The sequence below is a fragment of the Camellia sinensis genome, chromosome 2 (assembly GCF_055761805.1).
Source record: "Camellia sinensis isolate YWXY chromosome 2, ASM5576180v1, whole genome shotgun sequence".
Lineage (NCBI taxonomy): Eukaryota > Viridiplantae > Streptophyta > Magnoliopsida > Ericales > Theaceae > Camellia > Camellia sinensis.
This window is the reverse complement of record NC_138962.1, coordinates 148413220-148485308: the sequence shown is the minus strand read 5'-3', so window position 1 is coordinate 148485308 and position 72089 is coordinate 148413220.

Here is a 72089-nt window from a genome sequence, read left to right as displayed (position 1 = left end):
TTTTCAGTTTAGAAATAACTGTTTTGGGCTATCGGTGGAGGATAGTCGTGATTGTTGTAGACATTGCATGTGGATTAGGAATAACTGAAACTAATCACATTGGTTAAGTCATTAATTTTGACTATTGCATTGATACAGAAAATACGTGTATTGATTGAGCATTGCATATGCATACATTGTTTTGTGTGGGAGGAGATAGGGGATGTACTCCACGGTTTAGGGGAAGATAGGGGATGGACCTCTAAACCGGATTTTGTTTGGGAGGAGATAGGGGATGGACTCCATTAACATCACTTTTATGTGTGTTTATTTATATAGAAGTGTTTTATTGATACAGCACTAAAATGTGTATCAATCTGGAAGTATGAAGTGTTTTGAATTGAGCTTGAGTCCCATTTGTTATTGATATTGGGAGAATGTGAAAATGATATATATAATTTAATGTGGTAAGTTTGGCCAGGTTCTGAGCCATGTTGATAAAATTGGAAAGTAAAACGTGTCTTAGACAATAGTGTCATGAGACTGTAAAATGAAGTAATTAATTATCTTGGTTAACCATCTGTTGGATGCTATTGCTTTATTCATTGCTTATATGTGGTTTAGTATATTTCTATTGGGCTGTGGCTCACCCTTTATGGGAACATCATTTTCAGGTTCAGGTGATAAGTTACCTCCAAGGACTTAGCTTGGCAGGGTTCGGTTTCTGGATTTTGAAGAAGACTATCTTAGTTAATTGTCTTTATTAATTAGTACATGTAAACATTCAAGCCTAGGGCTTTTCTTGTATTGAGTTAGAACTCATATTTTGTATCCAAGTGTTGGCTTGGAAGGATGTAATTCTGTAGGGCATTTTATTCGATGTTACATGTAATGCTTCTAATTAGTAATACTCTGATGAATGAATTAATAAATTGTTTTCTTTAAATAATGCATGTCAATGATGTATATATAATGGGTTTATTTTTTGAGGGCGTTACATTCCATGAGTTCATCCTTGGGCTTGGGCTGAGTTTTATCCTATAAACTCAATTACAATTGGATTCAAATGGATTGGACAACAGATACAGCCTCTTACACTAAGACCACCAATTTCACAACCACCATCACCACCGTTATCATCCTCGCCACTCCCTACCACCATTTCAACTCCACTACTATCATTACTCTACTATCACCATTGTCAGTCCCTACCCCACCACCGCCATTGCTACCAGCCTACTACCACATCCATCTTCACCTCCAAAATTATCATATTTTTAAATGAATCAAATATATTTTTGTTAACAACATACTAGAGTGCAAGGGTTAGTTTTATGGGAGAGTACTTTAGTCATCATCTGGTCTTCAAATAATTAGAAGACTTGAGTTAATAATTTCTTTTATTTATGTTATGCTAGTAAAAACTTATAATAAAGGGAGTTCCAACAAAATTTTCATTAAATTAATCATATAACTACAAAAGTAAAATAAATAAATAAAATCATAGCTTAATTTGTGATAAATGAACACAAAATCCAAGAATGATTTCCCAACATAGAATGCTTTCGTTTCATGCCACTATTAATTTGTGATAACGCAAACTCCTATCTGTATGCTTTAAAATGGTGGGGTAAAAAACAAAAAACAGTATTGTACATTGATCCCAAAGAAAAAACCAAACTCAAATTAGCCAGAGAAGCCCAAAGATGTACACAATAAAAACCAAAACCACCCACCCACCAAGCACTCCCAACGTAATATCACCCCAATCAAAGCCAACCACCATCTCATGTCATTGACCAACCACCCCCTTTTACGTATCATGACATTGTTATTCACAAATCATAAGATAATTAAATTAGTAACCAAAATTAGCTACAAAAACAGACAATCAATTTTAGATAATTAAAAAAAAAATAAGAAGCATGTTGGACCCACCACAATGGCCTTTGCAAATTCAATGGTTAGCTTTTATATAAATAGCACCAATGTAAGTAATGGTTGACTTATGTGATAATATGAGTTACAGAGCTCTAATGTGCTCACATGAGTTTAGTGACACCATTCATCCCACAATATACCAAGTACTTGACAAAAGTTAATATCTAGAATTCATGTACATTTTAAATATTTAGATATCAAATATCAAAATTCAACAACAATTTCAATATTCATTAATAGATTAATTACGTTCTCAATAATACAAAGGACATCAAATCCAAACTACACATTTCAATATTATTGAGATTTGTGTTTCAATATCACACGTGAATTAGCATGTTGTCATATGCTCCAAATTAAGTCATTCTTCTCACATGTAGGGGATGAAAACAAAGACATTACACTTAAAAATCAAAATAAAAATGTGTTTTGCTGAATAACAATACAAATAAAATATCATATCAATTAGAGTGCTGACAAAATATATATATATATATAAAGAGAGAGAGAGATTTAGATAAGCAAAACAATAACACATTAACCAAATATACCAAAACAGAACGTTCTATACCTTAGGAAAACGGTAAACGGGGTATGATCTACCGACCCACATTTATCCATCAACTAGAGATGGTAGCTACTACAGAAAATGTAAACATAGCTAAGCTTTAGAAATCTGGGAAAGGAGAGGAAGATATAGAGAGAGACCAAGATTAATTGAATTACCCGGTGCTGCTGGGTAGAGGTTGCAACAGGGGTCGGGGTTGGCGATGGCGAAATGGTCATTGTTGATCGAACGATGGTGGCAACTTCCAATTGTAGGTGGAACAGGATGAAGAAAATGGCTACAGAAACACCTACAAACAATCATCAAACTGCCATACCACCATAGGAATCCCTTTGTCGATTGAGAGGGAATGGATGGTGTAATGACTCGGATTTTAATTCACATTGGATTGATGTAAAGTGGTGCCAATCACCTTAAAACTTGTACAGTTGTCGGACTCTTGATATTAATGGGTTGGCAAGTGAACTTTAAATATTATAATTGAGAACCCTTGGGTGACGTTTGGAACCTTGATTGAAGCCTTAACAAGGTATTTAGGTAAGATTAGATAAAAAGCCCCAAGTTTGAGTTTGAGTTTTTTACTAAGACGCATAGCCATACTAATCACTTCCTATGTACCCAAAGTATTTAAACTCGGTACGCTCTGATACCAAGTTGTAATGCCCTCAAAATGGACCCAAAATCATACATTCAAGACATCCATAAACTTAAGAGAATAAGCATAATTCTAATTGTCAGAGTATTCATTACAGAAGTATTACATGTTGACATCAAAAGTAAATGCCCTACGGGATTACAACTTTTCAAGACAACACTTGGTTACAAAAAGAGAGTACTAACTCAAAACACAAAATAAGCCCTTGGCTTGATTTACATGTAATACACAAAATAATCACAAAAAGGTCTCTCAGCCACTATGCCTCCCAAGCTACGTCCTTGGAGGTGGCATGTCACCTATACTGAAAAGGATGTCCCATATAGGGTGAGCCAATGTCCAGTAGAGATATGCTAAACATAACATGAGCAATAACTAAAACATGAGCATTCGATAAATGTTAACACTGGTCAACCAACTTACTGCACAATCCAATTCCATGACAAATATGTCCATGTTTCATTTTGTTTCCCTTTACTTAACCAATTTTCAATTCATAACATGGCTCAGAACCTTGCCAACAATTTAATGAGACTACGACTCATAATAAGGCACTTCCTTTTTAAATGAGATATCAACTCAAATCAAAACACTTCCATACTTCACAATAGATACACAAATTTGCTGTATCAATAACATATTAAAATACTTCCATGCTTCACAATAGATACACATATTTGTTGTAACAATGGAGTGCATCCCCTATCTCCTCCCAAGTAATATCCGGTTTAGGAGTCCATCTCCTATCCCCTCCCAAATCGTGGAGTACATCCCCTATCTCCTCCCACACAATACAATGTATATAAACAATTATCATATACATGATCAATTAATACACATATTTGATGTATTATTCCAACCATCATATTCAATGACATATTCAATCGATTAGTTTTAATTCACCTAATCATCATGCAGTGTCTACAACAATCAAGACTATCCTCCACCGATAGCCCAAAGCAATTATTTCTAAATAGATAATAAATGCATCGACAGATAAATTATCAACATTTTCAAAGGTGAGTGATTAACTTATCCAACACCATCATTCATTCTCATAACTCATCAATTTCATTATTTCCATATCTTTCCCAAATTAATTATATAAATTAATTCATAACATTAAATTAGGGCTTTTCTCCCTCTTTTCTCAACTTTGACCCAAAGGCTCAAATATCAACAATAAACAACGATAACCCCTTTTGAGACCCAAAATACACATGTATTGGCCCAAAGGACAAAACCCCTCTTTTATACATTTTGAAACCTAACACCCAAAATGTCCCAACTTCAACATTAAATCAAAATGACTAAAAGTTTATGTCAAAGATCATAGAAATGAGTAGTTATCCCTACCTCAAATTCGGAGCTCAAAGGAGAAGGTGAAGAATTTCGAAGGTGCTCCAAATCTCAAGATTTTCGGATCAAAATGTAGCTCTCACCAAGCTCAACACTTTTTACAAAGGCCCAAAGGTGGGAGATCACTAGGGCTAGATGATTTCTTAGAGTGAAGGTGAAGTTTAGAGTGAGGAGCTCTCCAATGGAGGTTTTGAAAAGTTAGAGAGAGAAAGAGTCAAAGAAAAGTGATCCAAAAAGTCACTTTTTGGATTGATATAAAAGCCGCCCCACTCGAGCGTGGAACTCCCTGCTCGAGCGTCAGACACAGACTCACGCTCGAGCGTGAAAAGCGCCGCTCGAGCGTCGATTGCACACTTCCAGAAGTTTTGCAGACCATGGTCCCTGCTCGAGCGTCAGAATCCCCGCTCGAGCGGAGAAACAAAATCAAAAGGGCCCGCTCGAGCGTCAAAAGCCCCGCTCGAGCGTCCGATGACCTGCAGAAAAAAAATACTGGGAGATGGAAAATCACGCTTGAGCGTTAAAACTCCCGCTCGAGCGGAGAAGCAAAAACAAAAGGCCCGCTCGAGCATCAAAAGCCCCGCTCGAGCGTCAAGGCCAAAATCTGGGCATTAATCTTGGGTTTCTAAACACAACCAACCTGTTTCAAACCTGCCCAACACAACCCAAGATTCAAATACAAGATTAAAGGATAGGAATGAGAATACGACAACAACACATTCACAAAACTGAGTTCGGAATACAATACACAAAGGAAGGGAAAACCGGGATCGCTATAACCTCCCCCTCTTAAGGAATTTCGTCCCCAAAATTAGATACAAGTTTCAAAAACATGCTTTCTCAATTCTCAATAATATTAAAATTCAACATTCATCAACTTGACCCAATACCGGTCATCCCATCTCTTTTCAAGAGGCAATTCACAATATGCATTATCAATATGCTTTTGTTTGAAATTTACCAATTTCAACACATATTCCACAATTTAATTTCATATTCAATGCCAACAATATATTTGCATTTCTAAGACAGAATTAACATATGCAATGTTAAAATAAACTTTCATTTCCATGCTATATCCAACCATTTTAATACTTTCGTAAACTCAAAACATATACAATGTTTCACAACTTAAGACATATTCAATGCTCTTAAAGTTCATCAATACAACAAAATTCCCAATACATGATTACACATTAACAAACAAGTCCAGATATTTTTCTCGGACCTCCAACTCACGTTCCCAAGTGGCTTCTTCCACTCCGTGATGTTTCCGTAAAACTTTTACCAAGGGTATCATCTTGCCTCGCAAGACTTGATCTCGTTTATCCAAGACCCGAACCGGTCTCTCCTCATACGAGGCATCCTCATCTACCTCTAAGTCGGTCCAATCCAATACATACGACGGATCCTGCTCGTACTTCCGAAGCATGCTAACATGAAACATGTCATGCACTTCGGACAACTGTGGCAGTAAAGCTAAACGGTAAGCAACCTCCCCAATCCTCTTAAGGATCTCAAAGGGACCGATAAACCGAGGGGACAACTTCCCACTCTTCCCAAACCTCATCAAACCTCGCTTAGGTGGTATTTTCAAGAAGACATGATCACCCACCTCAAATGCCAAAGGCCTCCTCCTACGGTCAGCATAACTCTTTTGGCGACTTTGGGCTGTAACAAGCCTCCTATGGATAAGCTCGACCTTCTCCGTCGTTTCCCTCACCAATTCCGAGCCCAACAAAGGTGCATCACCCACCTCAGCCCAACAAACTGGAGACCTACACGGTCGGCCATACAAGGCCTCGAACGGTGCCATACCGATACTCGACTGGAAACTGTTGTTGTAGGCAAACTCCACCAAGGGTAAGTGCCTCTCCCACGACCCACTAAAGTCAAGGGCACAACCTCGAAGCATATCCTCAAGGATCTGAATAGTACCCTTGGATTGCCCGTCAGTCTGAGTGTGATAAGTTGTGCTAAAGGTCAGCCTAGTGCCCAAGGCACTCTGCAAACTTTGCCACAACCTAGCAGTAAAACGTGGATCTCTATCTAAGACGATCGATACTGGGACCCCGTGCAACCTCACTATGTCCCGAACATACAAGTCGGCAAGATGATCTACCGAATCTCTCATGCGCATAGGGATGAAGTGCGCCGACTTAGTCAACCAGTCTACAGCCACCCAAATAACATCACTACCCCGCTGAGTCCTCGGAAGACCTACAACAAAGTCCATAGTGACATGCTCCCACTTCCACTCGGCAATAGGCAAGGGTTGTAACAAACCCGCTGGCCTCTGATGTTCGGCCTTCACTTGCTGACAAGTAAGGCACTTAGATACAAAAACTGTCACATCTTTCTTCATACCTGTAGACGCGCTCGAACGTCCCGGGAAAGATCCCGTTTTGTTCATTTGGGCTCACTACAGTTCGGACTCAAATGTCACGGTTCTTAATCTGATCTCGCAAAGTGCAATGCAAGACTGATAAATCACCAAAGAGTCCAAATCTGGCAAATCGTTTTGGAAAACTGATTTTTTAGAAAGAAGTGCCAAACATGGACTGCTTTGCCAGATACAGAGTCGCCACCTAAATATTATATTTTGGGGGAATTTAGGAAACTCGGACTCATGCCTAAGGCCACGTGTCCGTCATCACCAAAGTTGCTTCGGCTCGGGAACTTAGATACGATTGGGGAAGGTCAACTATGAGCACCCCCGCTCGCCCGATCAAAGATCGGCCACTACTAAACATGATATTTTGTTTTGAAAACATTTGTGCTCTTATTCCGGTTAGGTTGGAACAAAACATTTCATGTTTGTTTTTTAAAGCGGTTTGCTACTCGCAAGTAGGCTAAAATGCGGATTTTGCCACCCTCAAGTGGGCTTAGAAAACATGGTGATTTGTCACTCTCAAGTGGGCTTAAAACTCGCAATCAATGAATTGTTCCAACTCAAGTAATCCAACCTTCACCCACAGGCATTCAGGCAGTTATATCACATAAGTAGTTAGCCTCATGGCAAGCATCCTATCATGGCAGTCACTCACACGCATGCAAAGATGCTAAAGCATAAACACTTACCGAGTACTCCAAGCCAAAACAAAAAGCTATGTTAAGAATGCCTAATGCAACACATACAAAATGCAACTAGAAGTAGACTTGGCTATTCTAAGATGGCATATGAGATGCTACAGATAACATGTATTCAACTTGGAATTGAAATACAATGCAGTTAGTATGATGCGCCGAGCCCGGTGCATGCAAGACAGATGAGTGGATGCAAACATGCGAGCATAAGAATGCTAATTAAAACATGCCCTAAAACTAACCATCGTAAGCAGGTAAGTAAAAGGGAGAAAGATGTGGGGTTGAAAGACATGCATCACACACACGCACACTTATTTACAACAGTTGTGCCCTCTCGATGGAGGGTCTGAATAAATAAGCTAAGCTAGCTACGCTACACTAAGCTAACTAATCTAATTAAACTACTTATTACACAACCACAATGAATAACAAATTACAGCTAATTATTACATAACCCTAACTAATTAACAAATTAGCTAAGTAAGCAATTAAACTATCATGCAAACTATGTGAAGTGGGTTGCCTCAGCTCTGCCTTGGATGATGAAGGATGCATGCATGCTTGAATTGCCTTGTTCGAAAATCCCTCGCGACGCCCCAACTTGTCTTTGTTTGCAATTGGCCTCAGAACACTGCACAAGGCTCCAGAGAGATGAAACCCCACCCTGGGAATCTGTGGGAGGGCCACCGACCAGCTAATGACCTTGGAGACCAGCCACCGACCACTTTTGTGGTGGAAAACCAGAAAAAGTGGTCGGCCAGCCACTAAACCTGGTCGGCCGACTAGTTTCCTCTCCTGGTTTCTGGTTTTCTGCAACAAAGGGAAAGAGAGAGGCACGACAAAGTATTTGCAGCACGTGTGCACGACCACTCTCCTCATCCTTGCATAAGCTCAAGGGAGTGTAGGTCTCGATCCTCGGGTCACCAATCACGCATCTCGATGCATGATGGCCGAGGAACTGAATTGCACAACTTAATATAGAATGAAAACACATGAATGCCTAAACTCCATCATGTGTAGTCAAGAGTGTCGGGGACCGAGAATTGAGGCACGTTTCATCACTTCGAGTATGAAACGTCCCTCGTTTACCATGTTCGGGCTAACTCCTATCCCAAACACAATGCAACAAACATGGCATGCACAAATGCAACTCTAGCATGCAATCCTAATGCAATGCAACTAAGTGATGCAAACATGCAAGGGACATGATAGCATACGCAATGCCAACATGGAATGCAACATGAACGACCTAACAAGGCTAATGGCATGCATAATGTACAATGCTAATGCACACATACTCAATGCAAGACGATATAAGCATGCAACAATGTGACAAGATGCGACTAGCATACACAATGCGAATGTCAAATAGCCTACTCAATTCGACGAACTACAATGGCATACTCAATGCAAAATGGACTTAAACCGAAATGGATGGGCCTCAGCCACACCCCAAATCAATGGCCAAAGATGATGAAATCAAGGCAACAACACACATGCAAGTATGCACAATGCAAGGGGCTCCAAGCCTAAGGCATAAGATGCAACTCTCTAAGAGCATTGAAATGATGAAATATGGCATACAATGACGCATGTTCCAGCTCTGAAATAGCATACAAAATGACTCCGGAATGACTCCGAATCATGCAAACACCTCACACAACGCATGTTGAATGGCTCAAGCATTAAAACTAGTGAAGTGCATTACACTATGGGGATGCAAAGCGATGCTCAAATGATGAAACCAACCCAAATAGACCCTATGCAGGCCCAAAACAGTAGCAAAATGGGTTGGGATGGTGGCTCAAAATGCATTTAAATGAAGCTCATGCAATGGCTCACAAACGAGGCATAATGATGCAACTCGCAAGGGCACTTAAAGCATGGAAAATATGGGAATATGACAACCCTATATGTTCTGAAATATCATTCTCAATGATGCCAAAACATGTAAATAGCTCAAGTTAAGCATGCAAGGGACCTCCAAACTCAAAGCTATGCAAGGGTATTACACAACAAGTATGCATGGCAAGCACTTTTCGACCAAGAGGCCTCAAAATAGAGCTAAGGAAGCCCAAAATATGAACAAAATCACTTTGGATTATGGCCAAAATATGCTAGAATAGAGGGCCAAAACATCATGCAATTCAAGCTAGTAAACATGATTTACACTACAAGCATATGAAGCGTATGAGAGGCTACCAAACCAACCAAAAACAGAATCATGGCATGCCAAAATATGGCAAAAACCCACTGAAACATGACCAACACATGCAAGAATGAGGTGCTACTTTGATAAGCCATAAAAGGGATTACTCTACACATGCAAGAAGCAAACAAAAGGGGACCAAACCAGCCCTAGACAGAGTCTAGGAAGGTCCTAAAAGTCACCAAAAAGGCCCAAACCAGGCTTTGAAAACATGCAAATGTATGCTCCTTTGATAGGCCAAAAATGCTAGTAAACAAGACAACAAGAGAGAGGGTCACCCATCTCTGATTTAGGACCTCAAAACCACATAACAACCACTAAAAATCCACTGGATTTCAGTGGTTAAAAGGCCAAGTAAGAACTAGCTCAAAGGCTTTATGGCATGGCACAAAACAAGGCTAAAACAAGCATGCAAGAGTGTAAATGACCTTCAACACCAAAAGAGCCTTAAACAAACATGAAAAAAACTTAAATATGAAGCTTTTTTCAGTTGACAACAAAGCTCAAATAAGCATGCAAATGAGGCTAAGAGAAGAATCAAAACAATGCTTAAAAGAGGAAAAAGGAGTTACCCTTGTAGCTCAACAAAATCAGCAACTTCTCCAGCCCAAAACCAACTCTTTGAGACCTCTCAAGACCCTCCAAGAACCTTAGAACAATGGTGGAGGTGTGTGGCTATGAGGTGTGGTGTAATAGGTCAAGAACAAGACCCTTTTGAACCCAAAATATAGAGATATAGAGAGAGATATGTATTGGAGCCTTAGACCAATTTCTGAACCTGGTTCAAGGAGGGGAAGGGCCTCTCTTATAGATAAACAAGGCCAAAGCTTCCTCAAGAAGATAAAAAACAAGGCTCAAGATCCTCCATACACGTGTATGGAGAATCCAGTCTGTGCCTTCCAGCTGGCACAACTGGCACCCACTCAAACAGACAAAACAGGAGGAAGCTGGCCAACACTTGGAGCAATCATGAATACTTCCCCTTCAATCTCAAAATGACGACGGGCTATAACTCTACGTTTGCTTCTACGTAGTTGAGAATCTTGAGAATCCTCATCCATTGGATCTAATCCATGGGCAGGTAGATCGCTCCCACTGTCCCTAGGAGCTTGAGGAATTATCTCCTCATTCTCTACTAGGCTACTAGGTGCGCCTTCAAGTAGATCCTCCATCTCATAGAGTTCTACTTCTCTAGTTACCTCACCTCTGCTAGGGAAATCCTCCTCTAAGAAATCCACATCTCGTGACTCAATTTCAGTCACACTTCCATCCGGATGCTCCCCAACAAACACATAGCCCTTAGAATGCTCACTATAGCGAATGAAGATACACTTCTTTCCTCTAGGGCCCAACTTCCCAAACTTATGAGAAGCGTTGTGTATGTAAGCTGCCGAACCCCAAGGCCGCAAATTGCCCAAATCAGGCTTTTTGCCAGTCCACATCTCATATGGGGTGCAAGGAACTGATTTGGAGGGCACAGGGTTAAGGACGTAGGCAGCAGTCAACAAAGCATCTCCCCAATAAGAAATTGGAAGATTAGCTTGCGCCATCATTGATCTAACCATGTCAAGCAATGTGCGATTCCTTCTCTCCGCTACACCATTTTGTTGCGGAGTCCTAGGAATTGTCAATTGCCTGATAACTCCTTTTTCCTCACAGAGCACTTTAAATTGCTCAGATAGATACTCACGTCCTCGGTCAATCCTTAGAGCCTTAATGCTCTTGTCTAATTGATTCTCAACCTCATTAACATATCGTCTAAAGCAATCCAATGCTTCTGACTTGTGAGAAATCAAATAGACATGACCAAAACGCGTGCAATCATCTATAAATGTGATGAAATAAGGGGCTCCATGGCTTGCCCTCATATTCATTGGTCCTCATATATCATAATGAATAAGTTGCAATGGGATAAATGCTCTTATGGCTTTTCCAAATGGTTTCCTTGTTGCCTTTCCAGCAAGACAGTGCTCACAAGTAGGCAAAGTGACTCTAGCGAGTGGGCCTAAAAAACCTTCTCTAGCCAATCTAGTCATCCTGTCTTGCCCTATGTGGCCTAATCTAGCATGCCATCTCATAGAATCATTATCACAAAAAGATGCAATATTAGAAACAGAGCCATTGGCATTTTTATTAAGACTAGAATCATCCACATCCAAAATTAAACAACCATCTAAAAGATAACCAAAACCATAAAAAATCGTTCCCAAATAAATGCTAACACCATTATTCTCAAAACAAAAGCTAAAACCAAGGCTCATCATGCTAATAACTGAAACTAAGTTTCGCCGAATATCCAGAGCATAAAGAACATCATCAAGATACAAGGTGCGCCCTCGTCGCATTTCCAGCTTGAATGTGCCAATGCCAAGCACCTCCACACTGGACTCATTCCCCATGTAAACTTTTCTGCTTCCAACAGGTACTCGGCGATACTCAACGAACCCTACTCTGTCCCTTGCGATGTGGTTTGTTGCTCCGGAGTCTACAGCCCAAAAATGAGGAGAATGAGCAATTAATGATTGACTAGACACAACATTGAATGCGAGAAATTAAGTAAGGGAGTACCTTTTTCTGCTCAGGGCAATCCCGAGCGAAGTGTCCTTCTTTGTTACAGTTAAAGCATGTCAATTTAGCCTTTGCCTATTTACAGAGATTTAGTCCTTTTAACATAGAAGGCTTTGTCTCAACAAGTACAGAATCTCTCTCAACTTATAAAATAAGAAATCCCAAACATTAATTAGTACTCCTTAAACAAAGATTAATGACCAAGCAACTTGAAGCCACTATAGATGAATTTAAAATTAAAAAAAGAAATCAATCACATTGCAATGCCTTCTTACCACCTCTCTTGCCCCTACGCTTGAAATTTCTAGCGCCATTGGGCGTAAGCGCAGCTGCTGCTTGCTTCTTAGGGGCACATTTTGCTTTTCCACGTTTGAACTGAGAAGTCCTACGTGAGCTTGACTCAACCACCATAGCAGAACCATCAAACTTAGCCGCCTCAAGGCGCTCAGCCTCTAGCTCCAAATGACGCGATATGTCTTCGAATGTTTTCACACTCTCATTATGCATCATGTTCTGCTTCATCTGCTCCCAAGAATTTGGCAGAGAGCGAATCACAGCTTGTACTTGTTGCTCTTGAGTCAAATTGTGCTCAGCAGCCCCAAGCTCACGTATTATGGCTGACATGATCCTCAAATGCTGCTTCATCGAGTGATGCGCCCTTTTCTGATATGAGTCAAACTTCATAGTCAGCCCACGTAGCTTTGCCAAAGAGGTAATACCAAACTTTTGCTTGAGAGCTTCCCACATCTCAAATGCAGTCGGGCAATGCTCAAACTCACTAATCAAGTCGTTGTGCACGCTGCTCAACATAGTAAAGCGCGCACACCGATCTTTGTTACGCCAAGTCTGAAAGGCTTCAAGATCACGACGATGTTGAGCTGTATTGCCCTGCTCTGGCTCAACCATCACTTGTTCAAGTGTGGTCAAAACTTCTTGCTCATTGAGGAGGTATTGGATCTTACGGCGCCATATATCGTAATTGTCGCCGTCCAATTTCTCTCCCTTAGTTAAGTCTGCCACCACTGTCTTAGCAGCCATTTCTACATACAGAGTAAACAAATGCGCAGGGGATATTAATGATAGCAACACAAAAAATTATTTTCCAGCAAAAAAAAATCTAAATCAAATAATGATAATTTTACACATGTCTCAAGATCGAAAATTTGCTATGCTCGTAATCATCTCTTGCGCCTCTAGTGATAATTATTAAAATTTAATTTAATCCATGCGCAAAAAAACAATCAATCAATCTCCCACTACTTATGGCATATACAAAGCATGATAAATTCCATACAATAGCATCTTTATGTAAATTTACAAACAACTCGTGCTATATTCATTTAATAATGGAATTCAAATAAATAAATAAATAAATAATCATGCTACTTTAATTGCAACATATTCCAAAGCCAAAAAATATGCTGTATTCTATATTCAGATTATGCCATAATAAAAAATACATAATTCTGAAATTTTCTGGAATTGTTCTGAAATTTTTTGGAATTTTAAATAACTAATAAACACACATAAAATTAGAAATAAAAAATTCAGAAACTAATAAACAAAAACAATATTACCAGTAAATAGTAAAACTTTTTAGAAGTCTACAATAAAAATTTTAACCCCAGAAAATTATTTATGCAATACCAGAAGCATTTTAAAGCATAAAACATGAATTATAAACACAGAAAAAATATTTTTTATTTTCGTAAAATTTTTAAAATTTTACAGAATATAGAAAAATTAATTCTGAGTCTAACAGTACGAACCACGCATGAAACAAATATGTAATGAATTAATTATGACTATTTAACGCGATACAGAATTAAAAACAAAACAAACAGTGCCTTATGCATCAGCAGCCAAGCCAACCAAGCCGGTGGAGGAAAATGGCGCGGCTCAGCACGTGACTCAGCATGCGGCGCACGTGCGTGGTGCGGACGGCGCGCGGTGGACAGTGCCGCTGACGCCCGCGTGAGGGCGCGTGCAGGCGCGTCGGCAGGGCGTCTGGCGGGTGGCAGCGCGTGGGAGCGCGTGGAAGGGGCTCACGGCGTCAAGTGGCGCGTGCAGACCACGCGCCGCCTTCCGGGGTGTCTGGTCCGATTTTTGTACTGCTGAACTCCATTTTTCAAAATAAAACCATTTATGGTATTAAAAAAGACATTAATGAACATAAAAAAATAGGTATTTATGCTCTTAATCTAATGAAAGTAGACATTTTCCTCCTTTTTAAACATTCATGTATATAATGTATACATATACATATAAAAATATACACATGATTAAAGAAAACACAAAATACCCACTCATGCTCTGATACCAATGTAAAACAAAGTATAACACAGCGGAATAAAAATTATGGTCATATCTTTCTAGGAGAGTCTGAATTGAAGGATCTGGTGGGTAAATCACGTGCTTCCTGAATTTGGTCAATCAACCCAGCAATGGAGTGATATTACAATAGTGAATATCACCCACACAAATCACAGTGCAAATGGCTTTGATCGTTGTTTTTGGGAGAGAGTCAGTATATGGGAAAAAGCTTAAACATACGTTGTTTTTCTCTTAATCTCCCATATCCCATATTATCAGATATATGATATGTTTATCTCATTTATCCATATCAGTTATATGAGATAATAGAAGATATCTATATCATCTATCCATATCAATTGATATGATAGATATATTGTAAATCAGCAGCATAACGCAGCGGAATAAAAATTATGATCATACCTTTCCTGCAGAGTCTGAATAGAAAAGATCTCGTGGGTAAATCACGTGCTTCCTGAATCTGATCAGTCAACCCAGCAGTGGGGTGATATTACAACAGTGAATATCACCCACACAAATCACAGTGCAAACGGCTTTGATCATTGTTTTTGGGAGAGAGTCAGAATATGGGGAAATTTCTGAGTGTTTTAGACTTGACAGGAGGGTCTCAATTTATACATGTATTGGGGAGAGAGGAAAAGCCTCCAGCCTTTATGGCTGGTCATTAATGCACCATTAACCTCTGCAATAAAGGCAGGAGTTACAAACCCCATTAATGCAGGAGTTACAAACCCCATTAATGCAGGAGTTATAGTTATAAATTCAAAGCATTAAAATGGTCATGCCACATGGGCGCCCATTTCTAACATCTCCCACTCGCACATGAGTTGGCATGACACTGCCACATCTCTATCTCAATCTCCCCAAAAAATGAACAGTCTCATACTAGCCAATGCACCGTGCGACCGCTGAGAACACCTGCATGTGGGAGCTCTATACTAGAAACTCAAAATGAGCCAGCATAGAGACATCAACCCAAAAAGAACAGAAATAGTGCCTCATATACCCCAGACCCATCTAATTACATTGGTACACAAAAAAAAAAACATCTCTAATCCCTAAAAAAAGAGCATGTTTGACCCTCTCAATTCTTGCAATATAATCACACTCAATCCGCCTCTCATACAGAGCGATGTGAGTTGCCGGCAATGAATATACAACAGTGGTGTAATACTAGATGATCTTCCCTTTGCCCTCATACCATTTAGTTTAGGATTGACCGCTTTCCCAGTGATGTCCCTTAAGGCCGAATCATACATGACCGCAGGCAACATACCAAAGTAGCAGAACATCAAAGACCTTATGACATAGTCAAAAGTCACAAAAGGGTACATAAATGAAAGTCCTATCAATAATGACACGTAAGACTCACACGGTGAGGAAGCAGGGATCCATTCTCTCACCTCATTACTCGGTCGCCAAGCACATATAGTATGAATACATGCTACGGTGGAGTAACTCTTCCATAAAGAGTGACGTCATACTCGATACACCGTACAGACATTAATCTAGTCGCTTTCTAACACCTAACCTGAATTCTCTATTTGCTCGCCTTCTAGGCACCAAATGAGATCTCGCATCTGGCTAATCATAACAGGCACAACATGGAAAATGGGTACTAACATCGATGTTTGGTCCTTAACTTGACCTCATCTTGGTTATAAGCAAGGCGACAAACATAGTGGATGATTTAAGCCTCTCTTGGCTCCAAATAAAAAAATCACTAGTCTCATCCTTGCTCGCTCCCAAGCGCTAAGGGCGATTGCTCGTGTGAGTGAGCCAATCTTGCCTGCTGACATCATAATCTGCTAATCATTATGACACAAACCATAATAGTGTCATCATCCCATCATCTCAAAATAAGTGATCGATTTAAAAAAAAAACCACAGCTTGCGCGATTATAGATTCCAAACATAAGCCTTATCAGCACCTCTTGCGATAAGTATATACAACGGAATCCACCATGTGCACCTCATATGAAGTAATTTAAGATCACTACCTCTTGCGCAATAACCTCTCTAAAGATATTTTGGTGACCAATTTGCGTTCATTCTTAATGCGCCCAACTAGCACAGATGCGCCCAACTAGCGCATTGAATCTTACAAGGAGCAAATTAATATATTACTAGTAAAGCATTTTATCCACAGTCTAATGAGCAAGGTCAATGTCTAAACAACTCAGTTGACCATTTACCAAAGATAACACTTATCATGCCGAATACGCCCACATAGCGTACTTTAGGCTCCCACAACAAAGAAAAGATCAAGGAATATAGGTCATCTGTTTCTCCCAAAGACAATCCGAGGATTCACTCAATAGCTAAGGCTCTGGCTTTTACCGATAGGTAAGTCAATGGGTTTGCAATTTTGCATCTAGAATCGTTCTAGGATATTCCTTATGTAAGTCATCGAAGACAAACCAAGAATTTTCCTAAAACAATCCCTAAGGATCGTACATTCGAGCATATAAATTACATCACCCATGTCCATCATATCTAAAATAGAGGACTGCCCACCCTAGGTGGCGACAACCTTATAAATTCCTGGCTCATAATGACTAAGTAAGGAAAAAACTTCTTTTGGACCATTGATCATGCCTCAGTGGTCTTCATCGATCATCGTTGGCCTATCATGGCTTGACGAAATCTAAGAACCACTGTTTGGATAACTGCTTTAGGCTGTAAAAGATTTATTGGAACTAGCAACCTTTTTGCGCTCCTAACTTTTCACCATAAAAGCAGAAGGTAAATCCCTACGGATCTACTTATCCAATTCTCTAACGAGAAATCGGGTCACAATGTCCACAAATCAATGTTCCGAACTTATGTCAATCATAGCCTAAGTCAAAATAACCTCACTCTCCAGGAGGAAGTCTTCTCACGGTCTACACTTTTCTCAATGGTGCGACTTTTCGGTATCTAGCGAGCCTTATGCCTCAACAATGACTATTCAAATTGCGCATAAATTTAGAACAGTTTTGCGTCATAATGGAAAGTCAACCAAATTATAGAAATGGTTAATCCTCAAAGACTTTGTCTTAAACTGCGCAACATTGATTCACTTTCTAAAAACAAGGGACTAGAGCCTTTGGCATTATCTTAGGCTCTTTATCATCTTGCGAAGCAATCATGAATGTTTCCCTCTCAATCACTCAGTGATGACGTGAAAAATTTTCACATTTGCTACCACGCAACTAAGAATGTAGAGTATTCTTCTCTAATGGAGTAATCCATTAGTAGGCACATCGCTCCCACTGTCCCTAGGATATTGGAAATTTCTTTCCATTCTCAACTAGGCTACATAGAGCGCTATGCTTAGAATTCTCTATCTTATAGAGTTTCAAAAACTCTATTCACGTCACCTTTACTAATAAAACTTTATGTGACTTAGTTACACTACCACAAAGCTGCTTACCTATATGCACATGACCCAGAGGGTTTGCATGACCGCATACAATAATGCGCCACACGACCCTTTGTGTTTACAAGACAGCATACGATAATGAGCTATAGAACCCTAGGTCTTAACTTCACAATCTTATGAGAAGTAAAATAAAGATAAGCTGCTTAACGGTTACAGATCGCCCATAGATGGCTCTCCGCTAACTTATTACTCAAAATTAGAGTGTAAAATCTGATATGGAGGGCTCTTAGTTAGGGATATAGGCAACAAACTAGTGCAATTTTCAATTGGGAAACATCTTGCGCCATTATCCACCTAACATTAACAATATTTAATTCCTTATCTCTACTACACCATTGTATTGTTGAGTACTAGGAATAATCAATTTTCTAAGCATCCATCTCTCTTTACAGAGTTTTCTAAAAATTACTCAAATAGATACTCGCCACCTTGGTCAAAACTAAAAGCACGAAAGCTATTATCTAATTGATCTCAACCTCATATGTGCAATGCCAAAAATCATCTCAAAAGTTTTGACTTATGGGAGATCAAATAGTCTTGACTCAGATGTGTATCATAATCTATAAATGTGTCGAGATGGAGGCTTAGCTATCATACCCTTACACATATCTAGTCACAAATATCGTAGTGGACTACATGTGCCAAAACAAATGACCTTCTACGGCTTTCGTACTTGTGCGCACCCATTGCGAACAAAGTTACACATTCACATGAGAGCAGGATGTCATAAGCGAGTGGGCCCGAGAAGGCCTACTCAAACCATCGTGTCATCATCTCATTAATGTGATTAAGTATAATAAGCCACTGGTTCATGACCAATGTCATAAACTAATTCCAATCATCTTAATGTGTGAGTTCTCGAAGACAAGGTTTAAAGGTTTAGGCCCAACTAGGTAATGACTCACGACTAATTCATATTCACTAGATCATAAAAGGATGTCATGGAGATATCAAGTGCGCCTAAGTCGTAAATTTAACTAGTAAGTGCTAATCCCTTGCACCTTCAAGTCAATTTTATTCTCCATACACTTTACTGCATCTAGTTGAAAGATGACGATACTCCTCTTGCCATATCTATTTCTCGCTTCATAGTTACTTGCAATTAATTCTACTATCCACAAGAAAGAGAGAATAAGCTATCAACTATGACAGCTCCAAAGTAACTTAAGCGCGAATTAGGCTAAAGAGTCTAATTCAACACAATGCTCTCACAAGCGATGCGTCAAATTCTTAGAGTCATAACAACCTTGTCGGCCTTGACCTTTTCATCACTATGCCGCAACGTTTGCGCTTAGTGCTAAACGTTATTCAAAAAAAATGTTAGCCTAGCTAAGGAATCATACAAAGAAGCCCCTCCTCATGTCTCACACTCAAGTGTGGAAACAGTAAGTGTCCAGACTTAGACAAATTGGCAATAAGTGCTAATCTTTTCATGTAGTGTTAATAGATTTTGCCGCCACTAAGCGCTAATCTTTTCATTTAGTGTTAATAGATTTTGCAACTTCTAAGCGCTAATCTTTTAATTTCACGTGATATTTCAACGCACACTATTATAGTGCATGAAATTTTGCTCTATCCACTCCCAATAATTGGGTAGAGAGCAAAACACTACTCATACTGCCTACTCGTCTTACACTTAATGACTAATTTATTTAAGCTCGCATTTCTTGAATGACGTGACTCTTGAATGTTACTTCATCCAATGATGTAACATTATTTACAAGTCAAATTACAAAGTCAATCCGTGCAGCTCAATACTCAAGATCATATACAGATCTATTGAGGACTTACTAATTTCATAACTCCAAAACTCGCCAACCAAAAACTACGTAGCGTACCGCTAACCATAGCGCACACATTAGTTTTTATTATGCCAAACAAGGCAACAAAACCACGGCGACTTTGAGTCATGTTTCCTTACTTTGGCTCAATTAAGACTTGACCTAAAGTCTCCAAGACTTTTGCTCATCTAAAGAATGGGATTACATTGTTCACATTTGAACATCTTTACTAAGTCTAGGTCAACCAATTAACTTCCATAAGCTAAGTCAATTTAGAGAGAAATTCACATTGGGATTAATTTGATTAGCATAATATAATTTTGCCGCAAAAATCTAAATTAAATAGTGACAATATTACACAAGTCGCAAGATCGAAAATCTGCTATGCTCGTAATCATCTCTTGTGTCACATGTGACAATTATCCAAAATTCAATTTAATTTATGCGCAAAATATTGGTTTTCGGGAGTAAATTTACAAAGATTTCTCTCAACCGAACAACCTCCCACTGACTATGGCATGTCAAAAAGCATGATAAATTCCATACAATAGCATCTTCATGTAAATTTACAAACAATTCATGCTATATAATGTGTACATATATATGCATGATTAAGAAAACACGAAAATACCAAACTAGGCTCTGATACCAATGTAAATCAGCAATATAACGCAGTGGAATAAAAATTATGATCATACATTTCCTGCAGAGTTTGAATAGAAAAGATCTCGTGGGTAAATCACGTGCTTCCTGAATCTGATCAGTCAACCCAGCAGTGGGGTGATATTACAACAGTGAATATCACCCACACAAATCACAGTGCAAACGGCTTTGATCATTGTTTTTGGGAGAGAGTCAGAATATGGGGAAATTTCTGAGTGTTTTAGACTTGACAGGAGGGTCTCAATTTATACATGTATAGGGGAGAGAGGAAAAGCCTCCAGCCTTTATGGCTGGTCATTAATGCACCATTAACCTCTGCAATTAAAGCAAGAGTTACAAACCCCATTAATGCAGGAGTTACAGTTATAAATTCAAAGCATTAAAATGGTCATGCCACATGGGCGCCCATTTCTAATATATATATATATATATCCTGAGTGGTTATCCAAATAGGTTTGAATTTGAATTCAAAAACCCATTTGGATAAGGTTTAAAAGATTCAAAAGGGTCATGCCACATGGGCGCCCATTTCTAACAGATGTGTGTGTATGTTGATAGTGGTTAAAAGGTTTAAAAGCATCAGAAAACCCGAAGTTTCTAACTGTGAAATTGTAATGAAATTGAGTTAGAAATGGGTTATAACTTTTAACGCATTGATAAAAGTATTACAAATAGTCAGTTGTAAGTCCAAAATCCATGATGAGAATGCTTCACAGGTTAATCTTACAAGGCTAAAATGCAAACCAAAAATGTTTCTGATCATATATGGAAGTATTTTTATATGGCAAGAAATATAAAAGAATGTTCAGGTTATTAGTTGAACAACCAACTTATTTCCTCCATTTGAAGCATTGTTCTCAATGAAAGCTGAGATTAAAGTGATTAGAAAGATTGTAAGTCATGGTTCTTATTCTGTTTTCATGTTTTGCTTTGTTGTTTGTATTAATGAGAAAGATGATTGCACTCAAAAGTAATAGTTCAGTATGATAATGCAAATGACCTGAAAAAAAGGCTCAATGACCTGAAATTTAGAATGTCTAATGTTTGCAGAATGATAATGCAAATTCGATATTTTTTAGAGTAACTACACCAGTAGCCATAACTTCCCTTTTGACCTCAGAATAGAGGTTGGGACATTGAACTTACCTTAAATAAATAAATTAAATAAAAAGGAGTAGCATGCTTTGCTGCCATATAATAAGTATCCTATAAGTTTGATATAATTACATCAATTCTCTTTTAATAATATTGAAATGATTGAAATATGTTAAATAAGAGTAGAATATATATATATATATATATATATTTTGATGTAAAAGCATTGACATTTTTCTTTTTGCATCCATAAACCTAACAAATTATTAGTAAAAATGGAGCCAAGTTTTAGGTAAATTAAAATCTTAATAGAGGTCAATATAATTATGTCAAATTTATAGAAATCAAGTTAGAGGTTTACAGAAATGCTGTCCAGGTGTAGATTTCTTCTTAGTCTAACTATACATGGTTATTAGCTTTCTTATATGGAAGTAAATTTACAACCATAATTTTAACTGTATGAGAAATAAATGGGCTAGACAATTTCATTAAGATATCCCCTGTTAAAATGACTTCTTTCATTAAGCTGCTTCGTCCTCACTAGTTTTTTGTCTTCCGTTTTTTTTTTTTTTGGCTATATGCTCTCTGTTGGTACATAAAACAATTAAAGGTGAATTATACTAACGGTCCTTATATTTTGATACTTGTGTCACTTTGATCCCTAACTTTTCAATTGTGACATATTTGACCTTGAATTTTGAATCTTGTTCCAAATAAGGACAATTGAAGATACCATTAGATTTTTCAAGGGCAAAATCATCAATTTGATAAAATATAAACTAATTTGACAAAAATAAATATTAATTTTTTTTTTGAATTTTTAAAAATTAAAACTACCCACTAAAAATAAAATTATGTAAATTTGATAAATCTTTTAGACATTCATTTTTTTTACTAAATTAACTTTTGTTATGTGTTTGGATAATGATCATGTAATGAGTGATTATTTTCATTAAATTAAATTAGTTTATATTTTTTCAACAGTCAAATAAGGTGACAACCTTGATATCATTATTAAACTAATCCATTAAATTAAAAAGTCCAAAACTAAAAATATTTCATATATTAAATATATCGATTACACATTAAAAGACTAACAACCATCCATTACATGATCATCCAAACACATAATAAAAATCAATTTTGTAAAATAAATAAATGTCTAAAAGATTTATCAATTTTACATAATTTTATCTTTGGTGGGTAGAAATAATTTTTAAAAATTAAAAAATATTTTTTTGACATTTATTTTTGTCAAATTAGTTTATGTTTTATAAAATGGACAATTTTGCCCTTGAAATTAAGCAATGGTATGTTCAATTGTCCTTATTTGGAACAAGATTCAAAATTCATGATCAAATGTGTCACAATTGAAAAGTTAGAGACCAAAGTGACATGACCCCCAAACTATAGGAACTGTTAGTGTAATTTGTCCAACAATTAATGTTGCCTTGCCTTGATGTGATTGCATGTAATAACCCCAATTTTTTTTTTAAATAGTCAATACATAAATTAATTGAGTAATAATTGGATTGGAGTGTTGTGTAATAATTTTGTGCGAAAATGGTTCAATTTTGTAATAATTTTTTTTAAAAAAAATATATATAATTTTTTATCTTCGAAATTATGAAATTTTTTATTATGTTGTTCTTATAAGAGTCTAGCATGTGGGATAAAAATTTTGGAATTTAATGGTGAATATTTATAGCGATCCCGGTTTTCCCTTCATTGTTTAACAGTATTCCGGACTTAGGTTCCGTGGAGTTGGTTGTTGTATATGTCTTGTTGTCATCCTTTATTTCCTAATATTTGAGTTTTAGGATGTAATGGGCGTGTTTCGAACAGGTTGATTGAGCCTTGGTTCCATTTCTTGTTGCCCGGATTTTTGGTGGTCCGCTCAAGCGGACCCTTTCATGCTAGAGCGGAGTTTGCACACTTTCAGTATCTTGTGCGTCTGCAAAACTTCTGCAGATGTGTTTTTCACGCTCGAACGGATTTCCTTACGCTCGAGCGGGTCTCTTGGCACTCGAGCGGGTGTTCAATGTTTGTAAAAGTACTGGAGGAGTGTAATCTACGCTCGAGCGGCTTTTCTTTTGCGCTCGAGCGGGTGTGTTTTGCAGTTGTGTCTTGGCACTCGAGCGGGTTTAGTTTTTTGTGTTTGACACTCGAGCGTCCTATTCTCCGCTCGAGCGGACTAGTCGTATATCAATTGACAGCAGCGGGATTACACTTCACTTTTTCATCTCCTTTTTCTCTCAAACCCTAGATCCGTCTTCTCTCTCTATATATATATATACCTTCCCTCTAGGGATTGATCTACTTATAGTGTGTTTCTACCCTAACCTCTTTGTAAGAAAGATAGAGGGTGACTTGGGCTTCCTTTTAATCTGAATATTTCTTGATTTGGAGCACTTCGGGATTTCTTCATCATCTCCTTTGGATTTCATCTCTCGAGGTAGGGATTCCTACTTATTCTTTTGTGCTTTAACATAGATGTTGAGCTATTCGTATAGATGGTTTGATTTGGGAAGTTAGGGTTTGGGTTGTGTTATATTAAAAAAAGGGGTTTTGTCATTTTGACTCATATATGTATGTTTTGGGTCTTAAAAAGAGATTATTGATGTTGTTGATAATATTTGAGCCTTTGGGTCAATATTGAGAAAAAGGGAAAAAATGCCATATTTGGACATATTTGGGTCATTAGTGTAATTAATGACATTTATCATGGAATTATGAAATTGAGTTGGAAATAATGAAATTGGCATAATATGGGATGGAATGGTGAAGTTGGATTTGTTAATCACTCACCTTTGAAAATTGTTGATAAATTATCTGTTGATGTAATTATTTTCTGTTTAGAACTAATTGCTTTGGGCTATCGGTGGAGGATAGTCTTGATTGTTGTAAACAATGCATGATGATTAGGCAAACTAAAACTAATCAATTGAATATGTCATCGAATATGACGATTGGAATAATACATCAAATTTATGTATTGATTGATTATGTATATGATATGTGTTTATATACATTGTATTGTGTGGGAGGAGATAGGGGATGTACTCCACGATTTAGGGAAAGATAGGGGATGGACTCCTAAACTGGATATTGTTTGGGAGGAGATAGGGGATGGACTCCATTGATACAGCAAATATGTATATCTATTGAAGTATTGATACAGCAAATCCGTGTATCATTTGTGAAGTATGGAAGTGTTTTTATGTGTTATTGATACAGCAAATATGTGTATCTATTGAGGCTTATGGAAGTGTTTTGATATGAGTTGTTATCTCATTTGAATTGTTGAAATGGAAGAATTATTGATATGAGATGTAATCTCATTTAAAGTATATGGCCAGGTTCTGAGCCAAAGTTATGAACTGAGAAACTGGATAAGAAATGGAAATGGAATGAAACATGGACACATTTGTCATGTAATTGGAATGGTGTAGACACCCCATTTTTGACCGTCCTCAAGACTTGGACGTCACCGCTTGAACACTCGATGATCATCCATGTTTGTGTTCGTCTTGAGTTCCCGGAGGTCTCGGATACGCGTCTTGCTTCAGGATCTCTCGATTCGACTGTTTTGTGTTTGGTTTTGCACCAAACACTTGTGTTTTGCCTTGGAGGGGCAGGGAATGGCTTGTGGGCCATCCCCACACATCACCGGCCATGGCTTGAGGCCACCGGCTGTGTTTTTCTTCCACCAGCCAAATGTTTGGCCAGCCGGCACTATGAATGGTCGACCGGCCTTCTATTTTGGTCAAATTGTATTTTTGACTGGCCGACCACTGTTCATCTGCTTTTTCAGATAATTTTTGTGCCAGCTGTGATAGCTGGCACCCACTCTGCTCCCCTCCTTACACGTGTATGGAGGGATTTCTCTCTTGGATGGCTTGTTTTGGAAGCCTTACAAGAGGGAACTCCTATAAGAGGGAAGCTCCTCTCCCTCCTCTAGGTTAGACAACATTTTCAGAGAGCTTTGAGTTTTAGGGTTTGAGTGTTGTATCCATCCTATCTCTATTTCTCCCTCTCTTTAGTTCTAAGTGTGTGTTTAGTCTTATTTTTGCACTAACACACACACCATCACACCTTACTCTGACCTTGAGGGGCTTGGAGGGTTTGTTCTTGAGCATTTGGGCTGATTTTGATCAAAAGAAGAGGGCTGCATTTGCTGTTCATCAAGGGTTCTTCAAGGGTAACTACTTTACTTTAGTTTCCCCAATCTTGCATTGGCTTTTGACCGGTCTTGCATGTTGATTTAAGCTTTGTGTATAACTGAAAAAAGTCTTGTATTTTCATGCTTAAAATTCTTCATTAAGGTTGTTTTGGTGTTTGGGGTCGACCTCCCCCTCTTAGGCCTCTTTTGGCCTCTTTTTGTGCTCTTTCGGCAAGCTTTGTTTACCTTGGTGTGTTGGCCTTCTCACCACTGAAATCCAATGGATTTTCAGTGGTGAGGAAGGGGTTCTAAGGTCTTGCATAGGGAAGGGACACCCCTCTCCCTTGGTCTCTCATTTTTGTATATTCTTGGCTCATAAGGGTAGCATGCATGATTAGGTGTTTTTGGTTCCATTTCAGAGGTTTTTGTATGTTGTTAGGTCATAATATGCCTCTATTTTTGGTTGAATTAGTGGTCTCTTACATGCTTAATATACTTGCTTTGTATTCCCTCATTTTTACCTAAAAATGCATCATGACATTTGACCACCATGCTCCCATATTTTGGTTTTACTTTGTGAAGTTCTTGGCCATGTTTCATCATGCTTAAGGTCTGTTGACCACTGATTTGGTCATGTTTGACATGTTTGATATAGTTGCTATGCATTTTGATTTGTGGGCCTTAAGGGTGTGAGTCCCTAGCATGCATTGGTTAGGCTATTTTAATGATTTGGAATCATTTAACATGCCATTTCAGTCCCTATACCATGCTTACATGTCTACATTTATCAGCTCTTTCATGCCTTGAAATGTTGGCCTTCCATGTCTCGGGATTGGTCATTGTGTGTGGCCATGTGTTTGAGGCTTCGGGATGCCATGTGTGTGGGTTTTGAGGCTCATTCTCACATGCTATAGCACTTTTTTTTTGTTGGTCTAATGTCTATGTTTGTCTTCCTTTAGGCATGCTTGAGTTGGCTTTTGTACCTTAGTCTTGGGCTCGTTGATTGGCATGTTTGTCTTACATGATTGGCACCATTATCTTGGCACCTTTGGCCACTGTTTTTGGGGTGGGCTGAGGTCCCCCTCTTTGTGGTCTAAATCCACCTTTGCATGAGCATGTTACATTACATTAGAAGCATGCTTGCATTGTATCCTACTTGCATGTTTGCTTAATGTTGAGCTATCTCATATACTTGTTGCACATTTGGCATGATTTGTGCCTTAGCTTCATTTGCATGCTTGAGCCATGTTTGTATACTTGCATTGCATTGTTTAGCTTGGGGTGTCAAGCCAAACTTGAGGGGTGAGAAGTGTTCATACTTCAAGTGATGCAACATCTTTCAACCCTCGGTCGCCGAGACCCTTGACTCTGACATGATGGGGTCTTGGTACTCATTTGTGTGTTGCATGCATTTTCATTGAATGGCAAGCTTGACTTCTTAGGCCATCATGCCTAATTGATGGCCTGAGGATTGAGGGTCATGCCCCCTTGAGTCCATGGCATGATAGGGGGTGTGACCATGCTTACGTTTGCTTGAAATTCCATACCATACACTGCCTGCCCTCTGCTGCTGTCAACTGCAAGTTCTGCGGGAAGTTTTAGCCGGTCGGCTAAATACAGTGCCGGCCGGTTATTTATTTGTGGCCGATAGACAAAAAGGTAGCCGTTGACCACACCCTTCGGCCGGTGATGTTCCTACTTGGCCGACGGCATTCCCCAATCTCCAAAGAGCATATTCTTGGACTTTGACAGTCCTAAGAGGAGCAAGGCAGTGTCAACAGAGGCAACAGTGCTATGGCAGCAAATTTCCGGACGAGACGGGTTAAACATGCATCATCCACGCATCCCAAGGCAGGGCTGCAGCCACTTTCTTTCTGCAATTAATTTGTTGGTTAATTAGAAGTTTTGTAATTAATTAATTAGTTAGTCGACTAGTTAATTAGTTAAATCTGTATTATTTATTTGGACCCTCCGAGCGAGGGCGATTGTGTAATAAGTGTGCGTGAGTGTGTGTATGTCTTCCAACCCCACGTCTTTCTTCCCTTTTATTTACCCGCTTATGATGGTAGACTAGGGCATGTTTACTTTAGCATACCTTATGCTATGCATGCGTGCAACATTCATCAGTATCGCATGCACCAAGCTCGGCGCATCATACTAACTGCATAAGTATTTCAAATCTAAGTTGAATACATGCTACTTGTGCATTTTCACATGTTGTTTATAGACTAGCCGAGCCTATCCTAATTGCATTCTGTATGTGTTGCATTAGCCACTTTAACATGAACTAGGATCACGCATGTTTGCTAACTAGTTTATTGTTTTAGCACGGAGTACATTGTAAGTATTTATGCTTTAGCATCTCGCATGCGTGTGAATGTTAACATAATTGCACGATTACCATGAGGCTAGCTGCTTATGTGATATAACTGCTTGAATGCTTGTGGATGAAGGTCGAATTGCTTAAATTAGGATAATGCATTAAAACTGTGAGTTTTAAACCCACTCGATAGTGGCAAAACTATTTTTTCTAAAAGTCCACTTAAGGGTGGCAAAACCTGCATTTTAGTCTACTTGTGAGTAGCAAACCATTTTTCAAAACAAACATGCTATGTTTCGTTCCAATTTAGGCGATTTGGTCTATACTTGTTTGTTGTGTGCATAACATAGTAATTCTAGGCTAATAACCGGAATAAGAACACATAACGTTTTCAAAATCGGATATCATGGTTAGTAGAGGCCGATCTTCGGATCGGGCGAGAGGGGGTGCTCATAGCTGACCTTCCCCAATCGTACCCAAGCTCCAGAGCCGAGGCAACTTTGATGATGACGGACACGTGGCCTTTGGCACCGAGTCAGGGTTTCCTAAATTTCCCAAAATAAAATATTTAGGTGGCGACTCTGTATCTGGCAAAGCAGTCCATGTTTGGCACTTCTTTTCTAAAAATCTGTTTTTCTCAAAACGATTTGCCAGATTTGGACTCTTTGGTTCAGATTAAGAACCGTGACGATTCGAGAGTCCGAACTGTAGTGAGCCCAAACGAACAGAACGAGACTCATCCTCCCGGGGCGTTCGGGGACGTTTACAGTTTTTGGCGACTCCACTGGGGATTTAGTGAGCTTGACTCGAACTCGTGATATCCTGTTTTGATTTTATTTATGTGTCTCTTTGCATTGCATGTGCATTGGTGCGCCTAGGACACCGTGTTTGCCATCTACCATTCCTGAACGGTTTTCCGGAGGCTTGACTTTGTCAAAGCATGCCATAAGGCTGATCGGTTGTGGGCTCTGACAGTATGAGAACACAAACCTTGGTTTTACCGGGGCACCCTTTTCGACCATTCGACCTAGTGCATAACGAAATCCATAGTGACTACTCCAAAGTAGGACAGGTTACTTACCCGATGTTAGGTTGTTTGAAAACTGCTGCGTGCATAGTGAAACCCTAGCTTCTGACAAAATAGGACAGGGAAACCCTACCCCTCCATAGGAGTGTTTTGGCTCTCTTTACTTGTTATGTGTTTTTAGAGTGTATCTATGCAGGGGAACACACATATCAGTTCACAAGTCTGAGTGTCAGGCCTGCGGGCATCAGTGTTTTTGGGAATCAGTCATCTATAGGTATCAGATTTAGACTTTGGGACAACAATTTGGAAACGGTGATCAGTGATTAAGGAACAGTGCATTCAGCTTGTGGGCAATTTGCTGTGATACCCAACTGCGTGTTGTGTTTATTTTATGTTGTTACGCTGTCCAATTGCCTGTTTATTTATTTGCTTTATTTATCTTTTTACTAGGTAGTCGAGCACAATTGCTTCTGACCCAGTAGATATTCCCCAAGCACTCTGGATTAGAGGTCGTCGGCTCCATCGATCTGAGGATCTGGTAGACGGACAACCAGTGTACCACTCTCTACCCCCGGTTACTAGACGAAGGGCAGTTAGGCAGAGGACATCAGTTCAGCAGTCAGTACAGAGGACTTTGTCTACCCCACCTGAGTACAGTAGGGATCAGGGTTCTGTTTCTCCCACAGAAAGGGAATATATACCGGTAATACAATCAGATCAGAACAGTATGGCCAATTTAGAGGAGATGGTGCGCCAGCTCCAAGAGAGTATGAAAATGATGCAGCAGGATGCTGTCCGATAGGCAGAGTTCGCCAAGCAGCAGGCCACGGTTATGAATGAACAAGCAGAGTTAATTGTAAGGTTACAGCAGCAAACCGGAGCATCTGCTTCGTAACAAGTTCCTCCCCCTCCAGGAATTCCCACCCGGGGGAGACAGCCAATGTTCAGAATGATACGGACATTCCCACGGGACCACCTCCACCCTCGATCCTACCCCAAATCCAACCCCAGTTATCCAAAACACCCACAAACCTACCGGACTCTCCCTTTGAGTTCGAGACCGATCCCACAGCATTAAAATTGAGCAAGCTCGAAAAGCTGTTCAAGAGATCCCAGGGAGTCAAGACCATCCCTGACATTGAAGATGGATATACTGACGCAGCTATGACGCTGCCTGACAGATTCAAAATGCCGCACATTGATTGATTTGATGGGTCCGGGGACCCCATGGTGCACCTGAGATTGTTTTCAGACATCTTAAGGCCAATGGGTCTCAGCAAACTTCAGAAGCTGTCTCCGTTCAGCCGAACCCTGTCGGGTGTGGCGGCCATTTGGTATGCCAAATTAGAAGATGATGTCAAGAGAAACTGGGACGAGATGGCCGAGGCCTTCATTACACAATACTCATACAATACACAAATCGAGATTACAACTCGTGATCTCGAGATAACGAGGCAAGAGCCTAAAGAGAGCTTCTCAGAATTCGTAACTAGATGGAGGGCCAAGGCTTCGATAATGACCCTAAGACCTATAGACAAAGACCAAATTCGGATGATTGTGCGCAATCTTCAGCCGAAGTTGATGCAAAAGATGATTGTACTCCCCTTCCCTACCTTTTCTGATCTACATGAAATGGGGGTGCAGATTGAGGATGCCTTAAAGCAAGGCTTAATTGATAATGACCGGGAGCAACCCCAACGAACTTTCAATCGCAACACTAATGCAGGCCCGAGCGGTACTACAACTACAAGAGCCTCCGAAGTGAGCATGGTCACCACCAACCCCCCTCCAAGAACCATGGCAGCTGCGCCATTCTCCGGCACGTCCGGAAGCCATACCCAAACGGCCAAATACCCACCCAAAAACACAAGAACTTTCGCTCCACTGTATATGCCCTTATCTAAAGCTTTGGGGGTTTTAATCAGAAAAGGGCATTTGAAGCCCCCAGAACCGCGGCCCTTACCAGAAAGACTTCCCCCTACCCACAATTCAGCCAAATATTGCGCCTTTCACCAACAGCACAGTCATGACACTGATCTGTGCTTCCGACTACGCCATGAGATTCAAGATCTCATTGATAATGGGGTGATTCTGCCTCCTGAGAAACCCAATGTTACAACAAACCCTCTCCCCACACATAACCAAGCTCCACCGCCTAAAAGGATCAACTTCATCCAAACTGGGGTCGTGCCTTACGATCCTAGCATCTATATCACTCCTTCCCACCTGCCTAAACCAGAGGTACTCCTTCCCGACTACACCGACTTGTGCATGATGGACGTCTCCATGACCCGACCTAAGCCAACGGTAGTGACTATTGAGAACAAGAGAGAGGAGATCCCAAAGGAGGAGAAGGTCGTTGAGTCAGAGTCTGCAGAATCGGGGAGTCATGTTGAGAAGACATATAGTCCGGGTGACTACATTTTATCAATAGGCCAGGATGGGCCAGATGTGGAATTACTAACAGGGGGAGAACTGTGTGTGATCCAAGGGGATAGTCTGGGACAGGGAACAGATGATTTAAAGGTTGTGGAAAAAGACCTTGCCAATCTCCAGTTTTACAGTGACCAAGATCCAGGGGACGCAGCACTCAACTGGTTTGATTATGAGGAATCAGCAGAGGCTACTGGGTAGTTAGATGATCAACCAGATGTGGCAGAAGAGTTCCAACCAGGACAGAGTCCGGCAGGGGCACGAATGTCGATGATAGTCGAAAGAGTCAGAGAACAAAATACATCGCCGGAGAGCGCCGGTGTTAAGAATTCTGCTCGGGATTGGAGCATTCTGAATGCAGAAATTATTGAGCAGCCAACTGTGTTGATATGGTCGGAACAAGAAAGATTTGAAGATCCCGCGAGAATCAGAAAGGCAAAGGCCCATGTAGGGACTGAAATTGCTATGTGCGCAGGAACAGAGAATGTTGCGAGCATAGGGGGGAAAGGTACTGCGAGTACGAGAACAGTCATACCGGAGCCGGACAAGTGTCTGTCGGCTGCTGATGGAATGTGGTGGGAAGATGAGGATCTATGTCTTGCCCATACGGACGAAGATTGGGGGAACAACCAACCCGATGACACCTGGTACCTTGGAGAAGTCGACCACATGACGAGAAGCGGACGGTATTTCAAGCCCTCGCACCTAGACCAGTCGGAGGCGTCTGGGAAAGATAAGGAAGCTGAGAGACAGAAAGAGAAGCAAGTCGAAGAAGAGGCTGTACTGAAGCAGTTGAAGAAGATACAAGCAGACATCTCTATCTGGGGACTGCTTCTGGCATCGCGAGTACATCGACAAGCTATCTTATCAGCCATGGACAAGGCCAAGCTTTCTATAGACACCACGCCTGAACAGCTGGTGGGCCTAGTTTTTCCGGGAGGAGCTCCCTCGATGCTGAACTTTTCTGACAAAGAACTGCCACCTAAGGGTGCGAACCATAACAAGCCACTCTATATCTTCGTGGAGTGCAGGAATAAATGGATACCCGTGGTGCTTGTCGATACAGGGTCCGCCATCAATGTATGTCCGGCGAGGACTGCCTATGCAATTAGCTTGAAAACAGCGGACTTCGTACCAACAGCCCAGGTGATTCGGGCATATGACAACACAAGCTGAGAAGTCATGGGAACAGTGAAGATCCAGACCAAGGTTGGGCCAGGGCAGCATGAAATTGACTTTCACATCCTAGAGGTTCTCGCCACTTTCAATCTACTCTTGGGGCGGCCGTGGCTGCATCAAGTCAAGGCGGTTTTCTTCTACCTTGCATCAAATGGTGAGATACCCCTATGGAAAGGGAGTAGCCATTGTTTTTGGGAATACATCGATCCATCCACCGCCGGAAGTATCTACACCAGTTTTGGAAATTGAGCACGGCATGGAGGACGTGTTTATGTCAGGTTTCACCCTTGCTGAGGCTCAGGTTGTACAAAACGTCATGGCTGCTAACGAGGGGGTATATGTCAGTGCTCAAGCGGTATACCTCGTGAACAAGCTTCAACATATCCTCGGGATGGGATTGGAAAAGAGCGGCCGGAAGAGCGTCGCAGCATTGGCCGAGGTACCACATAACCCATATACCTTTGGCTTGGGTTATCTGCCCACCAAAAAGGATTGGGTAAGGAAAGGAAAGGAAAGGAAATGGCCGGAAGAGCCAGAGCGAAACAAATGGGGAAGCCTTTTGACTTAATGCACCGGCCCATTCAGGGTACCCTAAACGGACGCTTCGTCCGGGAGGGGGAGGACTTTCCGTTCTGTGGCTTCCCAGAGCCGTGGCTGAACGCAGAGAGGAAGCGCATGCCGGGGTTTGAGATTTTCTTTAACCTGCAGTTACCCGGGGATGACATAGCCGAAGAGCAGACGGACCCATTAGCTGAGGCTGAGCAGAGTAAGGAAGGGCAGTCTGAGGACGCTGAAAATGAAATGGGGGTAGCGCTGGTATGTCTACTTTCAGATCCTCCGATTGAACAGAAGTGCTTGGGGGATAACTTCTCGGTATGCATGATCGGGAATGGAACGGCTGCGAGCCTATCAGCAACTATTTTGGATGTATCCATCGCACCCTCTCTCGTTTGGCAATACGAAGAGGGATTTTTATCAAGCAGCACCGGGTCAGGTAGTGAGCCGGAATCTGATTCCACCGAGTCTTGTGAGTCGGAATCAGGTTCCAGCTCAACTGAGTCTGAGTCCGGTATTCCTGGGGGTGATAACCCGGATGCCACAATCCTGTCCAGGTCGTCTTTTTCTTTCTCCTTTGAGTCTGTTGTAACAGAAGAATCGGACGGTTTGGAAGTTCTTAATGAGAATAATGTGGATGTGGTTTCCGAGTACTTTTCTATGCCTCTGATATATTGCTTAAATCAGGACTTTCAAAATTTTGACGAAAACGACGAGGAAGAAATTCCTCCGATTTTGCAACGATTAATTGATCAAGAGCAGGAAAGATTTGTTAAACCTTTAGTTGATGAAATCACTACTGTGAATATTGGTACTGAGAAGGACCCGCGGCTGGTCCAGATCGGGTCCATGTTGTCTTCGGAGGAACGCGAGCGCTTAGTCGCTTTATTAAAAGATTTCAAAGATGTTTTCGCGTGGTCCTACGAAGACATGCCTGGAATCGATCCTGATATTGTACAGCACTGGATCCCTCTTGACCCTGAGGCCTAACCTGTCAAACAGAAACTCAGAAGGATTCGTCCAGACTGGGCCATCAAAATTAAGGAAGAAGTCACCAAGCAAATCGATGCAGGCTTCCTGCTGGTATCCGAATACCCGACTTGGTTGGCCAACATTGTTCCAGTACCGAAGAAAGATGGCAGGATCCGAGTATGCGTGGACTTCAGGGATTTGAACAGAGCTAGTCTAAAGGACGACTTCCCCTTACCACATATTGATGAGTTGGTGGATTTTACGGCAGGGCATGCTTTGCTTTCGTTTATGGATGGCTTCTCAGGTTACAATCAGATAGTGATGGCACCCGAAGACCGGGAGAAGACTGCTTTCACCACCCCATGGGGGACATACTGCTACAGAGTGATGCCGTTTGGGTTGAAGAATGCTAGAGCTACATATCAACGGGCCGCGACCACGATATTGCATGACATGATCCACAAAGAGGTGGAGGTGTACGTGGACGACATGATTGTCAAGTCCAAAGAAAGAGAAGGCCACTACACCGCCTTGCAAAAGTTCTTCCGAAGGATCAGAGAATTCCGGCTACGGCTGAATCCTCAAAAGTGTACGTTCGGTGTTACGGCAGGAAAAATGCTAGGGTTTCTGATTACACAAAGGGGCATCGAAGTCGACCCTTCCAAAATCAAGGCCATCCTAGAAATGCCACCACCAAGGACTGAAAAGGAGGTGCGAGGCTTTCTGGGTAAAGTGTAATTCATAAGACAGTTTATTTCAAAATTAACCTTGACTTGTGAACCACTTTTTGGTCTCCTGAAGAAAAGAAAGAAATTCCAATGGGACGGCCGATGCCAAGCTGCTTTTGAACAGATCAAGGAATACTTACAGAACCCGCCTGTGTTGTCACCACCAGAGCCGGGAAGACCGTTGATATTGTATCTTTCGGTAACCGAGACCACAATGGGCTCCATGCTCGCACAAGAATCAGAGGACAAAGTGGAAAGAGCCATCTACTATCTGAGCAAGAAGATGCTAGAGTATGAGACTCGCTACACACCGTTGGAAAAGGCTTGCTTAGCTTTGGTATGGGCTACCAGGAAGCTGCGGCACTACCTGTTAGCTCACTCCGTAATTTTGGTTTCATGACTCGATCCTATCAAATATCTTTTCGAGAAATCGGCACTTACGGGTAGGCTAGCTCGTTGGTTGCTGTTGCTTTTCGAATTCGATCTGAAATATGTGACACATAAGTCAGTTAAGGGAAGAGCAGTGGCAGAGTTCTTAGCCGACCATCCAGTGGAAGGGGGTGAAGCAGTTGAGTACTCGTTCCCAGATGAGGCCATTTTGCATATCGACGACGAGTTTTGGATGATGTATTTTGACGGAGCGTCCAACCAGTACGGGTATGGGATAGGAATGCTGCTGATAGCACCCGACAATTCCCGTATCCCTCTAGCATTCAAACTCAGATTCAAAGTCTCGAACAACAAAGCAGAATATGAGGCATGCATTGCCGGTCTAGAAGCAGCCCTGGAACTAGGGGCAAAACGGTTGGACGTCATCGAGGACTCGAACCTTGTTGTATCCCAAGCAAAGGGGGATTGGAAAGTCAAAGAGAAAAAGATGATAATGTACCACCAGACCTTGGACCTGCTAATTCCTCGGTTTGAGAAGCTAAACTTCACTCACCTACTAAGAGAGAACAACAGGTTCGCAGATTCATTAGCAACTCTATCTTCCATGATAGACATCCCGTCCGGAGTCTGGATGCGTCCAGTCATCATTGACTAGAAATTCGTGCCAGTATACTAGTCGATCGCCGCCATAGATGAGGTTCAAGACGAAAACCCCTGGTATTACGACATTTGGAATTTCTTGGAGAAGGAAGCATACCCGCCAGGGGTAAAGCCAAGGATAAAAGGGCAATCAGAAGAATGGCCGTTCAGTTCATCATCTGCGGAGGTAAATTGTACAAGAGAGGTCATCTGGGAATGCACAAGCTATGCGTTGAAGCTGAAGAATCAAAACGCCTGATGGAGGCCATCCATGGAGGAGAATGTGGAGCACATATGAATGGGGTAATGCTAGCACGGAAGATCCTCAGACAGGGTTACTACTGGTCCACCATGGAGGAGGATTGTATCGGCTTTGTTCGACGATGCCACAAATGCCAGATCCATGCGAATCGCATGAACATTCCGCCGTCGAAGTTGTACAATATGACTTCGCCATGGCCATTTTCAGTTTGGGGAATCGACGTGATCGGGGCTGTCACTCCGAAGGGGTCGAATGGGCATGAGTTCATCCTGGTCGCGATAGATTATTTCACGAAGTGGGTCGAGGCCCAATCGTATGCGGTGTTGAAGGCGTTGCACGTTGCAAAATTTATCAGAAACAACATCATCTGCCGCTACGGGGTCCCAAACGAGATTATTTCGGATAACGGTTCCCACTTCAAGAAGGAAGTGATTGACTTGTTGGAGAAATACAACGTGGCTTTCCATAAGTCGTCCACATACCGGCCGCAGACCAACGGAGCGATCGAGGCCACCAACAAGAATATCAAACACATACTGCAGAAGATGGTGGAAACCTACCGGAATTGGCCAGATAAGCTGTCGTTTGCTCTGTGGGGATACAGGACTTCAATTAGAACTTCTACCGGAGCGACTCCGTATTCATTGGTTTATGGGATAGAGGCCGTTCTACCTATCGAAGTTGAGGTTCCGTCGTTGCGAGTATTGGCTGAGTGTCAAATAGCCGAAGCAGATTGGCAGCAGAGCAGGTTTGAGGAACTCATGCTCTTTGATGAGAGAAGGCTGAAAGCACTGTACCATGTTCAAGGTTATCAGCGCAGAATTGCCTGGGCTTTCAACAAGAAAGTCAAGTCCAGGAATCTAAAGGAAGGAGCTTTGGTGCTCAAGGACAACCGAGCTCCCATCCACGACCCAAGGGGCAAGTTCAGACCCAATTGGACTGGTCCCTACATCATCAAAGCTATCTGATCAGGTGGAGCTGTGGTTCTGATGGATCTAGATGGCCTAGAGTTCTCCCAACCGATCAACATGGACAAGTTGAAGAAATATTATCCCTGAGAGGCTCGCTAGGCCGAAAACCCGAAAGGACGACCTAGGCAAAAGTTAGAGCATAGAAAATTGGAAAATATAAAAACTGAGCTCGCAAGGTTGAAAACCCGCAAAGGGCGGCCTTGGCAAAAATTAGAGCATAAAAGGAGAGTGAAAATACTCTAGTGAACCTAAGCCTGAACTACGTAAGGCTTGATTCCCATCTTTGGGATACGTAGGCAGCTTCATCCTGAAGTTCAGCCATAAACTTTTCCCCGATCAGCTTTGTCCATTTGATCATCTCGGTCATCTTTGTCTATTCAACATTCAAGAGTCCGGTTATGATCTCCGGTACAGTGTTTTTCAGACTGGGGGCAACTTTTTGTTGCCATGTAGTGCTGCAGTGCTATTCAGACTAGGGGCAACTTTCCAGTTGCAGGGATCCGGGGTTGTGCATCTCAGTGACAGATTTCAAGCATGTCCAGTTCTGATCCATATCGAAAATAGTTTTGAAAAGTTTTGATAAAAGTTGACTTTGTTCAAATTAATCTTTTTACAACTAAGACCATCTCTAGACCAAAACGGAAAATTTTCAGTACCATAACCTTCAAATTTCATTGATTTCAGTACAAAGTCCTCCTGCTCTTGCATACAAATTAAAGTTGCTGTTTATTACATTCATAAGGAAAACTTGAAAGTACTAATAAAGCAATAAATCCGGGGCGTAGCCAAGTCAGGTGTTCCTGCGCCCCCTCCCAGAACTGGTCGAAACCCTCGGTGCCAAGCTGGGCCCAATCTGTGCCTCCTCATTAAGCCAATCTATGCACTCATCAGACAAAGTACAACTAAAAGTAGGAGCAGGGGCCAGGAGCTCCCTAGTCCTCCATGCTGCGGCCTGCCGAACAAGTTGCGCACCTCGAAACGGAAAGGCAACCGGATGTTCTATCCCCTTTGCGGGGCAAATCTGGTCGTGGCCGAACTGGCGCAGGAACCGGAACGGGAAATAGAATACGCAATGGGTCAAGCCAATCAACTGAATCCCAATCTATCGGGACATGCTGTAGCCCATTGCCGGCAGATTGAGCTAAGGGCACTGCCAAGCAATGCGGTCTGCGGACAGGCTACACATCCAATCAAACCACCATCCCTCGTTAAGGGCGTTGACCAGACGTTGCCTGAAGAAGTAGCCGCGAGCTGAGTATGCTGGGCAAGAGTCCACAACCTGCAACTTATCCATCAACCACACCTGGGAAGGGATGAAAAATGAGAGATTAAAGAATAGAGAGATGTACGATGAGAGAAAAGTGAGAAAAGGGTTTGGTGAGAAAACGAGCTTGAGGGTCGAGTGATGTGAGCAATACATATGTAAGATTGGGTGGGAAACATTACCTGCAGCAGTAGTGGACTCCCCGCAAATCTGGTCGTCTCTCAATGATAAAAGGAGTCTAGGCCCATCAACGTCTCTGCCAGAGTCATGGCAATGCAGCTCTTGCCCTCCTTTAAGCCTAGGGCAACCTCGATCAATTAGACACTAGATCCCCCGGAGCCTGAGGAAAACAGAAAATGAGATAGCATGCACAAACAGAGGGCATGTCACCGGAAGCCTTGCCAATGATGGTCGCCACGGTCACCAGTATCCGAAAACCGATGAATCAAACTCGGAATATCTAGCATTCCGTCACAAATTAGAGATTGAGCGTCATACATAGTAAGTCCACACATTCGCCCTAAGCTCTGAACATGACTAAAGTTAAGCTGGGGTAAGATCTCCTCGTTACGCTCAGATTCCATTAAAGCTTGAAAATCTTCGAAGGTAGGGCATACCTCTTGCCCGCTAAAGCTAAAGACATGAGTCACGGGGTTCCAAAACCTCGCTACGGCATGAAGAAACAGAAAGTGCAGTGGAGAGCAACTCAGAGTGAATAGTGCATTTATGCCGAAACCCCGGAAATTCAGCTTTTCCGAGCCATCCAAGTTGTTAATCCAGGACGAGAGATTCTGGGCAAGAAATCCCTCCATTTCGAGCAAATCAGTGTTGAATTGAGTAGAACTACGAAGCTGAGGCCTTTTGTAGGGGATAAGATTGAGTGGAGGATAGGTGTCAACATTCTGGTGATTCTTTCATCCACGGCCGGCCGGCCAAATATAGTGCCGACCGACCACCACTTTTGGCCGGTGACAAGTTATCATGGCCGATGGCCTCCACCCCTGGCCGGTGGTCTTCCTCCTTGTTCTATGAACTGTTTATGCTGAGAATTTGGGGAATGCCACCGCTTCCAAGGCCCTCCGATGATGGATTTTGCGGCGTCACGCCCATTTGCTAATCGAGTTGTATTTCACTCTTTTCAAGTCCTCGTTGCTTGTCGAGCTGTACTCGCACATGGCTAGCTTATTAAGTTTCCTTGCTTTGCTTATCGAGTTGTGAGTCAGTTCACTACCTGATTGTTACGATGCGAATGCTCAATTTTCAAACCGAGTTCAATTTCATTCACATTGTTATGTGATACCATGCGATGCGATGCATAGGAAGCATAAATGTAACATCATTTTGATTAAAATAGTTGTTTCATTCCCCTCATGTGTTTTGCAAAATACACATTTTTGAAAAGGTAAAACCTGCTTAAGGCAGTGCAATGTGTTCAAACTACTAGCAAAAAGGAAAGTAAAGCAAAAAGAAGAGCAGGGCAGCAAAGTATCGAAACTGATACTGGTAACCTCCCCTTGTGGTCAACGCGCCTCCCGTGCCCTTGTTCGGGTCAGCTATGTGGTTTGGCGCCTTCATTACTCGAGACAGTGTAAGAAAATACACTTTCGGAACATTAGTAGGCCTTCGAGTTGACCTCAAACCGTGTCTTCTATGAGCAATGCTCAGTACGCGCAAGGAACGTCCCTTCTCGTATCCTTTTCGTATCTTGTGAATTCCACGAACCACTTCAATTATACCATGTTACAGTGCTTGGCATTTCAACATCATGAATAACTGGTCCTTACCATGTTTCAAGTTTCTATACACATTGCTTGCGTAGACCGCATGCTTTACTTACATGTGTTCAATTTCAAGTTCCTTTCTATATACATTGCTTGCGTAGACCGCATGCTTTACTTACATGTGTTCAAGTTCCTTTTTATACACATTGCTTGCGTAGACCGCATGCTTTACTTACATGTGTTCAATTTCAAGTTTCTATACACATTGCTTGCGTAGACCGCATGCTTTACTTACATGTGTTCAATTTCAAGTTTCTACACACATTGCTCGCGTAGACCGCATGCTTTACTTAAATATGTTCAAATTTCTTCATACACATTGTGCACGTTGTCACGTGTTCGTTACTTACATATGTTTGTGCCTTCACAGCATTGTTATGCGTCCCACTCAATTTGCGTTGTCACGCACTTTCAATTGCATGTTATGCATACTATTAACAATATCTGTACCTGTTAAGCTTTCTTTCTTTCAAGCACGATATTGTATGTACGGTTCATTTGAAGCTGGTGCAACCAGACGAACCGCGCAGGTATTGTATTCTCCGAGTGAGAGGTATCGAGAATTACATAATTCTCTTACATCCTTTCTGCATTGTAGTGTAGTTTGGTGTATGCTAGCTTAAAACTGTCGTATGTTATGCTTCGTTACAGCTTTCTTTGCATGATCGTAAGTTATGTTCGGCTTTGTGCATTGTCTTGCATTTTGCCCCTGCCTTCGGGCGCATATCTTGTTTGCCTTGCATGTTTGTCCAAGTCTTTGGCCTTGTCAAAAATGGGTCGTCTCTGGGCTTTGACATTCACTCCCGTCATTATTATGACTTTCGAGTTCTGTCAAAGAGGGGCAACTGTAGACACCCCATTTTTGACCGTCCTCAAGACTTGGACGTCACCGCTTGAACACTCGGTGATCATCCATGTTTGTGTTCGTCTTGAGTTCTCGGAGGTCTCGGATACGCGCCTTGCCTCAGGATCTCTCGACTCGACTGTTTTGTGTTTAGTTTTGCACCAAACACTTGTGTTTTGCCTTGGAGGGGCAGGGAATGGCTTGTGGGCCATCCCCACACATCACCAGCCATGGCTTGAGGCCACCGGCTGTGTTTTTCTTCCACCGGCCAAATGTTTGGCCGACCGGCACTATGAATGGTCGACCGGCCATCTATTTTGGTCAAATTGTATTTTTGACTGGCCGACCACTGTTCATCTGCTTTTTCAGATATTTTTTGTGCCAGCTGTGATAGCTGGCACCCACTCTGCTCCCCTCCATACACGTGTATGGAGGGATTTCTCTCTTGGATGGCTTGTTTTGGAAGCCTTACAAGAGGGAACTCCTATAAGAGGAAAGCTCCTCTCCCTCCTCTAGGTTAGACAACATTTTCAGAGAGCTTTGAGTTTTAGGGTTTGAGTGTTATATCCATCCTATCTCTATTTCTCCCTCTCTTTAGTTCTAAGTGTGTGTTTAGTCTTATTTTTGCACTAACACACACACCATCACACCTTACTCCGAGCTTGAGGGGCTTGGAGGGTTTGTTCTTGAGCTTTTGGGCTGATTTTGATCAAAAGAAAAAGGGCTGCATTTGCTGTTCATCAAGGGTTCTTCAAGGGTAACTACTTTACTTTAGTTTCCCCAATCTTGCATTGGCTTTTGACCTGTCTTGCATGTTGATTTAAGCTTTGTGTATAACTGAAAAAAGTCTTGTATTTTCATGCTTAAAATTCTTCATTAAGGTTGTTTTGGTGTTTGGGGTCGACCTCCCCCTCTTAGGCCTCGTTTGGCCTCTTTTTGTGCTCTTTCGGCAAGCTTTGTTTACCTTGGTGTGTTGGCCTTCTCACCACTGAAATCCAATGGATTTTCAGTGGTGAGGAAGGGGTTCTAAGGTCTTGCATAGGGGAGGGACACCCCTCTCCCTTGGTCTCTCATTTTTGCATATTCTTGGCTCATAAGGGTAGCATGCATGATTAGGTGTTTTTGGTTCCATTTAAGAGGTTTTTGTATGTTGTTAGGTCATAATATGCCTCTATTTTTGGTTGAATTAGTGGTCTCTTACATGCTTAATATACTTGCTTTGTATTCCCTCATTTTTACCTAGAAATGCATCATGACATTTGACCACCATGCTCCCATATTTTGGTTTTACTTTGTGAAGTTCTTGGCCATGTTTCATCATGTTTAAGGTCTGTTGACCACTGATTTGGTCATGTTTGACATGTTTGATATAGTTGCTATGCATTTTGATTTGTGAGCCTTAAGGGTGTGAGTCCCTATCATGCATTGGTTAGGCTATTTTAACGATTTGGAATCATTTAACATGCCATTTCAGTCCCTATACCATGCTTACATGTCTACATTTATCTGCTCTTTCATACCTTGAAATGTTGGCCTTCCATGTCTCGAGATAGGTCATTGTGCGTGGCCATGTGTTTGAGGCTTCGGGATGCCATGTGTGTGGGTTTTGAGGCTCACACTTTTTTTTTGTTGGTCTAATGTCCATGTTTGTCTTCCTTTAGGCATGCTTGAGTTGGCTTTTGTACCTTAGTCTTGGGCTCGTTGATTGGCATGTTTGTCTTACATGATTGGCACCATTATCTTGGCACCTTTGGCCACTGTTTTTGGGGTGGGCTGAGGTCCCCCTCTTTGTGGTCTAAATCCACCTTTGCATGAGAATGTTACATTACATTAGAAACATGCTTGCATTGTATCCTGCTTGCATGTTTGCTTAATGTTGAGCTATCTCATATACTTGTTGCACATTTGGCATGATTTGTGCCTTAGCTTCATTTGCATGCTTGAGCCATGTTTGTATACTTGCATTGCATTGTTTAGTTTGGGGTGTCAAGCCAAACTTGAGGGGTGAGAAATGTTCATACTTCAAGTGATGCAATATCTCTCAACCCTCGGTCGCCGATGCCCTTGACTCTGACATGATGGGGTCTTGGTACTCATTTGTGTGTTGCATGCATTTTCATTGAATGGCAAGCTTGACTTCTTAGGCCATCATGCCTAATTGATGGCCCGAGGATTGAGGGTCATGCCCTCTTGAGTCCATGGCATGATAGGGGGTGTGACCATGCTTACATTTGCTTAAAATTCCATACCATACACTGTCTGCCCTCTGCTGCTGTCAACTGCAGGTTTTGCGGGAAGTTTTAGCCGGTCGGCTAAATATAGTGCCGGCCGGTTATTTATTTGTGGCCGATAGACAAAAAGGTAGCCGTTGACCACACCCTTCGGCCGGTGATGTTCCTACTTGGCCGGCGACATTCCCCAATCTCCAAAGAGCATATTCTTGGACTTTGACAGTCCTAAGAGGAGCAGGGTAGTGTCAACAGAGGCAACAGTGCTATGGCAGCAAATTTCCGGGCGAGACGGGTTAAACATGCATCATCCACGCATCCCAAGGCAGGGCTGCGGCCACCTTCTTTCTGCAATTAATTTGTTGGTTAATTAGAAGTTTTGTAATTAATTAATTAGTTAGTCGGCTAGTTAATTAGTTAAATCTGTATTATTTATTCAGACCCTCCGAGCGAGGGCAATTGTGTAATAAGTGTGCGTGAGTGTGCGTATGTCTTCCAACCTCACGTCTTTCTTCCCTTTTATTTACCCGCTTATGATGGTAGACTAGGGCATGTTTACTTTAGCATACCTTATGCTATGCATGCGTGTATCATTCATCAGTACCGCATGCACCAGGCTCGGCGCATCATACTAACTGCATAAGTATTTCAAATCTAACTTGAATACATGCTACTTGTGCATTTTCACATGTCATTTATAGACTAGCCGAGCCTATCCTAATTGCATTTTGTATGTGTTGCATTAGCCACTTTAACATGAACTAGGATCACGCATGTTTGCTAACTAGTTTATTGTTTTGGCACGGAGTACATTGTAAGTATTTATGCTTTAGCATCTCGCATGCGTGTGAATGTTAACATAATTGCACGATTACCATGAGGCTAGCTGCTTATGTGATATAACTGCTTGAATGCCTGTGGATGAAGGTCGAATTGCTTAAATTGGGATAATGCATTAAACTGTGAGTTTTAAACCCACTCGATAGTGGCAAAACCATTTTTTCTAAAAGTCTACTTAAGGGTGGCAAAACTTGCATTTTAGCCTACTTGTGAGTAGCAAACCATTTTTCAAAACAAACATGCTATGTTTTGTTCCAATTTAGGCGATTTGGTCTATACTTGTTTGCTGTGTGCATAACATAGTAATTCTAGGCTAATAACTGGAATAAGAACACATAACGTTTTCAAAATCGGATATCATGGTTAGTAGAGGCCGATCTTCAGATCGGGCGAGAGGGGGTGCTCATAGCTGACCTTCCCCAATCGTACCCAAGCTCCCGAGCCGAGGCAACTTTGGTGATGACGGACACGTGGCCTTTGGCACCGAGTCAGGGTTTCCTAAATTTCCCAAAATAAAATATTTAGGTGGCGACTCTGTATCTGGCAAAGCAGTCCATATTTAGCACTTCTTTTCTAAAAATCTGTTTTTCTCAAAACGATTTGCCAGATTGGGACTCTTTGGTTCAGATTAAGAACCGTGACGATTTGAGAGTCCGAACTGTAGTGAGCCCAAATGAACAGAACGGGACTCATCCTCCCGGGGCGTTCGGGGACGTCTACAAATGGGTTATGAATTGATTTATGTGAGTTAAACATTTATCAAATGCTAATGTTTTAATTATTGCTCATACTATGTTTAGCATATCTCTACTGGGCGTTGGCTCACCCTATATGGGACATCATTTTCAGGTACAGGTAGCATGCCATCTCTAAGGACGTAACTTGAAAGGCTTAGTGGCTGGGACATCTTTTGTGATTACATTCTTGTATTACATGTATATCAAGCCGAGAGCTTATTTTGTGTTTTGAGTTAGTACTCTCCTTTTTGTAACCAAGTATTGGCTTGGAAAGTTGTAAGCCCGTAGGGCATTTACTTTTGTTGTCAACATGTAGTACATTTTGTAATGAATACTCTGATGAAATGTAATTATGCTTTATTCTCTTTATGTCTAAGCATGTCAAGAATGTATGATTTGTGGGTTTATTTTGAGGGCGTTACAATATTTATTTTATAAAAAGTCACGAACTAATTGGTGTTCAGTTTAATTTATAGCAGAATTTGAAATTGAGTGTTGGGTGTTTGGACTATGATTTGAGATAAATTTGTTGGGTCTATTTTGGTATATAATTAGACCATGTTTGGTTTATGGGTGAGACCCATGACTTAGATTCAATTTAATTTGAATTTGTTTATGATTCATGTTTAATTATTTGGTCCTTTTTAATTATGTGATTGGTAAGTTATTATTATTTATTATATGGAATTATAATGAATATTTGAAAGTTGAATTTATGGTGGGTACCACATGGTGAAAAATTATATATTTTATAAGAAATGAAAATGTGTATATTTCGTAGTGAACAAAATATTATATTTTGTAGTGCACAAAAACATTATATTTTGTGGTCAGAAAAATTATATCATTTTATAATTTATATTATAAAATTTGAAGGTATTTTTAAAAAAAATATCTTTTTTTTTGAAAACTCATTCTTGGAAAAGCAAACCCACGTGGGGTTGCTTCCCCTATTTTCCTTCTTGAAAAAACCTAAGTGATTCGTGATTAGATCAAGAACTAATTGTACCAATTCCCAAACAACAAAACTTACCAATTTAAATCATCAAGCATGTACGAATATGATTTAGATTGTTGTTTGCGAAACAATAAATTGACACAAACGACTTTTACATGGAAAAACCACAATTGGAGCACCTCCAATTGTGATTAAAAAAACCACGGGCGAAACGCCACAAATCAATCCACTACTAAAGAAAGAAAGATTGCAAAGATACCAAACAAATTATCCAAACGCTTCCAATTTGTCTTCAAATCTTTTGTATCCTTCACTGCAACCTTCGTCTCGGAATTGATTAGACTGATGTTGAATCCACAGCATCCATTGTCGAACCAACGACTACACACAACATCAAACTCCTTTGATTACTCTGTACTTGAATCTTCAGAATCCACCGAAGAAGAATACTCTCAAAGAAGATCAACCAAACTCCTTGATGTGTGCTTATAAGAACATGAGTTCAAACTCAATCAAACATCAAGGAAAACCAGAAAAATATCCCCAAAAGAAAACCCTAAAACCCTTAAAGAAGATCTAGAAAACGTAACCCTAGATTTGAAGCAACTTGAGGATTTATAGAATCTGAGATCGTGAGGTTTGTTCGAGCGTAGAAATGGACGCTCGAGAGGGGACTCTATATCATGTGTTCCAAACCAGGGTTCACGCTCGAGCGTAAGATCCCATGCTCGAGTGTAAAAACACAACACTCAGTATATTGTGCAGACAAGCCAAAATGCTGTGAGAGTGGAATCTTTGCTCGAGCGCCACTTTCCCCGCTCGAGGGGGAAGATCAAAAACAAGAGAAAATTACAACTCAATTCAACTCAAGATTGTCCATGAAATTTGACAACAAGTAGGGTCCTAACAATCTCCCCCTTTGTCAAATCCCGCGCAAAACTGTTCTAACAATTTTCCTAACAAACAAACCCAAAACACACTAACTAACACAATCAACAACCTCGACTTTAACCAAAAAAAAAAAAAAAAAACAAAACCACTATAAAAACCACAAGAGCAAGTATATCCAATATCCGCTCCTCCTTTTTGTACGGGAGGAAAACACAAGTGAAAAAAAACACAAAAATCAAGAGATAAAACTGTGCAAAAAGTATACTAGGCAATAAAATAGATATCACTGAGCTAGTGGAGGTGGCTGCATCTGTAGAAGAGACAAAATCTAGGACAGATGAGAAGAAGGCTGAGCAACTGACTCCTCAATGTGCCTAGAAGAGGCCTCCAATGAAGTAAGTCGAGCATCAGCGGTAGTCTCAAGATCAGTAAGCCTGGCCTCGAAGATATCCATCTGGCTCTCCAGGCAATCAAAATGTGAAACCATGGACTGCTCGACTTGATGCAGCTAACCTTGGATAGTACGAACTGGAGGAAGTTGCTCCCCCTCACCGGCAGCCTCCCTTGTAGCAGCCGCATCATACTCTACCTCCTCGGCCACAGCAACATCCCTGACACCTGCACCAGAACTACCCACTCCAGAAGGAACCCCCCTGACATGAGACTGACTCTAAAAGATAGTCTTTTTGGTGAAAGGTTGGGAAAGAGAGGCAAAGTCATCCTCATCAAAAGGGAGAACCTCAAACTTGGCGAGAAGTCGATTAATGAGGCAAGCATTAGGAAGACCAAGGTTATTGTGCTCAAAAGCTGCAACAATTTTTTGAATGATCAAGGTGGCAAGGTCAATAGATCGGTGATGAGCAATGCAATAAAGGACAAAACCTTGTTCTTGATTTATCTCGGAGCTGTGGGTGGTCACAATGATGTTGGCACAAGCAATAAGATTGGGCAAGCGAAACTAGGGAAGGAGCTCATTTTGTTTGATCAAAGAGCCCGGAAGCCACGAACGAGATGTACCACATAAAGTAGTGGTCACCTCGTTGAAATCACAGGTGGGTCAAACAGGAAAATGATAGAAAATAGAAAAGACTTTACCAATACCTAATAGCTCACGTATGAGGTCAGGGGTAATAATGATAGACTTAGACCTGACCCATGTCTGGAACGAAGAACCAACATTGGAAATCCCCTCCATATTATAGTAAAATTCCCACACCGAATCAAGATTTTGACTGCCCGAGAAGGAAAGAACCAAATCCCCACCCAAATGATCAAACAAAGGGCGATTGTGGATGGACTCAAATGTGTTTGGCAAGACATTGCGTTCCAGATGAACATTCCTAGTGGAGTAAGACTCTATAAACAACTTGTCTTTTTCGGCGAATGGAAACCGGTCGATATTATAGGAGGGACGAGTGACAGTTGACTTCTTACATTTAGAAGTGGACATGACTAAACCAAGGATTACCCAAGGAAACAACAACAAACCCCACAAGCCCAAGGCAAGAACCAAAACCAAAAAAAAAAAAAAAAAAAAAACAAACCATTAGTAGCAAAGTTCAAATATGTCAGAATTAAATAGTCAAGAGCAGTATGAAAATCAATATGATCAACACTCAATGAGAAGACAATGACCCCGTTTGGTAGAGTTGTGGAAAAGTGATTATAAATTATAGCTTATAGCTGTGAATATAAGCTGTTAACCTGTTTGGTACAGTTGTGAGATTATGGATTTAAGCAGCAGAGTAGTGTTTAGTTAATAAGCTGTAAAATAACTATTTACTGTATAATTGTCCTTTCTGCTCTTATATGATGTAAAAATGATTATTTTGTCATTTTTTTTAGTTTTAATTTAAAAAACAATATTTCATTAATAAAAGTTAATATAATTAGTATTAATTAGTATCAATTAATATAAAAATTGATACATTTGCTAAAAATGTAATGGAAGTATTATTGTCATAATTATTTTCCATTATAAATTAATTAGTATCAATTAATTGCTTAATTAGTCTCAATTAATACTAAAATTATTAATTAGTATCAAATAATGGTTTAATTAGTCTCAATTAATACTAAAATTATTAATTAGTATAAATTAATATTAATATTTAATTTTTATTACAAATATGAATAATCAACAATTGTTATTAATTAGTATCAATTAATAATTAATTCATTACAAAAGTATACAATATTAATTTATTAATAATTAATACCAATGAATATTGATTTTTTTTTAATTAATATTATTTTTTTTTCCTTCAAAAATATACAATTTTTTATTTTTTAATTAATATAAAAATATACAATATGAATTTATTAATAATTAATAACAATTAATATTTATTTTTCAATTAATATTGGTTTTTTTCTTTTTCTTCAAAAATATACAATTTTTTTATTTTTTTAATTAATATTAATATTAATTAATATTAATATTAATATTTAGGTATTGACGAGGGCATTTAAGTAGTTTTAGCCCCCCCATACCAACTGTGCGCTTAAGTCAAAAATTTAAGCACCTCCTGACCAACTTTTGAAATAAGCTGAGAAATAGCTTGATTTAAGCTATAAGCACCTTAAGCTGCACCAAACACAATATTTTAGCTTAAATTAAGCTAAAAGCTAAAATAAACAGCTTATAAGCTCTACCAAATAGGCCTAATATATCAGAACTCAGAATAAAACAGCCAATGAGAACATAGTGACCATAACCAAATAGATATAATGAAAATCATACTAAAACAGAAGGCATTAATCATACCAAAAACACAACTCAATATCCCATAACTCATGAGAGCACACAACCACAAATTCAAGAGAATGATTAACGATAATCACATTACAACCAAAAAATACCCAAACCAACAGACCATAAATAGGAGTAGTCAAGACACACAAAACTCAAACAATACGAACAAGTATGGATGATAAAGGTGAGAGGAACAAGAAACAACCAAAAACAAATAAAGAAAAAGAAAATGACAAAAGATGGGAGAAGCATACCTGAGACGACTAAGGAGTACGAGAAACAAAGTACAGAAAGGAGCACACTAATTAACAACCCAAAGAGGGATCACAGAGTCGCCAAAGGAACCCTAGGAGAGAGAGAGAGAGAGAGAGAGAGAGAGAGAGAGAGAGAGATAGAATTTGGGAAAAAATGGACTGAAGAGTCGAGGAAAGGATTTTTAAATCAAACCAATCCGCTTGAGCATGGGTTTGAACGCTCGAGCGCGCGCTAGAACATGCATGGCTACGCTCGAGCACCAAAAACAACCTCTCAGAAGATTGAACAACTCTGCAAAAATGCTGGAAGGATGAAATTGACGGTTGAGCGTGAGAGTTTCTGCTTGAGCGGGAAAAAAAAAAACACCAATCACCAAAACACCTTTTCTGAGCAAATAAAACCAACTCGTACTGAGAAGTGTGACCTGTAACAAAACAGAAGTGAGCATAACCACAAGAATGTGACACTAAGATGGGATAATCCACAAACCATGAGGCCTACAAACTTGCAAATTTTGAAATTATGAACCACAAAATCATAAGCAAATCAGATAAAATTTAATCAATGATCATAAGCTACATGAGAATGCACAACTCAAAAGCAAACATGAGAGCTCACATAATGAATGTGTGTGTGTGCAATCCTTGAGAGGCCAATAAGCTAGAGTTAATCCTCGTAGTGATCAGATGGTTGGACCTCCGGCAAGAGTAGCGAAACATCACAGAGAAAAGTCAAACCACTAGGAATCAAGGGGTATTTGTTGAGTAAACGTGAAGGCTCCTCCTCAATCAATGAGTCCTCTTTTTATATATATATATATATATTTGACTTTTCTTTTCTGTGGGCACTCACTAGTGGCTTGCACGCTCAAGAGTATGGAGACCAAACCAGAGAAGCATGAAATCAGAAAGGATGGCCTGGTTAGTGCCTATGAGGTAGCCTTTCCCTAATGCCCAGACTTTAATGAAGTAAGAGAGGAACCGTGAAAGTGAAAAACGATGGTAGATGGTTAAGAGACTCAACATCACCGATGATATACCAGTATAAGTCAATTCCTCCAATAACGTAAAAGATATACTGTTAGTGGTCCGTAGAGAACTTTGATCACTTGTGCGGAAACCCCTGCAACAGTTTATCTTAAGAATGTGTACAGAATGAGATCATGAAGTCAATGAGCATGGGCATTTAGAATGAGCTATGAACAAAGAAAAATGAAATCTTACAAGCAGCATGAGAGGTGTTCATATGAGTCTAAATGCATGGATGACAGGAATCAAAGAGAATGAGATTATAGGACCCAAGTACACATAAAAGCAATCACTCATACCCCCTCAAGTAATAGGTAACACCCTAGTTACTGAGTACAACACCCAAGGTCTTTCTAAGAACTCAAGCCTAAGATGATCAAGGGGTTTTGTAAAAATATCAGATTTTTGATGCTCAGTGGGTACATGTTCAAGAACAGCAAGGCCTTCTTCCACTAATTCTTGGATAAAATGATGACGAATGTCAATGTGTTTGGTGCGAAAGTGTTGGACAGGATTTTTAGAAATGTTAATGGCACTTGTGTTATCACAGAAAAGAGTGAGAGTGATCTGGTCAATTCCATAATCATGAAGCATTTGCTTCATCCACTGCATTTGTGCACAACTCCTTACAGCAATGTACTCAGCCTCGGCTGTTGAAAGAGAAATGGCATTTTGTAGGGGTGAGCATGGTCCGGATTGGAGTAAAACCATGACCAATCTGTTATCTACGGATCCTGAAAAATTGGAACCAATCCAATCTGTTTAAATCGCGGAACCAATCCGAACCAATCCATTTAAACACGGATTGGATCGGTTTAGGACCACGGATTTACATAATTAAATAACAAAAGTATATATATATACGACACTTTAATTTCATAAAAATATAAATTAGCACCATATTAGTTTCACAATAGCAACATGTCTTTTTATAATAGCGACAAACTGTTCTAGAATTTAAACAACCATAAGAAAACTAGTTCCACCATAAGTATTTAAACCATTACAAATTAACACTAAAAACTAGCAAACAAAAGTTATAAAAAAAGATACTATGCAAGTTTAGGTTTAGATTTAAGTTTTATATGAAATAAGAGAAGATACTATGCAGGAGGGTGTATAATAAAAATATAGACTATTTGTATACGGTTCGGATCGGTTCCAATCCGGAACTGTGGGGTTCAATCCGGAACCAATCCGTAAACTACGGATTTTTAATTTTTCAATCCAGAACCGAACCACGGATTCAAAAAATCAATCCAAACCTATTGGATTGGATTGGACTGGATCGGATTACGGATTTCACGGATTCCTTACTCAACCTTAGCATTTTGTTTTTTGCTATGCCAGGCAACCAAATTATTCCCAAGGTAAAAACACCCCCCCCAGATGTGCTCTTACGATCATCAGCACACCCTGCCCAGTTGGCATCAGAAAAACTAGTGGTTTCAGCAGTAGTATCGATTGAGATCCAAATTCCATAACCCAATGTCCCATTCACATACTTAATGATGCGTTTGACAGCAATCAAATGAGACTCTTTAGGACAGGCTTGGTACCGGGCACAAACACCTACACTAAATGCAATGTCAGGACGATTGGCTGTGAGGTACAAGAGACTCTCTATCATACTCGTATAAGGGGTAGGATCAACATCAATACCAGAGGAATCTTTGGAAAGGTGAAGACTGGTGCTCATGGGAGTGCGTGCATGTTTGGCCGACTCAAGACCGAACTTTGACACAAGGTTTTTGGCATACTTAGTCTGAGAAACAAACATACCCGAAGGAGACTGTTTAATTTAAAGACCTAAGAAATAAGACAACTCTCCCATCATGTTCATCTTAAACTCATGTGCCATGCAATCCGAAAAGTATTTAACAAGATGATCAACAGTGGATCCAAACACAATATCATCAACAAAAATTTGAGCAACAAGTATATGAGACTTAGTATGTTTCATAAATAAAGTCTTGTCCACACTACCCCTTTTAAAATCATTGTCAAGTAAGAAGGTAGTAAGTATATTATACCAAGCCCGAGGGGCTTGTCTCAACCCATACAAAGCCTTGTCTAACTTGTAGACATGGTTTTAACATTTAAGGTCCTCAAACTCTTTTGGTTGCTCAACATACGCCTCTTATTTTAAGTACCCATTAAGAAAGACACTTTTCACATTCATTTGAAACAGTTTGAAACCAAGAAAGCATGCAACACCAAGTAAAATACGAATAGATTCGAGACGTGCAACTGGGGCAAACGTCTCATCATAGTCAATACCCTCTACTTGTGTGTAGCTGTGATAACCCAACCCGTACTATGCTTAATTATATATGTGATTATGCATTTGATATGAATTTGCAAGTTTAAGTATGGGAAATATGTGAATTTGGAAAAATATCTATTGAAAGTAGGAATATCTGTTGCAATTGGAACTTTGAACTAAAATTGGGAGCCGTAGAGGCGCGATAAACAAAAACCGACTTCATATCTATGATTAGCATGATTTTTAGAGCCTTTAGTCAGATTTTGAAAAATTACGATTCGTAATGATTAAATTGGAATTTTTAAAGCTAAGTCACATATATGTTGGCCTCTTGTGTTCCTTATTGTGATTGAGAGCTCTATAGTGTGAGTTAAAGAGAGAGGAAGAAGAGAAAGCTAGGGATTTGAAGGAAATCAAGGGGCAAATCATAGATTTGAACTAAGGTATGGAAAATCACTCACAAACTTTGATTCTAACTCATCTTTGTCAGGAAATCAAGAAGAGATGAGGGGCTTGAGCTAGGGTTTTGAGTTGTATTGAACCCTAATCTCTCCATCTTTGTTGATTTAAGTCCACTCTTGTGATTGACCCATGAAACAAACCTTAGATGATCTATGGAAACAAGTTTTGTTGTAAGATTATTCATGGTTTATATATTTTGAATTTGTTTATGTAATGTATAAATATGGAAAAAAGATGAAACCATGGAATTGTTGTTGATGCAAGATTAGTATGTTTAATGTAGAATTACACTTGTATCATGCTTAGATATCATGTTTTTGAGTTGTTTTTGCATGAATTTGAGCTTGGAAATGAGTTGGAAGGTTTGGTATTTTTTGACCATTTTCGGACTGTCTAAGTTTGCCCAGACCGCACGAGCGGAACATGAAGAAAAAAATAAGTTTTGACTTTGCTCCTTGGGCGCTCGAGCGGCCGTTTTTTCCGCTCGAGCGGATTTTGGCCGCACGAGTGGTGAAGACTTCCGCTCGTGCGGAACCCCTGTTTCAACCCAACTTCAAAAAGGCATATCTCTTTCATCCAGACTCCATTTTGAGTGATTCTCGAGCCTAAATTCAAGCCCTCGAAGTCTCGTTTCTAATGGTGGTGTTCTCACACCCAAATTATAAGTACACAAATAGATATGCTCAAATTAGTGAAGACTACTTATTTTCTTTTAACCGTTTCATGCCAATTCCTATCCTAACTTAGTTTCCTTTCGCTTCTTGCTCTTTCCTTGAATCTTAAATAAGTAAACATGATATGTTCAATGAAAAACATATGAAATTATTGTAGGAAAAATTAATTTAAGTCATGAACATTTAGGGCCGTTTAAGGTACATCTTTGGAACATGCTTTGTACACAGTTCACATGTAGAGAAGTTTAGCATTGAACACTTGAGAGAAATTAAAGAAAAGTGTACGAATTGAAACAAATGATTTATCAGATGTGTATGTGACATGTTTTGTGTAGGTCGAGTGCCAGAGGCAACGCTGCAAGACCAAACGCACTGTCAGTAGTAATATAGTACACTTATACTCTTTGTTGCGTATCTTGAACCATGAACGATGATTGGTGCCAACATTATGAATTAATTGGAAATGATCAAACTTCATTGATATTATATGACATGTGCTAAATGATTGTGCCCGAGGCCGCTTGATAAATGATTGGGCCCGAGGCCACTTGTTAAATAATTGGGCCCGAGGCCGCTTGATAAATTATTAGGCTTGAGGTCGCTTGTTATATGATTAGGCTTGAGGCCGCTTGTTATATGATTGGGCCTGAGGCCGCTTGTTATGTGATTGAGCCCAAGGCCGCTTGTTATACGCTTGGGCCTAAGGCCGCTTGGTTTATATGGTTATGGATATTGAGAGAACCTTATGATCATCTATTTACACTATTTTACTGTATTATTACTCATTGAGTTTCGCTCACCCAATTTTATGTATGCACATGTAGGTGATCAGCAGCATGGAGCACACCCCTAGAGTCAGCTTCAGGAGCCTTTTGTGACCCAATCAAGTCATGTCGTCGAGACGGTGTTTTGTCTTGGCTCACACCACACTTTGACCTTATTATGTTTTTGTTGTCATGGTCTTGGGTTGTAAACATCATGTATGATTTTCCTTTGGCTCTTATAATTTTGATGGGCATGTATATATATTCTTGTGTTATGTGGTTAGCTCTATGATTTTGCTCATGATTGGCACAACTCAATGGACTTCTCTTTATTATATGCTTCCGTTTATGGCCCCATTAGCATAAATATTATGTATGATTGTTTGAGGCCTTCGGTAATCTATGGATTATTGGCCGGTTATGACCCAAACTTTTAGGGGCGAATTCGGGTCTTGACAGTAGCCTTGAGCAACCAACCTAGCCTTATTTCTAACCACAGTACCATTCTCATCAGATTTATTCTTAAAGATCCACTTGGTACCTATCACATTCATGTCTTTAGGTCTAGGAATAGGAGTCCAAACATTGTTACGTTCAAATTGACCTAATTCTTCATGCATAGCATTGACCCAACTATCATTTAGTAAGGCCTCTTTTATATTCTTAGGTTCAATTAATGAAACATAACACATATGAGATACCTCCTCCCGAATTTGTCTTCGGGTTTTCATTCGATCCGAGACACTTCCAATCACCTGTTAAATTGGATGATTCGATTTCACCCTTGCTGATGGTTTGAACTCTAGACTTGTGGTGACAGAAACATCAGAAGTGGTGTCTCTTTGTGAACTCTTTGGACTCTGACTTACTTGAGAAGTTGGTGTTGTCTCAACTTCTTGTGCTTGGACCTCAGCTTCTCTTTGACTTTGTGGTTCAGTATCTAGGATTGGAGACTCACCATTTTCTTTTTCATTTATCGCTGAAGTAGGAGAACCTGTGTCATCTATAACTACATTGATCGATTCCATTAAAGATAAAGTTCGCAGGTTATAGACACGAAAAGCTCTACTAGTAGTTGAATACCGTAGAAAAATACCTTCATCACTTCGAGAGTAAAATTTGTCCAAAAGCTCTCTATCTTTGAAAATGTAACATTTACTCCCCAAAGTTTTGAAGTATTTTACATTAGGCTTTAATCCCTTCCACAATTCATATGGAGTTTGTAAAGTGTCAGGTCTTAAATACACACGATTTATGACATAAACAGCATCATTTAAGGCTTCAGCCCAAAACTTTAAAGGAACTTTCTTACTAAGGAGCATAACTGTAGCCATCTCTTGAACAACTCTGTTCTTCCTCTCAACAACTCCATTTTGTTGTGGAGTAATCAGTGCAAAAAATCCATGCTTAATTCCATGTATATCACAAAAATCTGAGAACGAACTATTTTCAAACTCACGACCATGATCAGTTCGGATTCTTATGATACTCTCAATAGAAACACCCTATTTATTTTGGATTTTAAGCACTAAGGCCTGGAAAGCATCAAATGTATCAGATCTTTCTCTTAAAAAATTTACCTATGAAAAATGAGTAAAATCATCAACAGTCAAAAATATATATCTTTTACCTTCAATGCTTTCAGTGCGTAGGTCCCATAAGATCCATATGAACCAATTCAAGAGGAAGTTTGGTTGTAAAGGTGTTCACCTTTTTATGAGGGGCACGGGTTTGCTTCCCAAGTTGACATGGTCCACACACACGGTTCAGATTCTTACCCAGTTTAGGTACTCCTCTCACAAGCTCTTTGTTGGCTATCTTGGTTAGGTCTTTGAAATTCATGTGACCTAATCTTGATGCCACAGATCAATGTTACTTATGATGGCTGAGCGGCAAGTGAGATCATTAGTGGTAACAATTCCGTAGCAGTTATCAGATGTGTGAACCCCATGCATGACAGTATTTCCTTTTTTATCTAAAATTTCACATTTATTTTTTGAAAATAATACTTCATGGTGGAAATCACACATTTGACTGATGCTCAAAAGATTTTCTTTAAGGCCATCAACAAGTAATGCATTTTCGAGCTTGGGAAAACCAGCCACACTTATAAAGCCCTTACCAATGACTCTAGAAGTGCCACCATCTCTAAAGGTAACAATTCCTCATTCATATTTTTCAAGGGAAGAGAAGTAGGATTTGTCACCTGACATGTGACGAGAGCACCCACTATCAAGGTACCACATGTGTGAGTCACGTGCTTTTAGAGCAATGTGAACAACAAAACAAGTCAAGTCATTCTTTTTCACCCATATCTTTTTGGTTTTAACAAAATCAGGACTGTTGTCTTGGTAAATGTCTTGGCGTTGTGACCACCCTCATGAATGTTGGTGTTCCGCCTAAACATGTAAGGTTGTCTCCTAACTTAAAAAGTATTAGAATTTTTACCTTTTTTAGACACCTTACCAAACAACTCAAAGCAATAAGGATGAATGTGGCCATACCTACCACAATGATGACAAACAAAAACAGATTTTACCTCCCTTTTGTTGATCTTACCCTCGTTAAGAAGATGAAGGGAGGGATCACCCCGGTGCACCTTCAGCTTTCCCTTTGCTTGAGTCTTCAAGTCATGTGATGTAGAGGCCTATCCCTTGTGAGCTGTCGCATTACCATAGCCTAGCCCACTTTTGTCACAACCTATTTGTTGAGACCCAAGGATGTCTTCTAATGACTTGGAACCTTTGTTCCACATGGCAATTGTGGCTCTAGCCTTTCTGAGTTCTTCATCTTTTTGACCAACCATCTCTTCCAATGTAGCTTGTGACATCTCAAGGCTTTCAATCTTCTCTTCATATGTGGCATATATTTTTAGAAGTTCATTCCTTTCGGTCTCACAAGATAGAAGCTTCCCATAAAGGTCTTGCCTGTCATTAGAGATCTTGATGACATTCTACTTGGCTGTTACAATTTCTCCTCTTAGCTTGACATTCTCGCTTTCACATGCTTCAATCTTGAGAGTGAGTTTGTCATTAATCGTGGACAGATTCAGAGATTCATCGTAAAGCTTTTTATAAGCTTGTTGTAGATCATCACCATCAATCTTATCATTGTCTTCTGATGTTTCGTCATCTTCTTTTTGCTCCTCTTTCTCCTGGACCTTATCCAGTTGAGCAACTAAGGCAAGAAATGAGATAGATGGTGGTGAAGATGACTCTCCTCTTTCATGAAATTGGCTCAGAATGTCTCATGCATCTCTGACCTTTGTGCAATGAGTAACCCGTTGCTGTTCTTCATCAGACATTGCTCCATAAATGGTAGCCATAACTCTCTGATTGCTCGGATTGTCAATGCTTTCAACATCCTCTTCAATGGCTTGCCAGCCCTTAGGGTCGTAAGCTCTCAGAAGTGCCCTCATTATGATCTTCCAGCACAAGTAATTACTCCCATCAAAGGTAAGAGCATGGTGTAAATCCTAACCACGAGCAAATTCCATTGGCTTCAGAGGAGGTTGAGTGAAAGTGGACCAGAATGCCATGAAAGCACTATCTTTGTTTTCACCAGATTCGGTTTCTTCGGATTCTTGCCCTGACCCGCTTTTATCATCCCAAGTCACTGTATAGACTTTCTTCCAATTCTTTTTTGATGGACATTCAAGAGCTATATGTCCAAACCCTTGGCATTCATAACACTTGACCCCTTGCCCCTTCATAATCTTCTTTTCAGTTTTTGGAGCAAGTTTTGGTGGAAAAGTTTTGGATTTTTCATTACTCTTATCTTTTGAAATAGGGTCCCTGAAATTAGGCTTCTTTTTCTTTAAATTTTTTTTTGAACTGTTTAGTAAACATAGCCGTCATCTCGGACTCTAGATCAAACTCAGTTTCGGGAGTTTTTGCAGTTTCATGAGCACTAGTGAAAGCCACACTATCTTTTTTGTTTTTTCTTAGAAATCTGGTGGGCTTCATACGTCTGCAAGTTTCCAACCAACTGATCAAGCTTGAGGGTATCAACATTTTGAGCCTCCTCAATAGTTGTCACTTTGATTAGAACCTCTCGGGTAAAGACCTCAAAATTTTTCCAACAACCATAGCTTCAGGGATTTTTCACCGAGTGTGAAACAGGAATTCACGATGTCACTAAGCTTAGCATAAAAATTATCAAACGTCTCATCATCAAGCATAAAAGAGTTTCAGAGGCAGAGGTGAGACATTGAAGTTTTGACCTTCTAATAGAAGTAGTACCTTCGTGAATTGTTTCAAGAATGTCCCAAGCCTCTTTTGCTACCTCACACATGCAAATACGACGAAACTCTTCAGGTGTGACGGAGCAAAAAAGGGAATTGAGAGCCTTACTGTTCCAACTCGAGTTTTGATAGTTGAATGCGTCCCATTTGTCAATGGGTTTGGGAATATCAACACTATCAATGGTGACAATAGGTTCACTCCACCCATAGATCACACAGTGCCAACCTTTCTCATCGATAGATTTAAAAAATGCTCTCATACGAGCTTTCCAATAAGAATAGTTTGTACACTAGTAACGGAGGTCTATGGGTCGAGTTACCTTCGCAGAATGAATCCATATCACCAATCACACAAAATCACACTCCTATAGTTTTGATAAAAACAAAGAGTGACCTGCTCTGACACCAATTGAAAAAACCTAAGTGATTCGTGATTAGATCAAGAACTAATTGTACCAATTCCCAAACAACAAAACTTACCAATTTAAATCATCAAGCTCATACGAATGTGATTTAGATTGTTGTTTCCGAAACAATAAATCGACACAAAAGATTTTTACGTGGAAAAACCACAATTGGAGCACTTCCAATTGTGATTAAAAAACCATGGGTGAAACGCCACAAATCAATCCACTACTGAAGAAAGAAAGATTACAAAGATACCAAACAAATTACCCAAACGCTTCCAATTTATCTTCAAATCTTCTGTATATCTTTCACCGCAACCTTCGTCTTGGAATTGATTAGACTGATGTTGAATCCACAATATCCATTGTCGAACCAACGACTGCATACAACATCAAACTCCTTTGATTACTCTGTACTTAAATCTTCGGAATCCACTGAAAAGAATACTCTCAAAGAAGATCAACCAAACTCTTTCGTCTTGGAATTGATTAGACTGATCTAGAAAACGTAACCCTAGATTTGGAGCAACTTGAGGATTTATAGAGTCTGAGATCGTGAGGTTCGCTCGAGTGTGGGAATGGACGCTCGAGCGGGGACTCTATATCGCGTGTACCAAACTAGGGTTTATGCTCGAGGGTAAGATCTCACGCTTGAGCGTAAAAACACAACACTCAGTATATTGTGCAGACAAGCCAAAATGCTATGAGGGTGGAATCTCCGCTCAAGCACCACTTTCCCCGCTCGAGCGGGAAGACCATAAACAAGAGAAAATTACAACTCAATTCAACTCAAGATTGTCTACGGAAATTGGCAACAAGTAGGGTCCTAACACTTCCCATCATTTCCTTTTCTTTCCTTTCATTTTGTCTTGAGCAGAGAGCTCGGCTCTCTCTCTCTCCCAGCGTGTCTCTCTCTCTCTCTCGGCCTCTCTCTCTTTCTTTCTTTTTTTTTCCTCCATTGTTGGCTTAAGCTATGAGCTTAGAGTGGAAGTCTTTAGAGTGAGATTTTTCAAAAGTGTTGTAAATGAAAGTCGGAGAGCTCGTCGTGATCTTCGCAATGGTGGTCTCAGATCCATGATCGGGCGATGTTTGCATTTTTGAATTTTCTTTTCTTCATGTTTGAGGTAGAGAATTTCTTCATATTATTACATTAAAACTATATTAGGGCTATATTAGGGTTATTTTGAGAAAAATATGTCATTTTAAGAGGTATTGCATATATATAGATATATATAGATATTTTTTTCAGATTTTTGTTTGGTAATTTTTGGAGGAAAAATTATGTTGAAATGTTAAGAATGTTGGTATTTTGAGATTAATTTAAGAAGATCACCTTGTGTTGAATTTTTTTTTTTTTCAAAATATCTGAAAATTGAATTTGAATAGTTGTATGGATTGTATCTACATTATATTATGATTAAATGATTTATTTTGAGAAATATAAAATTGAAATATATATATTTTTTTATCTTTGATTTGGAATTTATTTTTGAGAAAAATAAATTGATATTGAGGAATATTGTGTAGATTGTTAAGTTGGATTATAGAGTTGTTTTGAGATTAAAAACCTTAAAAGTGTTATATATGTTGATAATTAAGTTGTGTTCATTTTTTTTGTAAAAATGAAAAATATGAAGTGTGGACTTTTGAACACATAACCTTAAAAATGTTTCTCTTGGGCATATTTCATAACTTTTGATGTAAATATCATGTTGGTTAGGTAATTTTAGAAAAAATTGTGAAATTGTTATTGGAAGAGAATTTGGGAAAAATATTATCTCTTTAAGTAGCTTGGCATGAAAAATGGTTATGTTGAAATATGGTTATGTTTGAAGGATGAGGCATGTAAGGTTAAGTTGGTGTTATTAATTTGGAAGATGGTGAATATAATAAACTTACTAATTTGAGGAATTAAATTAGTTTGGTTAATATTTTAAATCTTTCGTAATTAAAGGGGTGTTATTGGGTTTAAATTCCTAACTTTAATATTATGAGATTGAAAGTGACGAAGTTGACCAAGTATGAGATTTGGAGAAATAAGTGAGATTAAGTTGATGTGGTATGGTATGGGGTTCCTAATTTTACTAGTTGAGTAATGTTATAATAATAATTCATATTTCAAAAATTTTATGAGATATTTGAATTGAGTAATCAAAACTTTTATTTATTTATTTATTATTTTTCCTTGGTTTAATTCGATGAGGTGGATGTTGATAATTGGAAAGTAAACACTCATGCTATATTTTATAATTATAGTCAAGAGAAGATTTTGGTATAATTGGTTAAGTGTTGGGATATTCACTTATGCTTATTGAAAATTATGATTGAACTTGAAGATCCCGAGATTTCACTTGCATGAGAAAAATGGGAATTTGATCCTAATTAATGTTTGGAAAGGGGATGAGTTTTTGAAAAGATTGTAAAGTGGAGATTTGGTAGTACTTGATATGCCTACTTGCAGACACCAGTCTAGGGATTACCTGAGTCGTATTTACCACCTTAGAATTTTATTGAAATTGTTGGATTAATGTGTTTACAAATTGGCATTGTGCATAAGATTTTCAAAAGATGAGAAAAATATTTTGAGCATGACATGGCATATGCATTCATCTCATAAGGGTGTATAAAATGTATTTGATGCCTTGTTAAATGTCATTATGAATTGTTTAATTATTTGATTCAATTGATAATGAGATAATTGAATGAATTTAAAAGGATGTCATGTTGCTATTGAAGCATGTTTATTTATTTAAATTAACTAGTTGTGGTTAATTAAATAAATTGGATTTAAAAGATTAAGTTATAGAATCATGTGGTTTGACATGATATGATCTCACGTATATGTATGAGTACCTATGTACCCGCATATATTCTAATGTTTTAATATGAAATTGTTTGGTGAGCTAGTGGTTGCTCACCCCCTGCCTGTACATATGTACAGGGAATACTTTTCGAATTTAAAGATCAAACAATGGGTTTTACCATTTCATATGTGTAATGTAGTGATGGATTGTACTACTTCATTTGTTTGTTTGGCTGAGTGCTTTTTTTTTTTTTTTTTTTGTAAAGAGTAATGTCCTCTCTTTATTGTAAGCCTCAGGGCATTTCTTTTATTTGTATGAAAATGTCACTGTTATATAACGAGAGGGAACATGTGTATTTTATTATTAATCATTTCATCAAAGGATGAATTGTCATTTATAAATTGGACTTAATTAATAAACATTGGTAATGTTATCCGAGTAATAAACTACGGGGCGTGACATTGCAGGAACACTTGGTACCTGCTAGTTATATCAAAATCCCAATTGTGAGTAGAGTGCTTTACTTGAGGTTAGGAGATCTTTAAATAAGTTGGTACAAGGCATGTCATTTTTCATGTCCTCAAATCTTCTTATCGTTGATTGTCCTTGTCCAGAATGAAAGCTAGTTTTTTCCTGCTTACATCTATCATTGGTGACTTGTTTTCTTCCTTTATTCATGCAATTCACAGGTAAGGAGAATCTAGATCAGTGAAAGAATGAGGAAGATACAAGAGCTTGTTCAAAACATGGACAAGGTAGGAAGCATAACAACAATGCACGCACTTCATCCTATGGTCATAAAACTCATGATCTTTCTATTTCTTGTAATTGGTAGCAAACAAACACAACATACGTGTTAGATTTGGTTGAGTACCAAAAAAAAAAAAAAAAACACTACGAAAACTACAAAAACAGCACAAGGTATTGAAGAAGAAACCAAATATTGTCTTCATTGGAACTATTTTTTTTTTATTTTATTCATTGGAACTCTTTTTATCTGTGCTTGATCACTATTTATTTATTTATATTGCTTTCATACACTCGGCGAAAATCGAGCAAACTGCAAGTGTTCAATTAATATGAATATCTGTGTTTGTCATGGTTTCCTTTGATGTTGCGTGTATGTTTAAATTCCATTTGGTGCTTTTTATTGATGTATATTAATGGGATCTTAATATGACAATTTGGGAAACTATTTGAAGGGTGATGAAGCACAATCTGCTGAATAGAAGCAAAGGCATTTCAAGTTAAGGAGACTCCTCAATTTTAACGAAGAATCTGGTTCTGAACCATACACTCTGACTGCCTAAAGTTGGGATGGGTGCATACATCTGAAGGTTTTCTCTCTCCCGACTTCAGGGGAGATTTTGGTGCTCTAAATTAGATAATGCAGCTAATACATGTTCTAAATTAGATTAGCGTTACCTTTTGGCTGTTGGCCTATATTTTCAGCTATAGACTCATGCTCATGCTTAGCAGGAACGGATAAAATAAATAAAATAATTCATATTTTTGTGAATAGTTTTTTGTACCTATAACTTTTTTCTCCATTTTTAAAATTTGTGGGTTACACTTATAAAATTTTAGAAGAAACTAGAAAGGGACCTAATTTTTCAGATTGAATGAAACAATGAAGTGTACGGCTTGTTTTCTAAATAGGTTAACTTCATGATCATGTGACAAAAATTAATGATTTATCATCGACCCGTCAAGCCATATGAGAAGTCACATAAGAAATGAAAAAAATTAGTGAAATATTTAAGTGATATATAACAGGACTCCATCCATATTTATTTAATTTCACGGAATTTGGAGTTCCCTACTGTCTGAAATTAAGTAAGAATTTTAGATGATTAAATTTCTGCAAAGACAAGGCAGTTCACATAACACTGAAAAAGCTAGCCTCTTATGAATACGACAATTTCAACTTTCAATTACCAAATGAGACCAATTGGGAGGGAAAAACAAAAAAGACAAAACAAAACAAAAACAAAATTGTGGATGCTATGTTTTTTAGTTATTCCTCAAGAGGATGACTACACAAATGCCTTAAACATAATTTGTTTTGAGCTTGCATATGACAATGATATCAATATAACTTAATGCTCTTCAATAGCACATTACAACCCAAAGATACAAAAGTTTTGAAGCTAGATTTTCAGATATCAATTTCAACTCAAAAGACGATTAGACCAAAAATATACATATCGCAAACTTTCAGTGCAACATCTAAAAATGCTTTATCTTGTTCTGTGTGGTGCACATGCACGTAAAAAAAAACAAATGCAGTTTTAGTTCATGAGCCTCCTGTCACTATGAGGCCTGCTAGCACATTCCTAAACTATTTAAAAGGCTATTTTGTTTATAATACAGTCATAATTTGTAAACTTCTGGATGAATATAGAAATTTTGTACATTCCAGGTTCAAGGATTTCAAAAGAAATTGGCAACTTCCTGCATAGCACATCAGAATCTTGGTATTTGTGGCGACTTGTATGCACCTATGAGAATAGAGCAAATATTTTTTTTTGGAAAAACTTGTACAAATGCAGAGAGATCCAAATAACTAATCTGAAGGATTTACCGATCAAACTCAGGGTTTCTACAATGTTACATGTCGTGATGCTATAAAATGTGAAAGAAGATCCACAAAGTCTATGCCAATTGAAACGGAAAAGAGACACAACCCGAGTTGCATAAACACCACATGTCACAATAGTATACAAACTAGAAATTTACTTTTACAATTTACATGGAAAAGAGAAAACCCAAGTCAATGGCATTATCTATCTAGCTCAGACTCTGAATGAATTGCTTGAAAAAGAAACTAAAGGTTATATAATAGAGGGTAAAATTAGTACTGAAATAAACGTGAGGCATCAAAATTTAAAAAAAAAAAAAAAAAAAAATTACACTATTTTGACGGCTCTCAATTAACCATGAAAACCAAAAAAGCCTTTCCGAACAATGCAAAGCAGAACCATGAATGACATACACACAGGCAATTGAGCCAAATGCCTCATAGTGGCTGCCAAGACAGCAACTAGTTAAGTTTCTCGATGATGCTGAGCTCCAAAACTTTGGATGATTTCTGTGAGTTTCCTTCCTTCATGTTTATAACCTTTTGACAGTTAATTATCAAAACCTGGTCACTGATATATGGGGAACATTAGTAACAAAAATGAGCCACAAAACCAACCAGAAAAGCTTTTACACTATGGACTTACAGACTTTATGAGAGCTATATATAGACATTAGCTGAGTCGACACGAGATAAATAACTCATTTATTTGGATTTTTTAACCAATCAAGCGTAAGATTTTTAATCTTAACTAATCCAACCAACTCAATTTTTAGGTGGTACTTTTTCTGTAGAAGAAAGTTTGTGTAAGTATTGTTTTCAATTCCTAATAGTATACATCAGTTTTGGTATAGAATTTTTTTCTTTGAACAGTGTTTTGGTTTAGAATTTTCATTCCACTACAGTAGCTTAACAAGTGTAACCAAACAAGGGAATAGGAATGGATGTTCCATTTCCACGTCATTCAATGTTAGAAACCAACCAGCAGAGTGAGTGTCACACCCTCAAAAAATAAACCCATAATATATATATCATTGACACGCAATATTAAAAGAAAGCAATTCATTATCTCATTCATCAGAGTACTACTAAATGAAAACATTACATGTAACATCAAATTAAAAGCCCTATGGGCTTACATCTTTCCAAGCCAACACTTGGACACAAAAATATGAGTTGTAACTCAAATACAAATAATGCCCTAGGCTTGAATGTTTATCAGATAAAAACAAATAACTAAAGATAGTCTTCAAAATCCAAATCCTTCCAAGCTAAGTCCTTGGAGGTAGTTTATCACCTGAACCTGAAAATGATGTTCCCATAAAGGGTGAGCCACAGCCCAGTAGAAAAATACTAAACCAAATATAAGCATTGAATAAAGCTATAGCATTCAATAGATGGCTAACCAAGATAATCAATTATAACTTAATACAGTCTCATGACACTAACGTCTATGACATGTTTCAATTCCCATCATTATCAATAAGGTTCAGAACCTGGCCAAACTTACAACAGTGAACTATATAACATATTCACATTACTTCCAATATCAACAACACAGATGAGACTCAGGCTCATATCAAAACACTTCATACTTCTGGTTTGATACACATTGTAGTGCTGTATCAATAACATGTAAAAACACTTCAATATAATAAGCACACATAATAGTGATGCTAATGGAGTCCATCCCCTATCTCCTCCCAAACAAAATCCGGTTTAGAGGTCCATCCCCTATCTTCCCCTAAACCGTGGAGTACATCCCCTATCTCCTCCCACACAATATGCAAATGCAATGCTCAATCAATACACGTATTTTCAGTATTAATTCAATAGTCAAATTTAATGACTTAACCAATGTGATTAGTTTCAGTTATTCCTAATCCACATGCAATGTCTACAACAATCACGACTATCCTCCACCGATAGCCCAAAACAGTTATTTCTAGACTGGAAATAAATATATCAACAATTCAATAGGTGAGTGATTTAAATTATCCAACTACACCATTTAATCAATGAATTTCTCAATTTCATGAATTTAACCAAATTCCCCAATTTCCTTAAATTAATTATACAAATTAATTTATTAATACAACTAGGGTTTTTCCCAAAATTATCCAAGTAACCCCAACATATCAAAATACCAAAACTTAGAACAAAACTTATAAAATGGAGTAGGAAATCCCTACCTCGAAGAAAATAACCCGAATGGAGAAGGCGGAGATGATGACCCAAAACCAAAGTGCTCCGAAACTACAAACTCTCAGATTAAAACGAAGCTCTCGACTCACTCTATCTTTTTAATAAAGCAACTAGGGTAGAAACACCCTAAAAGGTGATGAAACCTAAGAAAGAAGGTGAGTAGAGGGAGAGAGAACTCAGAACTAGGGTTTTAGGATCAAAAGAACGTGAAAAAATGTTTTAAAAACCGCTGCTGCGTATATAAACCCGACAGGCTCGCTCGAGCGAACATTTTGTCACTCGAGCGACCAGACACACAAAACCCTCGCTCGAGCGAAGAAAATCTCGCTCGAGCCAAGAATGCAATGCTTCAGGTCCGCAACCCAGGAGCACGCTCGAGCGACAGAATTCTCGTTCGAGCGAGGAACTCAAAAAACAAACACCTCACTCGCTCGAACAAAGAAAAGCTGGATCGATCCACCAGACACAAAATACAACCCTCGCTCGAGCGACCAAGCCCTGGCTCGAGCAACCAACCCAAAAACTGGACAGCAACACTTGGTTTACGAACCCAACCAACCTGAAACAAACCTGCCCAACACATCCTATAACTCCAAATGAGAAAATAAAGGACGACAACAACAATTATACAATGACAGAATATACGGAACCTAAGTCCGGATACAATAATCAAATGGGAAAAGATCGGGGTCGCTATAACCTCCCCCCCTTAAAAGAATTTCGTCCCCGAAATTAAGCATAAGTTTTTTTTTGAAACAGGTTTTTTTTTTTTTTTTTTTTTTTAATAGTGTGACAATTCAATAGTAAACAACTTGACCCAAAACTGGTCATTTCATCTCTTATCAAGAAGCATCTCATAATGTGTATATAAAACAACATATATTACAATCCGCATCAGTATTATGCATTTTTTCCTTTCAATTTCAACAGTTTTCAATATCATATTCAATTTCATGACAAAACTCTAATTCAACAATATATTCACCATATTCAAGTTACTAAACTTCCATTACGAGGCAAGTTCCAAAATATTTCCATAAACCAAACATTCTCAATGTTTTACAACTTAAGACATATATAAAGCTCTTAAGTTCAACAATATTACAAAATCTAAATACAAGATTACAAATCGATAAACATGTCCGGGTATTTCTCGCGGACTTCCAACTCACGTTCCCAAGTGGCTTCCTCCACTCCGTGATGCTTCCACAGAACTTTTACCAGAGGGATGGTCTTGCCTCGCAAAACTTGATCCCGCCTATCCAAGACCCGAACCGGTCTCTCCTCATACGAGACATTCTCGTCAACCACTAAATCAGTCCAATCCAACACATGTGATGGATCCGGCTCATACTTCCGAAGCATACTCACATGAAACACGTCATGTACTCCGGACAACTGTGGTGGTAAAGGTAACCGATATGCAGCCTCGCCAACCATCTCAAGGATATCAAAAGGACCTATGAACCGAGGGGACAACTTCCCGCTCTTCCCAAACCTCATCAATCCCCGTCTAGGTGATATCTTCAGGAAGACATGATCACCCATCTTAAACACCAAAGGTCTCCTCCTACGGTCGGCATAAGATTTTTGACGACTCTGTGCTGTAACAAGCCTCTTACGGATAAGCTCAACTTTCTCCGTCGTTTCCCTCACCAACTCCGGACCCAACAGAGGTGCATCACCCACCTCGGCCCAACAAACAGGTGATCTACACGGTCGGCCATACAAGGCCTCAAATGGTGCCATACCGATACTAGACTGGAAACTGTTGTTGTAGGCAAACTCCACCAACGGCAAGTGCCTCTCCCACGACCCACTAAAGTCTAGAACACAACCCCGAAGCATATCCTCAAGGATCTGAATAGTACGCTCGGACTGCCCGTCAGTCTGAGGATGATAAGTCGTGCTAAAGGTCAACTTGGTGCCTAAGGCACTCTGCAAACTCTGCCACAACCTAGCAGTAAAACGAGGATCTCTATCCGAGACGATCGTCACTGGGACCCCGTGCAACCTCACTATGTCCCGAATGTACAAGTCGGCAAGATGATCTACCGAATCTCTCACGCGCATAGGAATGAAGTGCGCCGACTTAGTCAACCGGTCTACAACCACCCAAATAGCATCACTACCTCGCTGAGTCTTCGGAAGACCTACAACGAAGTCCATAGTGACATGCTCCCACTTCCACTCAGCAATAGGCAAGGGTTGTAACAAACCCGCTGGCCTCTGATGCTCGGCCTTCACTTGCTGACAAGTAAGGCACTTAGACACGAAAACTGCCACATCTCTCTTCATACCCCGCCACCAAAACTGGCGACCCAAATCCCGATACATCTTAGTGCCTCCCGGATGCACCGCAAGGCGTGAATGATGAAACTCTCGGAGTACCTCCTCTCGACAAGACTCTGACACAAACAGACGGTCTCGGTATCTCACACTCAGGTCGGGATACACCGTCAAACCCTTCTCAACCTTCCCACCGGAAATCCTCTCACGGAGGGATTCTACCTCAAGGTCACCCCTCTGAGCCTCTAACACTCGAGTCACAAGTGTAGGCTGTGCAACAACAGAAAACAAGGCCGCAGCCTCAACGGATTCGCCCAGAAGTAAATCAAACTCCCCAATTGCACCCAACATCTCCCATTCCCAGATGGCTATACTAGCTATGTCACTAACAGATTTCCTGCTAAGGGCATCAGCCACCACATTGGCCTTCCCCGGATGATAATGCAACTCGAAGTCATAATCCTCAATAAACTCCATCCACCTCCTCTGCCTCAAGTTCAAGTCTTTCTGTGTAAACAAATATTTCAGACTCTTATGATCCGAGAATACCTCGAACCTCTCACCATAAAGATAATGCCTCCAAATCTTCAAGGCAAATATCACAGCTACTAACTCTAAATCATGCGTAGGGTAATTCTTCTCGTGAATTTTCAACTGACGTGAGCCATAGGCAACTACTTTCCCTTCTTGCATCAACACACAACCCAGACCCTCTTGTGAGGCGTCACAATAGACTGCATAACCCAACCTTCTCTCCGGAATAATCAAGATTGGAGCGGTGGTCAGTCTAACTTTCAACTCCTGGAACGACTTTTCACAAGTCTCACTCCATACAAACTTGACTCCCTTCCGAGTCAATCTAGTCAAAGGTGAAGCTAACCTGGAGAAATCCTTCACAAACTGGCGATAATACCCAGCTAACCCCAGAAAACTGCGGATCTCAAACACACTCTTAGGCTGTGCCCAATCTTGCACTGCCTCAGTCTTGGATGTATCAACAGACACTCTTTTCCCAGAAACTACATGGCCTAAGAACTTGACCTCTTCTAGCCAGAACTCACACTTCCCAAACTTAGCATAAAGCTTATGGGCTCTAAGTAACTCAAGCACCACTCTCAAGTGTTCCTTGTGCTTCTCCTCAGAAGGTGAATAGATAAGGATGTCGTCCACGAAGACGACTACAAAACGATCTAAAAATTCCCGAAATATCCGGTTCATCAAATCCATAAAAACTGCCGGTGCATTGGTGAGCCCAAATGGCATCACCAGAAACTCATAGTGGCCATACCGCGTACGGAATGCCGTCTTCGAAATATCCTCCTCCCTGACTCTTAACTGATGATAACCCGATCTCAAGTCTATCTTCGAGAAACAACGGGAACCCTTCAACTGATCGAACAGATCATCTATACGAGGCATAGGGTACTTATTCTTAACTGTAGCCCGATTCAATTTCCGGTAATCTACACAAAGTCTCAAAGCACCACCTTTCTTTTTAACAAAGAGAGCCGGTGCTCCCCATGGCGAAACACTAGGACGTATATAGCCCTTATCTAGCAACTCCTGGAGTTGGATCTTCAACTCAACTAACTCAGCTGGGGCAAAACGATAAGGTGCCATAGAAATCGGCGCCGTGCCGGGCACTAAGTCAATAGAGAACTCAATCTCTCTGTGAGGTGGCAAACCAACAAGGTCCTCGGGAAAGACGTCCGAGTACTCACAAACCACTCTTGGCAACACAGTCTAGGTCTCATTACCCTCACCACTCTCAAAGCTAGCAAGTAGACCACTAAGCTCACTCCGCCCTCGTAGATCATACCCCGGTGGCAAAACACTACCAACCCGGTCCCCCAGAAAATGAAAACACTCCCCGCTCACGGTACAACAAGTGACCCTCTGGCGGTAGCAATCAATAACTGCCCGGTATGACGATAACCAGTCCATACCCAAAATAACATCAAAGCCCTTCATGGGCATAACTACAAAAGGAAACGGAAGTCTATGATCGGCGACCTCTATATCACAACCCCTGACACCTTGTTTCAAGATCAATTCACCCCCAAGAGGTGACACTACACAAATAGGGGATGCTAACTGTGCTAACTCTAACTCCAAAACAGATGCAAATGCAGCAGACGCAAAGGAATGAGATGCACCCGTATCAATCAAAACACTAGCAACCGAGTTGCAAAACAAGAAGGTACCTCTCACAACTGATGGTGCCGGCACAAGATCCAGCGCGGTAACAGCGTACACGCGCCTAGACGACCTCTGATCAACCTGCTCACCCCTAGGAGCATAAGATTGCTGCACCGACTGGGACGATGAAGCCCCCTGATTGGCCCTCGAGGCCTGACCCGACTGAGCTGGCTGCTGACCCTGAATCTGCCTCAAACCAGATGCACCAGGTGTGCCACCTAACTGCGGGAAATGCCTCTTCATATGCCCTGGCTGACCACACTGATAACACGAGAGTGGCTGGCCTCTACCCTGACTCTGGCTCTGAGATCGAGCC